The sequence below is a fragment of the Euleptes europaea genome, chromosome 17 (assembly GCF_029931775.1).
Source record: "Euleptes europaea isolate rEulEur1 chromosome 17, rEulEur1.hap1, whole genome shotgun sequence".
NCBI lineage: Eukaryota > Metazoa > Chordata > Lepidosauria > Squamata > Sphaerodactylidae > Euleptes > Euleptes europaea.
The window spans coordinates 14,972,566-15,044,351 of record NC_079328.1 but is presented as its reverse complement, the minus strand read 5'-3'; the positions used below and the strand labels follow the sequence as shown (position 1 = coordinate 15,044,351).

Below are 71,786 nucleotides of genomic sequence, written 5' to 3'. Positions count from 1 at the left end.
ACCCTCTGAGGTCTGGGCACTACCCAAACATATCAACTCTAGGGCTGCCAACCTCCAGGTGCAGCCTGGAGATCTCCTGATATCACATTTGATCGCCAGATGACCAAGATCAGTTCCCCTGGAGAAAATGGCTGCCTTGGAGGGTGGACTCTGTGTAGGGTTGCCAACTTCCAGGTCTCCTGGGATTACAACTGATCTCTGGATGACAGAGATTAGTTCCCCTGGATAAAATGGGTACTTTAGAAGGTTGACTCTATGGCTGAGATCACGCCCTCTCCAAAACCCACCGTTTCCAGGTTCCAGCCCCCCCCCCCCGTCTCCAGGTATTTCCCAAGTGGGAGATGGCATTATACCCCGAGGTCCCCCCCCCAAAACGCTGCCCTCTCCAGGCTATATCCCAAAAATCTCCAACCATTTCTCAACCCAGAGCTTACAACCCTGTAATGTCAGCCCTTGGCCCACAGAACCAGAAATCACCACAAAGTCATATAGAGTCCAAACAGATGGCTTTTACTGATCAAATAGGCATACAGTGCAAACGAATAAAATGACAGCTATGAGAGGCTCACTAGCTGGGAGATATTATAAGGCAGGAAAGGCGGGAGATTACACGCATGAATACAGTTTCCCAGGAGCTGAGTTCCCAGGCCTAGGTATGCGACCTTGGGGGGCAGACAATACAGCACAGAGACAGAGGCAATAACGAAACCGAGATAGCAGCCTGACATTCTGCTCCCCTCAAGGCCCCCTCCCAGTTCGCAAGGGGGCTGGCCTGTCCGGGTAAGCAATGTGAAAGGCGTCGACGAGGTCGGGGGCGGAGACATCCCGTGCGCGCACCCATTCGTCATAGGCAGGGGGGAAATGTTTCCAACGAACTAGATATTGCAGATTGCCATGGTGAATACGGGAGTCAAGGATCTTGGAGACTTCGAAGTGTTCTTCCCCCCCCACCATGATGGGTTGCGCAGGCGGTGGGTCCGGATGCCACCGTGGAGAAGCAACATGGGGTTTGAGGAGGCTTATGTGGAAAACAGGATGCACACGCCTCAAGGATTTGGGGAGAGCCAGTTCCACTGTGACAGGGTTTATGACCCGAGTAATGGGGAAAGGGCCAATGAATTTGGCGCTGAGCTTATGGCACGGTTGGGTGGAACGGAGATTTTTGGTGGAAAGGTAAACCAAAGCACCCACTTGCAGATCACCCCCGGGGGAGCGATGTTTGTCAGCTTGCGCTTTGTATTTACGTTTGGCCCGGTCGAGGTTGCTAACGAGCCAGGGCCAAGTGGTACGGAGGGCGTGTGCCCAGGAGGCAATGTCGGGGTTCCCCTCCCCCTCTACATCATCTGTAGGAGCGATGGGACTGAAATCTTGTCCATACACAGCAAAAAACGGGCTAAAACCTGTGGATTGATGCATGGCATTATTGTAGGCATATTCTGCTAAAGGTAACAGTTCCACCCAGTTATCCTGGTGGTAGTTAACATAACAACGCAAATAACATTCAAGTACAGCATTGACACGTTCAGTTTGACCATCAGTTTGAGGATGGTATGCACTAGACAATCCCTGTTCCACCCCCACCAACTTGAGGAAAGCTTTCCAAAACTTAGAAACGAAACCACTTCCGCGGTCACAAATTATTTTACGCGGAAACGAATGTAAACGAAAGATATGCGTCACGAAGAGGCGGGCCAGTTTCTGAGCAGAGGGGATCCCTGCGCATGGAATCAAATGTATTTGCTTAGAAAACAAATCAGTAACAACCCACAACACAGTTTTACCCCCACTGAGAGGGAGATCAGTCATGAAGTCCATAGCAATCACTTCCCAAGGTCTGCTGGGCGTTTCAAGAGGTTGTAGCAGTCCCGGGGGTTTGCCCTGCGATCGTTTCGCAGCGGCACAAACGGGACAGCTGCGGATGAAGGAGTCAATGTCGGAACGCATTCCCCCCCACCAGAACTGTCTGCGCAATAAGTGAAGGGTCTTCAGAAACCCAAAGTGCCCAGCTGTTTTGGCTCCATGAGCTAAATGTAAAACGTCCTTCCGGAGAGCTTTGGGTACATACAATTTTGAGTCTTTGTACCAGGACCCCCCTTGTTCCAAAACACCAGGAGGTAGGGTATGAGCGGAACGTTCTAAAAGGCACTGGTCCCGAAGGACAGTTAAAAAGGATTCGGAGATGGGGATTTTGGAGGGAGCCCCCCCGTCGGTCATGGAGATCTGAGAAACAGTTATAGGGCTAGTGCTTACGTGCGGCGGCGCGCAGACTGCAGGCGGCTGAGCGGTCGGAGGGGTAGGAGGGGCGGGAACTCCGGTCTGTTGCGGTGGCGGCTGGGCAGCCGGTTGGGCTGGCGGAGCTTGCGAGTTAGGGAAGGTGTGCTGATGCTGGGATCGGGTTTGCACAGCCAGCATAGGTAGGGCCCCACGTTGCATAGGGGTGAACAGAGAGTTGGTGGGTCTTTCGAGTTTTACCGGATATTGTGGTAAACGGGAGAGGGCATCCGCGAGAACGTTCTGCTTCCCAGGGACGTGCTTCAGGGTGAAACGGAACTGAGCAAAGAACTCCGCCCACCGTTGTTGTTTCGCCGATAGCTTATGGGACCCCGTGAGGGCAGCTAGATTTTTGTGATCGGTCCAAACTTCAAAGGGTACTTTAGACCCTTCCAAGAATTGCCGCCATAAAGTCAGTGCATGATGAACTGCAGAGGCCTCTTTCTCCCAGATGGGCCAGTTTAATTGAGCGTGCGCAAATTTTTTTGAAAAGTAAGCGCAAGGGTGAAGAAGACCGTCCGGTCCTTGCTGGAGGAGAGCCCCTCCCATGGCTACATCGGAAGCATCGACTTGCACAATGAACATTTGATTTGGGTCTGGGTGCCGTAGCACCGGCTCCGAAGTGAAGAGGCGTTTGAGGGCCAGAAAGGCGGCTTGGCATTGCTCAGTCCATAGGATTTTTGCGGAGGGCAAGGCAGCCGAGCTTACTTTTCCCTTAGTTTTCAGCAGGTCCGTAATGGGTAGAGCCACTTGGGCGAAGTTAGGGATGAATCCCCGATAGAAGTTTGCAAATCCCAGAAATTGCTGTACTTGCTTACGGTTGGTGGGGGGAGTCCAATCGAGGACGGCTTGGACTTTGGCGGGGTCCATGCGAAGACCTTGGTGGGAGATGATGTATCCCAAAAACGTGAGTTTGCTTTGGTGAAATTCACACTTAGCTAGTTTAGCGAACAGTTGATGGTTACGCAGGCGTTGTAGAACTTCCCTGACCAGAGTCACATGCTCGTCCACAGTTTTCGAATAAATGAGAATGTCATCTAAGTAGACCACCACCCCACGATATAGAAGGTCATGTAGGATTTCATTGATGAGTTGCATGAAGACCCCCGGGGCCCCTTTTAATCCGAATGGCATTACAAGGAATTCATACATTCCGAAACAGCTAGAGAAGGCAGTGAGGTGTTCATCTCCTTCGCGGATACGGACTCGGTAGTAGGCTTCCACCAAGTCTAATTTAGAGAACACACGGCCTTCCTGTAATTGTCCCAAAATATCCGATATTAATGGGATAGGATAGGCGTTGGTCTGGGTAACCGCATTGAGCTTTCTGAAGTCAATGCACAGGCGAAGGTCGCCCTCTTTTTTCCGGACGAAAAACGCGGGGGCCGAGTTTGGGGCATTCGAAGGGCGAATGAACCCTCTGGCGAGGTTTTTGTCCAAAAAGTCCCGGAGGACAGTGCGCTCGGAAGTGCTCATAGGGTAAATCTTACTTTTGGTTAATGTGCAGTCCTTTACTACTTCAATCGCACAGTCTGAGGCCCGGTGGGGGGGTAAGGCATCACATTCCCTAAGGTCGAAGACATCTTCAAAGTCCCGGTATACAGCGGGTAGAGCCGGTGGTACTGGGGCAGTAGAGGTTAATGCTGGAACGGGCGGAAATGGCAGAGCAAAGTTTTGCCGATGCTGGTCGCAGGTGGGACTAGCGAAAGAGATAGTGTTTGTTTCCCAATCAATACTGGGACTATGTCCTTTAATCCAGTTAATTCCCAAGACCACTTCAAATCGGATAGGGGCTATAGTGAAGTCTATTTGTTCCCAGTGGGAACCAATTCCCATTGCCACCCCTATGGTGCGGTGATCAACTGGACCCCCCTGGAATTGGCTCCCGTCCATTTGAGCAAATTGGACGGGGGCGGGTAAAGCCTCTGAGTCGGCTCTGAGTGCAGCAAACGTGGCTTCGCTTATGAGAGTGCGACAGCAACCGGAGTCAATTAGTGCTTTGACGGGGATTTGTGGACCTCCGTTAAGTTGTTGTAAAACTGCATCCACGTAGACGGTGGAGTCCACTTCTTTGATTTTGGTAGGAGCATTCGGTTTGATAGGAAGATCCTGAGAGGTCTGTGGAGATGCTCCATTCACCACAGACCGGAGCCGTTTTTTGACAAGTCGAGGGGAGATTCCAGGTTTAAGGCTGGAGAAATCCAAGGGTTTTCCTCATCCGAAGAGGGAAAGCTGTCCCCCAATGGGGCACTTGTAATCCGAGACCCGGCGGGGTCGTTGGAAGCAGGCAGGGAGGCTGGGTCCCCGGCATGGAGTGCAGAGGGTGTGGGCCTTCCCGGAGCTGCGCTGCGGGTGGCCGCGGTGCCTCTGCGTGGTGGACGACCTCGGGCGCGGGTTGTCGTGCTGGGACGAAATAATTCCTGGCGGCGTGGGCAAACGGCTGCAAAGTGGCCCATTTCTCCGCATGTAAGACAGGCACCCCTCTGAAATCGGGCTTCACGTTCCTGGAGCGGACGTGGGGGATTTCGTGGGACGAGCAGTGGTGCCTTGGGTTGAGGCTTTTGGGTGCCCTTCTCCTTGTGCTTTTGACGGACGAGAGAAATAAAGCGGCGGCGGCTTTCCACTTCCTCGGCTAATAGGATCCAGCCTTCGAGGGTATCGGGATCGCCCCGCATGTAAGACCAGTTCAGAATGTCAGGATGCAAGGCTTCCCTGAAATGATGGATTAGGGTGGTCTCGGGCCAACCTACAATTTTACTTGCCAGTCGCTGAAATTCATCGGCAAATTCCCGAACTGTAGCAGAGCCTTGTTTTAATTGTAAGAGTTCCGTTTTGGCTCTTTCCCCCAGGAAGGGGTCCTCAAACCTCCTTCTCAGGGCAGTCATGAAGTTGTTGAGGGAACGAATCGCACGAGAGCGGGTGTCAAACTGGAGGACCATCCAGTCAGCCGCTTTGCCTGTCAGGAGGGAAGCTACGTACCGCACCCGGCTATCTTCCGTGGGGAAAAGTTGACCTTGTTCTCGCATATAACTGTCCACTTGATGCAAGAAACAAGGCAAAGTCTCAAGAGATCCGTCATACGTAGTCCTCAATTTGAGTTGCTTCCAAGGGCCGGGCGCGGGTTGACCCGGTTGCACGGGTGGTCCGGGCGGAGGAGCAACAGGAGCTCCAGGAGGCAAGGGTGGAGCAGGCACATTAGCAGGTGGTTGCACGGGTGGTCCGGGCGGAGGAGCAACAGGAGCTCCAGGAGGTAAGGGTGGAGCAGGCACATTAGCGGGTGGTTGTACGGGTACCCCCTGACCCGGTATCGGAACGGGCTGTCTCTGAGCTATCAGGGTTTGTTGTAATTGCCTGTTCTCTTGAAGCATAAGTTCCATTACTTCCTGGAGTTGATCAACACGGTCGGAGAGCTCCCGATTCTGGGCTCGTAAAAGATGAACCTCCTCACTTGGGCCACCAGTAAGATGAGGCTTACTGGTTCGGAAGCTCGTGGCCCATTGAGAGCTATCCCCATATAAATCCTCGTCTTCAGACTCATCTGAGTCTCGACGTCGGTCAGCCAAACGGCGTGCGCGTTGGGTCGCACGCGACGGGACAAACGCCGGGGAAAAAGTTAGACCTGATAGTCCCAGTACATAGTCCTTGGGGCGCGTGTCCACGTTCGCCTGATTCCTAATCCTTGCTGCAGCCGCCCTGGCTGCTTCCGCCGCCTCTCTCTCTCTTGCGACCCTAGCCGCTTCGGCGGCTTGCTGATCCGCAAGAACTTTGGCGTTCTCAAGTCTTAGGGCAGTCTCTGCCGTAATGCGCGGCAAAAGTTCTGTCTCGAGGAGCAAGAGTATGGGGTCAGGTTCCCCGCCCAGCAGAGGTTGTACTCGAACCGCCAGTGCGGATGCCTCGGCTCCAAACGTCGGGGTCAAAACTTGAGCCAAGGTGGCTACCGGGGTGTCCTTTGTACATTCCACAAGGAGAAGAGCGGTGCTAATAGCGACTCGCTTGGCCTCAGCCTGGCAGCTGGCCGCATCCGGGATCAGGGAAAAACCCTCCGGCGGGGCTCCCGCCATGGTAGAAAGAGTTTGTCGAGAAATAAGATTATCCAAAAGTCCAGTTAATATTTGTAAATCCTCAGTCGCCAATCGGGCATCGTCCAGTAATTGATCCAAGTCCTGAAGATCTAAACGAGCATCAGTATCCTCCGATGTTAACATCCAGAGACGTCCTGTAAGAGATTGCCACTGCGCCTGTACCAGTCCCCTCAAGCGGCAAACCTCTCGGGTCGTCCGGAAAAGTTCAGCGATTAAGTCTTGTAACAGAGTAGGGTCCTCTGAGAAGGGTTCCAGGGTAGTAGATCACCTGGAGAGCTGCACAGCTCCCATCCAAGTGGCAGGCGAACCCCCCTGGGCTCCAGCCTGGCTAGGAGAACGGTGAAGATGAGAGATAGCTGTCATAATGTCAGCCCTTGGCCCACAGAACCAGAAATCACCACAAAGTCATATAGAGTCCAAACAGATGGCTTTTACTGATCAAATAGGCATACAGTGCAAACGAATAAAATGACAGCTATGAGAGGCTCACTAGCTGGGAGATATTATAAGGCAGGAAAGGCGGGAGATTACACGCATGAATACAGTTTCCCAGGAGCTGAGTTCCCAGGCCTAGGTATGCGACCTTGGGGGGCAGACAATACAGCACAGAGACAGAGGCAATAACGAAACCGAGATAGCAGCCTGACATGTATACACCTAATGCTGCTCCTTGGGTCTGTCTATTTGGTTCACCCTTCCATTGCCAAAAGTGGCCGGTCAAAAGCTCAAGCAGAATACAACTGGGAATTTCTATTCCCCCCCCCCCCCCAAATACTACTGAACATCTGCATGAGAAGGCTAGAACAGGGTCTCCGGGGATTTTCACTGAAATGTCACCAGCCTGGAGAGAGCAGCCTGCTCTCGTTCTTCTCAGAGACTTCTGTCTGGAGTGTGGTGCTGGCCATATTTAGAGAAATAGAGAATAAAACTGCTGCTATGATACTGCCCCTGTACAAATCTATGGTGAGACCACGCTTGGAATACTGTGTACAGTTCTCGTCACCACACCTAAAAAGGGATTTTGCAGAGCTTGAAAAGGTGCAGAAAAGAGCAACCAAAATGATCAGGGGACTAGAGCAATTGCCCTATGAGGAGTGGTTAAAACGCTTAGGGTTGTTTAGCTTGGAAAGAAGGCAGTTAAGGGGAGACGTGATAGAATTATGCATGGTATGGAGAGAGTGGACAGGGAGAAGCTTTTCTCCCTCTCTCATAATACTAGAACGCAGGGTCATCTGTTGAAGCTGGAGGGCAAGAGATTCAAAACAGATAAAAGGAAGTATTTCTTAACACAATGCACAGTTAAATTGTGGAACTCCCTGCCCCAGGATGTGGTGATGGCTGCCAACTTGGAAGGCTTTAAGAGGGGAGTGGACATGTTCATGGAGGAGAGGGCTATACATGGCTACTAGTCAAAATAGATACTAGTCACGATGCATACCTATTCTCTCCATGATCAGAGGAGCATGCCTATTATATTAGGTGCTTTGGAACACAGGCAGGATGGTGCTGCTGCAGTCGTCTTGTTTGTGGGCTTCCTAGAGGCACCTGGTTGGCCACTGTGTGAACAGACTGCTGGACTTGATGGGCCTTGGTCTGATCCAGCAGGGCCTTTCTTATGTTCTTATGAGTTGGTTAGTTGCCGGATGAGAACCCATTGATGCCAGGAGATGATAATAGGCCAACAGGGGTTTTGGGGAGATGGCCTTTTCTGGACTGCTGTGCTCCCCTTTAAGGAAGAGTTTTGCAGCTCGGGGTTCAAGAGGATCCAGGCTGCAGACAGAGGCCCAGATCTCCTGGCAGCACTCAGCACCTTTCACCAGAGTCCGCTTATCTGGCCGTAGTTATCCATATACTGATTACCTCCAGGATGGACTGCTGCAATGCATTCAACATGGGGCTTCCTTTGAAAACTGCCAAGCAGCTTCAGCTGGTTCCAATGGAACAGTGAGGCTGCTCATAGGTAGGGTTGCCAACCTCCAGGTGGGGTCTGGAGATCTCCCAGGATTACAACTCAACTCTAGATGGAAATGGCTGCTTTGGAGGTGGGACTCTATGGCACTATACCCTTGCTGAGGTCCCTCCCATTCCTATGATTCATCCCTCCAGGAATTTCTCAACCTTGAGTTGATAGCCCTACTCACAGGTGATGGTTATGACAATCCTATTTTACCCATTTTAAAAGATCACCAGCTGGCACAGCTCATAATGATGACTGTTACAAAGTTTTGGACCAGACTACCTGAGGAGAAAAAGAAGAAGAGTTGCTTTTCTCTACAGTAAGGAGTCCCAAAGCAGCTTATAATCGTAAGCCTTCCCTCCCACAACAGGCATCTTATGAGATAGGTGGGGCTGAGAGAGGTCTGAGAGAACTGTGACTAGCCCAAGGTCACCCAGCAGGCTTCATGTGGAGGAGGGGGAATCAAACTAGATTCTCCAGATTAGTCCTCCATCCTTAACCGTTAAACCATGCAGGTTCTCTGAGGGATGCAGGAACCTTCCTGCTTCTTGATGCCATTGTTAGCTCTGCTGTGTTTGCCCCCCACTGTCTGAAGCCAACTGGGCAACAACCAAAGGAACTAGGGTTGCCAGGTCCCTCTTCGCCACCGGTGGGAGGTTTTTGGGGCGAAGCCTGAGGAGGGCGGGGTTTGGAGAGGGGGGACTTCAATGCAATAGACTCCAATTGCCAAAGCGGCCATTTTCTCCAGGTGAATTGATCTCTATCGCCTGGAGATCAGTTGTTATAGCAGATCACCTGCCGCCACCTGGAGATTGGCAACCCTAAGAGGAATTCCCTCCCCAGTGAGAATGTCCTAGCTCCCAATCTACAATAGTTTCAGCAGCAAACACTTCTGTTAGAATTTCCCAGTCCTGTTTTTAATTGCCCCGCGTTCTTTTCTTTGAGCCTCTCTGCTTCTTTCTGTGCCCACCACATAATTTTATCTGAGGTTCATTTTATTTTCTTCTGATGCTTAAAAAAAAAATCATTTTACGGCCATTTTAAGATGACACAATTGTTTTACGGTCTTTTTTTTAATAGATGGGCTTTAGCATTCATGCTCTAATTTTTACGGTGCTTTTATCTGATACTTGTTCATTTATTTTGGTTTGCACATTAATTGTTTTAAATTGATGCGAGCCACCTCGAGCACTGTATTGTGGAGAGTCCTGATGTAAATGTTGTAAGCAAATACATACACACATTCCCTTCCCTTCCCTTCCTTTCTCTTGTAGAATGTGGACAGCAAGTATTGTGTTTCATTCTGAAAAGTAGGAATGTTCATGTACATTCTGTGTCATCATACAGACTCAGCCAATCAAGCAGAGCTGTGTCAAAGGTAGGGTTGCCAGGTCCCTCTTCCCCACTGGCGGGAGGTTGTGAGGGCAGAGCCTTAGGAGGGCAGGGTTTGGGGAGGGACTTCAATGCCATAGTCCAATTGCCAAAGCAGCCATTTCCTCCAGATGAACTGATCTCTATCACCTGGAGATCAGTTGTAATAGCAGGAGATCTCCAGCTAGTACCAGGAGGTTGGCAACCCTAGTCAGAGGCTTCATTGTCACAACACAGATGCATAATATTGGCAAAATCCCCATATTTTACCAAAAGGCACAGCTATAATGGCTAAGTATGCTCCTGGCTTTGGAGGGAAAATTGAAATTAACATGGCAAATATGCATTCTGTGCCTAGAGGGGATTTGGCAGCATTGCATGAATGTTTGTCTGTATTGCTCGAGGGATAACAAGTGGAACTTTGCTGTGTGCTGTATTTTGTTCCTTTCCCATCGCACTTGAAATCAAAGTGCTATTTTTCTCTTCCCAGAAGGATCAGAAACATTACCAGGGCCTTTCAGTACTTGGCTTCTGCTTCTGAAGTAAGTGCGGGACTCTCGTGGTGCATTGTATCGAGAGAGTTCATTTATCACTACAGCAGGAGGAAGGGCGGCCAGAAAACAGCAATTAGCACAAGCTGTAGGATCCCCACAGGAGAATCACAGGCAAATTCTCCAGGATCTGACAGATGACCTCTCATGCCTTCGAGGCAACTTCACGGGCTTTCCGTTCCCCTTTACTCTCAGTACATTGCACATGGCTGGATGCTAGATTCTGTGATGTCAGAGGATCCTGGCATAAAACTCCCGGATACTGCCACGGAGGCAGCCCCCTATAGCTGGAGGCTGTCGCGAATTTCCCTGAAGGAGGGTGGCATTCTGAACTCTTCGCATAGGGCTGCCAGCCTCCAGGTGGTGGCGGGAGATCTCCTGCTATTACAACCGATCTCCAGGCAATGGAGATCAGTTCACCTGGAGAAAATGGCCACTTTTGCAATTGGATTCTATGGCATTAAAGTCCCTCCCCTCTCCAAACCTTGCCCTCCTCAGGCTCCACCCCCAAAATCTCCAGGGATTTCCCACCCTGGAGCTGGCAACCCTATCTTCCCACCACGTCTCCATGTCTGAATGGATGTGCTTTGGAGCGGTGGTTTGGAGCAATGGACTCTAATCTGGAGAACTGGGTTTTATTCCCCACTCCTCCACATGGGCGGCAGAGGCTAATCTGGTGAACCAGGTTGGTTTCCCCACTGCTATACCTAAAGCCAGCTGGGTGACCTTGGGCTAGTCACAGCACTCTTAGAGCTCTCTCAGCCCCACCTACCTCACAGGGTGTCTGTTGCGGGGAGGGGAAGGGAAGGTGATTGTAAGCCGGGTTGATTCTTCCTTAAGTGTCAGAGAAAGTCAGCATATAAAAACCAACTCTTCTTCTTCAAACCCCCAAGCACAGAGCACTCCAACGCTCCTATGCAAATGGCTCTGGCCAGAGCAAGACCAAGGGTCTACCATCTAACACCTTGCTAAATGTCACCCCTAAAGAGACAGAGACTGGGACAGCCAAAAAGCTGAGAGCCTGCGTGGTGTAGTGGTTAAGAGCAGTGGGCTCTAAGCTGGAGAACAGGGGGTTGATTCCCCCCTCCTCCACATGCTGGGTGACCTCGGGGCAGTCACCGTTCTCTCAGAACTCTCTCAGCCCCACCTACCTTGAGGAAGGGAAGGCGATTGAAAGCTGCTTCGAAACTCCTTACAGCAGGGTTTAAAAACCAACTCTTCTTCTTCTTAGATTGTACTTTCTTCCTTTTGGAAGCAAAAAGATCAGGACTGACCGCAGAGGGGAACCGACTCACAGGGGATTACAAGTTCTTAGGACACAAAGAAAAAGCTCTCTTATCCTTCAGCTTTTGGTCAGGGAAGCACAAGCCACGCAGGATTAAATATTTACCTAGGGACTCCATCTTGCCCGTGTGTGGAGGGACAATGGGGGAAAGTCCCAACTCTGAGGATTAAGCTAATGATGAATTTTTAAATGCTGCAACTTCAAGAATTACGAGTCCATCCTAATTAAACACAATTTAGGATAAGTATAGAGCTTAGGGTTTAGAGGTTTGCGTTTCATTATCCTTGCTCAGTCTGATGCTGGGGCAGGCCACGCGCACTCGTTTTACTTTTATTTATTAAACTTTTCATATTTTGAATGTGTAAAGCCTGATTTCTGTAAACACAGCATGCCTATTTGGGTTTGCTATCTGAAGTGCGGTAATGAAGAAGATGAAGAAGAACTGGTTTTTATAGGCTGACTTTCTCTACCACTTAAGGAAGAATCAAACAGGCTTACAATCACTTTCCCTTCCCATCCCCACAACAGACATTAAAATGAAGAAGCAGAAGCAGAAGAAGGTTGGTTTTTATATGCTGACTTTATCACTTAAGAAAGAATCAAACCGGCTTACAATCACCTTCCCTTCCCCCTCCCCACAACAGACACCCTGTGAGGTAGGTGGGGCCGAGAGAGCTGTGACTAACCCAAGGTCACGCAGCTGGCTTCATGTGTAGGAGTGGGAAAACAAATCCAGTTCACCAGATTAACCTCCGCCGCTCATGTGGAGGAGTGGGGAATCAAACCCGGTTCTCCAGATGAGTCCACAGCTCCAAACCACCGCTCTTAACCACTACACCATGCTGGGTGTTGGGGGGCGGGGGCAGCAGGTGAGCTTGCCATCCCTTGAGCATGATAGCTCAAAAGTGCAAAGGATCTCCCCCCACTAGCTAGTATGAGTGAAGTGGGAGATGCAGTAAACAAGGTGGATCCTTTAGATGCCAACGCAGATACAGAGTGCTTGAAATGCAAATCAGCTTAGTGGGAGATATGCTTGCAGCTTTGTTAGTGGCACTACCTAGAAAGAAGTTGAGTACCCCATGGGGTAAGGGAAAGGGATGGCATCGCTGGGCAGAGACCTGGATTAGCCATGGGGCTTTTCCAAGACTCCAAGGCCTTTTATGCAGGGACGTTTCTCCCACAGTCACCCTGCCGCCTGCTTCGGGGCTTCCCTTTGATTATGCAAGCTTTTCCCACCCGTCAGAGGTCGCCTCGCTCTCCCCGTGCATTTTGCCTGCATTTTCCAGATTTGGTTAAAACTGCATCTGGAGTTTGGCAACCTTAATGCCGAATGAGACCCATGATTGGGGGGGGAGCATTGTGTAGGATGCCAGCCTCCAGGTGAGACCTGGGGATCCCCCAGAATTACAGCTCATCTCCATACTACTGAGATCAGTTCCCAGGTGAAGATGGCTGCTTTGGAGGGTGGATTCTACGGCATTGTACCCCACTCAGGTCCCTGTCCTCCCCAGGTTTCATCCCCAAATCTCTAGGAGTTTCCCAACCTGGATCTAGCAACCCTACCCCCATCTCCCACCTATGGCCAGGGGGAACCTGGCAAGTTGGCAACCCTAGCATTGGGGCAAGTGTATTGTGAGAGGAGTAAGTCAGGGAGAGAAAAATGGAGGTCTGGCTGGTGTTGGTGAGTAGAAGCTCATCGGGACTGGCTTTGGCAACAGGGATAGGGTGGCCAGGTCCCTCTTCGCCACCGGCGGGAGGTTTTTGGGGTGGAGCCTGAGGAGGGTAAGGTTTGGAGAGGGGAGGGACCTCAATGCCATAGAGTCCAATTGCCAAAGCGGCCGTTTTCTCGAGGTGAACTGATCTCTATCGGCTGGAGGTAAGTTGTAATAGCAGGAGATCTCCAGCTAGTACCTGGAGGATGGCAGCCCTACAATAGGACCAGCACCTTTGTGTGTGTACACTGCTGTCACGTCACAGCCGACACGGCGACCCCAGCAAGGGGCTTTCAAGGCAAGTGAGAAGCAGAGGTGGTTGGCCATTGCCTTCCTCAGAGCCTTCCTTGGTGGTCCCCCATCCAAGTACCGACCCTGCTTAGCTTCCGAGATCTGACGAGATCGGGCTACACCATGCCCCCTTTTCTCCCCAACGCTCTTTAGATGAACAGATTCATTGTTTGGAACGTGCCAGCCAAGGAGAGGAAGGCTGCCAAGATCATTTTGTGGGTCTTACTTTTGATTAGCCCTGACCTGGATGGGCCAGGCTACCCTGATCTCGTCAGATCTCAGAAGCTAAGCAGGGTCAGCCCTGGTTAGCATTTGGATGGGAGACCACCAAGGAAGTCCAGGGTTTCTGTGCAGAGGAAGGCACTGGCAAACCACCTCTGTTAGTCTCTTGCCTTGAAAACCCCATAAGGGGTCGCCATAAGTTGGCTGCGACTTGACGGCACTTTACACACACACACACACTTTTGATTAAGCGTGTGCAAGAGCATGCCGTGCAGCTTCTGCTCATAATGAGTCATGCAAAAAGTTGGTCACCCAAACGGAAAGTTTAGAATCTAAAAGCTTCCCCTTACTAAAGCTTCAGTGCTAAGCCCAGTCTGCAGAGAAAGAAGACGAAGGCTGGTGGGCCAAACTGGGGGCACCAGGAAAGGTGTCAAAGGGTTAGGGTTGCCAGCCTCCAGGTATTAGCTGGAGATCTCCTGCTAGCACAACTGATCTCCATCCGATAGAGATCAGTTCACCTGGAGAAAATAGCCGCTTTGGCAATTGGACTCTATGACATTGAAGTCCCTCCCCTCCCCAAACCCCGCCCTCCTCAGGCTCCGCCTCAAAAACCTCTCGCCGGTGGCGAAGAGTGACCTGGCAACCCTACAGAGGGTGTCATGGTGCTATGGACACAACATTGGAGACCCCTGCCGTAGATTATGCCCTCCTATTGAGGCATTTGGAAACAGAAGCAGGTATCGGGGTGTGCTTGGAGTTGGACTGGTTTAAATAATTCTTCGCAGATCAGGCTCAAAAGGCTGTCGTTGGAGAACAACTGTCTTCAGTGTTGGAGCTGTCACACACATATTTGGTGCAGGAATGAATGTGTGACTGAGGTCTTCTCTAAAAGTGAATGATTATTAATCTTACAATGTCCTTGTTTTTATTTAAAAAAAGGGAATGCATTAAATCATATAAATCCTCTCAAAGATAAAAAGCTACCTCATTGCAATTATAAAATAGGGAGCATTTATTTTGTGCTTTCAAATATTTATTTGAGCAAAGCCTTGTGAAGGTGCCACTCTGAAAACAGATAAGATCATAACAGGGCTGCCAGCTCTGGGTTGGGAAATACCTGTAGATTTTGCAGGTGGAGCCTGAGGAGGGTGAGGTTTGGGGAGGGACCATTGGGGTATAATGCCACCGATCCTACCTTCCAAAGTGGCCATTTTCTCCAGGGGAAGGGATCCTAGACGCCTGGAGATCAGTTGTAATCGCGAGAGATCTCCAGCTACCACCCGGCAACCCTAGATCAGCAATGGCCTGTTCATGCTCTGCGGGGACTCCTGCTTTGTAAAACGGCCTGCCCGAGGAGGTCAGGAAGGTTCCCACACTTCTATCATTTTGAAGACTGCGCAAAACAGAACCGTTTAGGAGGGCATTTTTGCAAAGGAATTAGACGGGCAGTATAATGGAATGGTGTAATGGTTAAGAGCGGCGGACTCTAATCTGGAGAAACAGGTTCGATTCCCCACCCCTCCGCATGAAGCCTGCTGGGTGACCTTGGGCCAGTCGCGGTTCTTGCAGAACTCTCTCTGCCCACGCAGAGGCAGCCAATGGCAAACCACCTCTGGATGTCTCTTTGCCTTGAAACCTCCATGGGGTCAACATAAGTCAGCGGTGACTGGACGGCACTTTTCACCACATACTGGAATAGCTGAGGAGCTTGCTTTTAGAAGGGGATGTGATCGTATTCTATTGCAGTGTTTACTGTAGTTATTGTCTTCCTTTTACTGCGTAGTCTTTTACCTCTGCACCCACTTTCTGCATTATGGGATGTCACGCCTGGTCAGCTCTTTGGTGCATTGTTTTCCATTTCTATAACCTAGTCCTAATGTATTGTTTACTGGATATCTTTGCTGTCTGCTGGAGTTTTAAAATATATATATATCTATTTTGCTATTCAACGGCAACCTACCTCTGCTTCTCACTTGCCTTGAAATCCCCTTGCTGGGGTTGCCTTAAGTCGGCTGTGACTTGATGGTACTTTACGCACACATTTTGCTAATCCACCTTGATTCTCAGCAAGAAAGGTGGGCTACAGTTGATGTAAATAAATACATGAAGCCAATAAGCGAATAAATCTCTGTATCAGCTCTATGCTTATTATTGTCCTCAAAATCTCTGCTGTTATTCGAAGCCAATGGTTCCCACCTTTTTTGAGTATGAGGGCCCCTATTAGTATCTGTTGATTGACAAAATACGTAATGACAAATTTGACTCACGAATTGTGAAGTAGTCCCCTCAAACCCTGGAAAAATTGTTCCCTTTTTTGGGGAACACGTGAAATTATTCTGCATTGTTTGTGGGCATGTGTGTTCTCTAACTGCATTCCCGTCTAGGGTTGCCAACCTCCAGGTACTAGCTGGCAATCTCCCGCTATTACAACTGATCTCCAGCCGATAGAGCTCAGTTCCCCTGGAGAAAGTGGCTGCTTTGGACATTGGATTCTACGGCACTGAAGTCCCTCCCCTCTCCAAACGCCGCCCTCCTCAGGCTCCTTCCCAAAAATCTCCAGATATCTCCCAGCCCGGAGCTGGCAACCCTATTCCCATCACTGTCTCTGTTCCTCTCTCAAGGAAAAAAAACCCTATCAGCTTACAAAAGGGAAGCTCTTGTTGGTTAACTTGAGCCTGCTGGGGTGTATGTATGGGTGGAGGGACTGCTATGCGGTTTGCCTCCCTGGTATTGCCATTGTGTCTCCCTGATGGCCAACGCTGTGCTTGTTTGTGTTAGTCAAGGTGCTCTAAACAGGAATGCACATAATTTACACATTTTCACACTGCTGTCTGGGAACTGCAGTTTTGATCTTTTCCACACATGCCCGAATGATACTGTCTCTCCCTCTTTCTCTCTCCCTCTCTCTCACACACGGATACACACATACAGATCCCTCCCAGGGCAACGTGAGGACGTGTTCTCATGATGACTACAGGTAGCTGATGACTGCTGCCAGCTGTGCAGGTGCAAAAACAGCAGAGGTGGGCCAAACGCACACAAAGGTCTCTAGGCCATGAGATCGGGAGGATGCATCAACAGCGGCTGCCCGGCCAGTTGCCCCAGTGCAGAGGCCAGCCTAGGCTGAATCCTTCCAGTCCACGGCGGTGCTTTTCTCCAGTGATCAAAGTTGCCTTCTGCAAGAAGAGGCTCTTCCGCTGACAGAAGGCTCCTAGCGCTGGAAGAAAGAGCGGCAGTTAGCACAACTGGTCCACAGGATCTGTTCCACGACTCATTTCAAATTGCAGTCATGCGAGGTTCCCTGCTCAAGAAGAAATGGCCAGAGCGGCAGACTCTAATTTGGAGAACTGGGTTTGATTCCCCACTCCTCCACATGAGGGGCAGATTCTAATTTGGAGAACTGGGTTTTTTTATGCATGGGAGTTGTACCTAGGGTTCAATGCTTGCTCAACCCACACTTTTCTGTTGTGAGTTCTCAAATTGCTATGCCCCAGCAAACTCACCAGTTCAAATCCAGAAGTGTCAGTGAGTCCCCACCCCTGGAAAACACTGCTTTGTAATTGGCTGTAGTGCTTACTGTGAGAAAAACATCCAGTTTCCCTCTCCCCCCCACCCCACCCGGTGGAAACCCAAGTGTCGTTTTACAAACAATTACTCAAAACAGAGCTCTTTAAAAGGAATGAGGTGGTGGTGGTGGTGGGGAAACACAAGCTTTGTTTTAAAACCCATTATTATGTGAGGCAAATGTCTTCTCAGAAAGAACTCCAGGTGGGAGACAAATCAGGAAAGCATTTGAGTCCCCGCCTCTTGAAACCCTGCTTTGTAATTGGGTGTAGTGCTTACTGTGAGAAAAACGTCACCGCCCCCCCAGCTCCCCATCCTGTGCTTTGGATTATGCATGGAGATTGACCTGGGCTGATCTTGGGATATCGAAGAATTGGGTTTTAACAGCATTGGGAAGACCCGGAATTTGCGAGGGCTGGGCGCGAGGTTATCTCTGAGGGATGGAAAACTTATGTGTAACTCCAAAGAATAACCGAGTCAGTCCAGGGGCGAATGTGAGGCCCAGTACCCATGCATAAAGGACTTGGGTTTGATTCCCCACTCCTCCACATGAAGCCTACTGGGTGACCTTGGGCTAGTCACAGTTCTCTCAGAACTCTCTCAGCCCCACCTACCTCTCAAGGTGTCTGTTGTGGGGACAGGAAAGGAAACCCAAGTTCTAAATGCCCCATGTAAGCCGCTTTGAGACTCCTTAAAAGGTAGAGAAAAGCTGGGTATAAAAACCAACTCTTCTTCTTATTATTATTCTTTTTCAACACCTTATTTGCAAAAATAAATAAAAAGCGTCCCTCACCAAAAGGAAAAATTGCAATATATATGAAGCCCCCTGAACACTCGTGAAGAGTGACAGATTAAATATTATTATTGTTAACAATCACTGGTACTTTGCATGACTCCCTGGCAAAGAATTTTAATTAGTACTGGGTTTGATACACAACTAATATTCCAACTTGAAGTTTCTTGTGGCCCAGAGGTCTGGATTTTAGAAGAATAAAATAAATCACTCAGCAATATTAGTATAGAGTCAGCAATGAGTGGCTCTGTGCTGGCACCTTGGCAGAGGTGGGGGGAAACAAGATACAGGATTGAATTGCGGGCAGAAAGGTACCGGCTGGATATTAAGATTTTTTTTTTTTTAACAATAAGAGTTGTTTGACAGTGGAATCAGCTACCTAGGGAGGTGGTATGCTCCCCCTCACTGGCAGTCTTTAAGCAGAGGCTGGACAAACACTTGTCAGGGATGCTCTAGGCTGATCCTGCATTGAGCAGGGGGTTGGACTAGATGGCCTGGATGGTCCCTTCCAACTCTATGATTCTATGATTCTGCTGCAAATGGTGATGTAGAAAGATGCTTGGGTTTATGAAATCTGGATGCAAGTTTTTTTGATTAGGTTACTCTCAGCCTAAATTTACCATCAGTAAAATGGAAATAAAAATTATCAACCTCACAGGATTGTTGTGAGGTTATACACAATAACAAAATTACTCATCCACATTAAATACACCTTAAGGAGCGAATTGTCACCCTCCCCATTCTGAACTTGACTGACTGAGATTTCCAAGGTTTCTCAGCCTTTAGCAGAGAATGAGTTCTCTTCACACCCCAGCCAGCAGTTATTCCGGTCCGTTAATGTTCTCCCTGTGCATGAGTCACGTTTGTTCTTTCCCACACTTCCTTCTGAGAATCAACCCGTTTTCAGCACACTGGAGTCAACTTCCATCCTGTTCTAAATGCCCCATGCAAAAAGGGGGGGGGATCAGCAATGAATCAGTGGAGTGACCAAGTAGTCCAGATGGGGTCAGCTGGGACAAGCACTCTGCACATTTATACCTGGGAGACAGATGGTAACAGCACTGTCCGTGTCTCTCCCTCCTGGCTACAGTGGGTGCTCCTTTGCTTCCTGGGCGAGAATCCCTCAAGGTCTTCCCTGCTGCTCCATTCGCAGAGCTTTGCTGTTCCTTGTCTGGATTCCCATGTCCAGCCTGATAATTCTCATCCACTAGCATCTCGCTGTGGTAGTAACAACACTTCCCACATGAAGAAGAGTTGGTTTTAATACCCTGCTTTTCTCTACCGAATGGAATCTCAAAGCGGCTTACCATCCCCTTCCCTTCCCCTCCCTTGTGAGATAGCAGTAGAAAAGAGCAAGAGTCCAGTGACACCTTTAAGACTAACAACATTTCTGGCAGGGTATGAGCTTCCATGAGCCACAGCTCACTTCTTCAGATACAGCTAGAATGTGAGGTAGGTGGGGCTGAGAGGGTTCTGAGAGAACTGTGACCGGCCCAAGGTCACCTAACTGGCTTCATGTGAAGGAGTGGGGAAACCAACCCGGTTCTCCAGATTACAGTTCACTGCTCTTAACCACCACACCACGCTGGAACACTTGAACATGTCAGGTGTTCCAAGGGGATCATGTATACCTTTGAAGCAATCCTTCTGACATCCCTGGAAGCCATGTGACTCAGCCCTCCCCCTTTAACATTAGCCAATTTGGCTTTTAAATAGGCAAGGATCCTAAGTATGCGCACTTGGAATTCAGTTCCATTAGAATCACCGACATTGATGGCCAGGAAAATGTGTTTAAACTTGAGTGTGGTATGCAATATTACTGGAACTTTGAAGTGTTGAAACCCAGAAGGTCAAGACCCCGAGAGGTGAAGAAGGGCAAGACCCCCTTTGCCATGGGGGCTTCAGACAAGCCATTGCCTTTCGGCTCCCCCACCATATGAAACACGGAGATAGGGATCCTTACCATTTGACTTGCCTTGGTGGCCGACCAAAATGAGTGCTTGTCACAACCACTGAGTTCTTGTCTGAGGGAGAAGGGTGGGGTTACATTGTGGATATTTGAGGCTTTCTGAGGCCCAGCATGACCACATCCCCTAGGATATACCTGGAGATTTTGGGGCAGGGTTTGGAGAGGGGAGGGATTCAATGCCATAGAGCCCAGTTGCCAAAGTGGCCATTTTCTCCAGGGGAACTGACCTTTATCGGCTGGAGATCAGTTGTAATAGCGGGAGATCTCCAGCCACCACCTGGAGGTTGGCAACCCTAATGCCCCCCGCCTTCTTCTGCAAGCTCAGGGAGGCCCCACTCTTCTATGGGCTGAAGGGGTTCACGGGGACAATGGCAAGAACAGTTGCAGACCTCTGATATGAACACCAACTAACAGTGTTACTACAAGGGTTCTCTAAAGCATGTGGAAAACTCAAAAAGTGCAGTATAATTGCTCTTTTGTGTGTGAAAACAATAGTATTATTATATTTGATGAATTCCATTATGTTGCTGACCCCAGTGTAGCCTCTTGAAATAATGTTTAGGGTAAAGGTAGTCCCCTGTGCAAGCATGGGGTCATTACAGACCCATGGGGTAACCGGTACTATTTAATATTTTTATAAATGACTTGGATGATGGGATAGAGAGCATGCTAATCAAATTTGCAGATGACACCAAGTTAGGAGGGGTAGTTAATACCCCAGAGGATAGGGTCAGAGTTCAGAATGACCTTGATAGACTCGAGAGCTGGGCCATAAGTAATAAAATGGATTTCAATAGGGAAAAGTGTAAGGTACTTCACCTAGGCAGAAACATCATAAGGCACAGGTACAGGATGAGAGAGAGTTGGCTTGACAACAGTACATCTGAAAGAGATCTGGGAGTCTTAGTGGACCACAAACTGAACATGAATCAACAGTGTGATATGGCGGCTAAGAAGGCCAATGCAAATCTGGGCTGCATCAATAGGAATATTGTGCCTAGATCAAGGGAAGTAAAACTACCACTGTATTCTGCATTGGTCAGACCTCACTTGGAACACTGTGTCCAGTTTTGGGCTCCACAATTTAAGAAGGATGTTGACAAGTTGGAGCGTGTCCAGAGGAGAGCGACCAGAATGGTCAAAGGTCTGGAATCCATGCCCTATGAGGAGAGACTTAGGGAGTTGGGTTTGTTTAGTTTGGAGAAGAGAAGGTTGAGGGGAGACATGATAGCCATGTTTAAATATTTGAAGGGATGTCATGTTGATGAGGGAACTAGCTTGTTCTCTGTTGCTCCAGAGACTAGGACACAGAGTAATGGATTTAAACTAAGAGAAAAGTGATTCCACCTAAACATTAGGAAGAACTTTCTGATGGTGAGGGCTGTTTGATGGTGGAATGCACTGCCTCGGAGGGTGGTGGAGTCCCCGTCTTTGGAGGTCTTTAAGCAGAGGCTGGATGGCCATATGTTGGGAGTGCTTTGATTGTGGGATCCTGCATGGTGGGGGGAGGGTTGGGGTCACTGGGGATGTGGTGGGGGGAGGTAGTTGTTAATTTCCTGCATTGTGCAGGAGGTTGGACTAGATGACCCTTGTGGTCCCTTCCAACTCTATGATTCTATCACATTCCGACATTTACTAGGCAGACTATGTCTACGGGGTGGTTTGCCATTGCCTTCCCCAGTCATCTACACTTTACCCCTAGCAAGCTGGGTACTCATTTTACTGACCTCGGAAGGAAGGAAGGCTGAGACAACCTTGAGCTGGCTACGTGAAACCGACTTGTGTCACGATCGAACGCAGGTCGTGAGCAGAGCTTTGACTGCAGTATTGCAGCTTACTACTCTGCACCACGGTTCATTGTACCTTTAACCTACTCTGCACCATAGTTTATTGTACCTTTAATCTACTCTCTTTGGTCCTCTTTGCTGCTGAGAGTAGGGAACAATGGTCAGAGCCCACGGGAAAGAGAAGGGCGTGGTTGGGACTGAAGGCAGGCTACCTCCCCCCCACCCACTCTCTCCAGTGCACCCAGCCGGGGCACCCAAGCTCGCCAGTCTGAAGGGGCAATAAGTCAGTTTGGGCTGGAAGATTTTCACACTTTTATTGTAAAGCTTTGGGAGGGTTAATTACAGTGGAATTCATCATCCGACAGCTCAGCAAACAAACAGAAGGGAAGAGAACAGAACAGGGCTCACGAGGCGTGTCATGCTCACGGGTCCAAACGGAAAGGGTTACAAGGGAATCAATTGTGCTCACGGGCTCCTGGGAAGGACCAGCCCCACCCCTCCCCACCCCACCCCAGGGCCCAAAGCCTCCCCAGTGTCAGGGAAATGCATCATCACATGGAGAGCAATACAACCTTAGCGAGAAAGAGAGAGAGAGAGAGAGAGGCGGCAGCGCTGAGACACAGGTCACCATCTGAAAAATAGTTGGGTACTTTGTACTCTGCCAGAGGATTTACTCCTTTTTTTTTTTTTTTAGAAAAAGCTACACCTGCATGTACATAAAACTGTACAAAAAACAAGGCATCACAAGCAAGGAACTGAAATCTTGTATAAATAGAACCGACACGAAGAGCTACAAAGGGGTCGCTTGGCTCTGTCTCCCCACGCGCAGCTGGCCTGTGTCCGGCCCGCCCACCTTTGGTTTTACCCCTGGCTTGTCCTAGTGCAGCGCTCGGGTGCCCTTCCATGTGCTTCTCTAGGCCAGGACCCTTCGAGCACCCCCTCCCCCACCCCACCCCCACCCCTGTGCATGTAGGATCTCTCCTTCTGGCTTTGAATTGTGCAAAACGAGCTCCTCCGGGTGGTATCTTGGCCTTTGAAGAACGCCCCCCTCCCCTCGACCCATTCCATGGCAAAATCAGGATGGCACCCTCGCCAGCTGCTTCAGAAACTTCTCCGCAGTGGCACTCTGCCCTCTTTTCTCATACACGGAGGCTGCAATATCTTGGTGCACTCCTCTTCTGTAGAAGCACACGCTACGTATGGTCCCTTTCTCCCCTCCAGCCCCCTTGCTTGTACTCCCAAAGAGAGATGCTAAATCCAGGGGAAAGATACTGAAGATTTCCTCTCCTTCCTAGGATAGCAGTAGTAACCAGTACCCTGTGTAGGGTTGCCAGCTCCAGGTTGGGAAATAACTGGAAATTTCAGGGGCGGCGCCTAGGGAGGGTAGGGTTTAGAGAGGGGAGGGACTTCAATGCCATAGAGTCCAATTGCCAAAGCGGCCATTTCTCCAGGTGAACTGATCCCTATCGGCTGGAGATCATAGCAGATCTCCAGACGCCGCCTGGAGGCTGGCAACCCTAACCCCGTGGATAAACCCAACCTGTCCCACACACACATCCACCATTACCACCTGCTCCATTGGCCTTGGCCTAGCTAGTAGGGGAAGCAGCATGCCCAGGAAACTATATGTAGGGTTGACAACAACCTCCAGGTTGGGTCTGGAGTTCTCCCAGAATGAAAACTGATCTCCAGACTACAAAAATCTAGCAAATGGCGGGCAGGGGAACGGACTCTATGGCATTGTATCACCCTTTATTCCCAAAACTCCACCCCCAAATCTCCAGGAATTTCCCAAGCCAGAGTTGGTAACTGTAACGGGTAGGATTGCCAACATCCAGGTACTAGCTGGCGATCTCTTGCTATTACAACTGATCTCCAGCCGACAGAGATCAGTTCCCCTGGAGAAAACGGCTGCTTTGGCCATTGGACTCTACGGCATCGAAGCCCCTCCTCGAACCCCGCCCTCCTCAGGCTCCGCCCCAAAAACCCTCCAGCCAGTGGCAAAGAGAGTCCTGGCAACCCTACTAATGGGACATGCCCTGCTCCAAGGGGTGTTGTGGCCAAGGCCCCCCTAACAGTGCCCACTGCGAAGGGGCAGGGCTGGCTTGTGCCTGGATCCTGCCTGGTTGTCACCAGCCCCGTGGTCGGCTGACTGAGCCCTTCTTGTCAACAGGCCTGTTTGAATGCTGTATTTCATAGGGTTGTTCTATGAAACACCAAAGGCTGTGGTCCTACGGGGGGGGGGGGTTGGATCGCCCCCCCTTGCCTGCAAGTCCGTCTTCCTGGCCTTTGAGAAGCAGCAGGTAGGAGGGTCCCGCCCCTTTCCCTGCCTCACAGTGGCACTTCAAGTGTCGAGATGGGTGCACTGGTGGAGGGAGGTGGGAATAAAATGGGTAAGATGATTGTAATAAGAATGTAATGATTGTATTTTGAATTTTTATTTTTTAAATTTTTTATAGATATATCATTCTTATTATGTAGTTCTCTATATTGTTATACTTTTTTCTGTTTCATTTTTTGTTGTTTGTATTACGTTTTTTCTTTTTGTTTAAAAATTTAAATTTTTTTTTTTTTTTAAGTGTCGAGATCGGACAGTGAATGATGGGGCTGCAACTTTTCTCTTGCCAGGTCCCTCTTCACCCCCCCCAGGTGGTTTTTGGGGTGGAGCCTGAGGAAGGAGAGGTTTGGAGAAGGGAGGGACTTCAATGCCAACAGAGTCCAATTGCCAAAGTGGCCATTTTCTCCAGGTAGGGTTGCAAAGTGCCCGGTGGTGGCGGGTAAAATCCCGCCAATCCACCGGGCTGCCTGTCGACCAGCTGAGAGCCGGCGGGCACTACGTGGACACGCACATGCGCTTAAGTCGCTTCTGGGTTTACCCGGATTTGACAAGGGCGCTCTAGCAACTTTCGGCCGAGATTGACAGAGCGTCCGCATCGCTTCCGAGTAAACCCGGAAGTGACATAGTCGGTCCCGCTCTCCAGAAAGCCCATGGACCGACAGGACCTGATAAGCCTATCTCCAGGGGTACTGATCACTATCACCTGGCGATCAGGTGTAATAGCAGGAGATCTCCAGCTAGTACATGGAGGTTGGCAAACCTACTTTAGAGGCAGGGCCGGTGGAAGCCCATGACCGTCAGACTAAATGGCTGTGGAAAGAGCCACCCATTGCCAGATGACTCTTCCCGGGTTCCGACTGGCTACCCCCACGTCTCAGAGAGTGTCGAGGGCAGGCGAGGAAGGACCTCTGCTCTCAAGCACTCTGCAAGGCAGCAAGGGGGAGCCAACTGGGACTCTGGCTCAGGGACCCAGGGCCTCGATCCTCGGTGCCGCGGTGGTGCCTGTTGGCCTGCTCTCTGCTGCGCTCCAGCACCCCCCCCATCACCTGCAGGTGGTCAGGGGATGGCACTCCAGCTCCCTGTGCAGCAGGCTCAAGGGACGCCAAGCAGCGGGAGGGTCATGGAGCTTCTGACTGCTGTCTGGTTCTTCTGCCTTTGTTTGGGGATGAGCCGAGCTGTTCTCAGACAGCTCTCTCTTGCTCTCACCCCTCTCCCCCTCCCCTCCAATCCCTTCCTGTTCCGACTCCCACCTTGACTCCAGACTCCAAACACAGACTGACACAACTGTATTGCAAGAGGCCAGCAGGAGCGCGTGCCTGTCCGTACAACTGACGCCACTCCTCCCCCTCTTCTCCAGACCCATGCAACAGAGACAGCTGAACAGAGACACTGAAAGTCGATGGCCAGAGAGTTTCCTGCAGAACGGCTGGGAAGAACACATCCGCGACCCATGGCGACACGTAGGAAGGGGAGCAGGCCCTGTGGGCATTGGAAGAACCAGCGCCATGGTATGCAGGTGCCCGGAGAAACAGGGCATCGGTTGGCCAGGTGGGTAGAGAGCAGAGCCCCCAGGCTGGAGAGGGTACCAGTGGACAGTGTGTATGGGGAGAAATCTGCATTCCCCAATGCCACAGGGATTGGAATGAAGCCCCAGAAGCACCAGCTGGCAGGGAGGGCAGGCTTTGGGGGAAGGGACCACCACGATCATGGGCTGCAGGGCATCAAGACAGTTAAGAGCGACGCAAGGATCAGCTCACTAGGCCGGCCCACTGGAGTCCTCCCTCGCCCGACCCGGGCCTCCCAGGCTGGGGTGCCCTCCCTCGGGGCTGATCGTTCGGACCGTCGCCCGGTTCTCGGGGGCCCTGCTGGAACCCCCAGACCCGAAGGCAGCTCCCGCGGTTTGGTTCTCTGTGGCTAAACCTCCGGCACTGGAAGAGAGTTACTGGAGCCCTTGAGGCTGGCCCTGGGGGGTGGGGGTCGAAAGGCAGAGGGAGGGGGCAGGGGGTGACTCCAGCATAGAGAGGCCCTGGGCCCCCAGCACAACCCTGAGTCAAAGCTCCATTTCACAAAGGCAATGGCGGCTTACAGGCAGACAAATCAAAGGCCAGAATCATGGCACTGGGGCCCAGAGACCCCCCACCCCGGCGATCCCCTGCCCTGGGTGAGATGCAAGGGTTATCGGAGAGCAGGGGGGCTGTACCTCCTGAAGAAAGGCAGTCTCTTGCCTCTCTCCCACTGACCCAGTGCCCCTGTCCACGGGGCAGAGGCTCACCCAGCTCCACTGTCCACGGGGCAGAGGCTCAGGAGGACCAAACCGGCGCCGCAGCTACCCGCTCTAGAGCTCCTCCGCGCCCGACGAAGAAGAGCCGCCGAAGTCCAGAAAGAGGTTTGGGTTTCAAAGCTCTCTAATGCCCCTCGTGCCCACCCCCCAGTCCTGCTGACAGACCCAGGCTCTCTCCCCACCAGCCGGTGCCCCGTCTCTATTTACACTGCGGAAGGCGGAGGGGGGGGGGGGGCTGGTCGGAAGCACGGGCTCCCATGTGCTCTTCTGTGTGGCAAACGGTTCAAACTGGAATTGCTCCCTGTGGTTGTTTGTTTGTTTGTTTTCTGTTTGTTTCAACGTCTTTTTTGTTTGTTTGTTTCTGTTTTCAAGGACGATAAAAGTTTTCATCAGGCAGGACGCAAACGTCATTCCTAAGAGTCATATTTACAGGAGTCTACAGTAACGGCAGAGGCAGCTCATCCCCACCCTCCCGCTGCGCCCGCGCCAGGTGCCCCCAGCCCTGCGCCCGACGGACTCCGCCCAGTCTGCACGGACCTTTGGTAACTAAGCCCTTACCCCCACCCCCTGCCCTGAAGCCACAGACCGAGCCCTCTGCACTGGGGTCCCCTCGCCCCCTCCCCATCCAGAGCCTGGTCATTCAGGATGGTCTCGGTCCTCTTGTCCCAGGAGCATCATGTTGCCAAGGGTGTCCTGTGCCCGGAGAGCGGGCAAGGCGTTCCCACCCAGCAGGCTCAGAACTGCCGACACAAACGATAAAGCATCACAGTTTGAAAAGTCCCTTCGTCTTCCTCTCCTTCCAGACACTGGCCTCAGCGGTGTGTTTTGCAGGCACCTTTCTTGCCCCCACCCCACCCCAGTCTCACAGGTAGATCTCCCGCTTGGCGGTCTGGGAGGATGGCGTGGTGGCTGCTTGGAAGTCTGAGGTCTGGGTGAGAGGGATTTCCTCCAGGGGGGAGTCCTTGCAGGGCTCATGGCTACTGTTGGAGAAGGCACTGTACGTAGGGAGCAGGCGGAGGTTAGCCATTTTGGCGCTGCGCTCTTCCGAGAGTCTGGGGCTGCCGTTCCCAACTTGCTCATGACTCCCTCGGTCTTGATAAGGCACAAACGTGGAGAGTTTGAGGGCGTTCTTGGGCCTCCGGCTCGGAGAGGACTGGCCCGGCATCCAACAGGTGTCAGAGTGGCCAAACTCTGTGCATTCCCGGGTGCAGGTCCCTGTCATGGCTACGTCGGGCAAAGGCCGGAGATCTACACATGACAAAAAAAAGAGGGAGGGGGAAAAGGAGAATGGTTAAGACACGGCGGCATAGTCCACAGAATCGACAGCGGCTAGGCTAAGCTGGGAGTGGGGGGGAGCTCAAAGCAAAGCATGCCGGGAAAACATACCCTTACAGGCTCTCCCCTCTGTGCAACGGCCAGGCTGCCTTCCCCAAAGGAGAGATACCAAGACATGGAACTAAGAAGGCATGCGAAATGCTAGGGCCAAGGTGATCTGTGGTGCAAAGGGAAGAAAACCACAGCAGAAATTCTGCATCCAGCAGAATAAGGTGGGAATGAGGTGACAGAGCCCCAGGGTGATAGAATGGGCTATATCCACTATAGACAGGGAATACATTTTTAATGTTCTTCTCTGAAAAAACACACTCTGCACTGCAGGTACAAAGGCAGCACACATGGAGTGAACAGGATGTGAATAGGGTTGCCAGGTCCCTCTTTGCCACCAGCGGGAGGTTTTTGGGGAGAAGCCTGAGGAGGGCAGGGTTCAAGGAGGGACTTCAATGCCATGGAGTCCAATTGCCAAAGTGGCCATTTTCTCCAGGTGAACCGATCTCTATCGGCTGGAGATCAGTTGTAAAAGCAGATCTCCAGCTAGTACCTGGAGGTTCAAAAAACAATCAGCACGCAGGCTCAAATATTGACCAAAATTCTGACAAACATGAAACAAGAAAATACACTAAAGGCATGCTGATTGTTTTTTGAATTAATCATTGCCAGCCTAGGGTATTTTTTCTGATCTAGTACCTGGAGGTTGGCAACCCTACATGCGAACCTTTTCCCCTCTTGTGACCATTTTAAAATGCTTGTTGGGAGCATTTACAGATGTGATCACCTCAAGACGCTGAGACCCAGGCAGGAGAACCTAAGCGCTCGGGGCAGGAGGGACAGAGCCGGGAGACACTTGGTTCAGTTCATGTCAAGTCTTTTAAAAACAGAAGAAATCTCAGCCATCTCTCCAGAGCAAAATCAGTCCCCTCTTTCCCATGTGTTTGCAAACAGGTATATCACGCCTCAGTTGCTATCTGACTCTTAGGGTGCTTTCACACATCCTGAATAATGCACTTTCAATCCACTTTCGATTCACTTCAACAATAGTTTGCAAGTGGATTTTGCCATTTCAAAAATCCAGCTGCAAAGTGCATTGAAAGCACCCTTAGTCACTTTTCCTCATAGAAAGACTGGATGGGCCCTCTGGGGAAGGGGCGTGGGGGGGGGGGGGCTTTGAAAGAAGGCTAGAAAGGGGCTCCTGCTTTATTGCCACCCCACTTCTGGATGCTCCCCCTGAGATGTTACACCTTTTCCTGAGGACCCAGAGAAGATGTTAAGCCCTAAAACTGAGCCAGACCTTACAACCTGGCAACACTGCCCTCCAAACACAGTGCTCTAGTTCAGTGGAGAAGTTCTGTGTATGTACGTGTGTGTGTGTGTGTGTGGGGAGTTTATTGCAATAAGTGCCTGCAATGTCCTCCTAGAGAAGAATTCAGTCAAAGTCTTTGTACATATCTACTTTATAGAATTCATTGTCTTAAAAAAAACAACAACCCAGAACGGTATCACACACAAAAGGCTTACAATCACCTTCCCTTCCCCTCCTCACAACAGACACCCTGTGGGGTAGTTGGGGCTGAGAGAGTTCTGAGAGAACTGTGACTAGCCCAAGGTTTCCCAGCTGGCTTCATGTGGAGGATTGGGGAATCAAACCCGGTTCTCCAGATTAGAGTCTGCCACTCATGTGGAAGAGCGGGGAATCAAACCCGGTTCTCTTAGGGCAAAAACGCATGGCCGCTTTATCCTCCTTTAATCCCTGTTTTAGCCAGGATCGAATGCACATTAGGCGAAACGCATGCGTTTGATCCTGGCTAAATCCTGGCTGAAATAGGGATTAAAAAAGGATAAAGTGACCATGCATATTCGCCCTTAGTGTCTGCTGCTTATGTGGAAGAGCGGGGAATCAAACCCGCTTCTCCAGATTAGACTCTGTCGCTCTTAACCCCTACACCACGCTGGCTCTCAGTATGACAGTGATAAAGCCAGCAGATCCATCAAGTGGTTCTTCTATGTCCCTCCTGGACAAGCGCTCTGGTCAAAATGCTATTCGTTCTCTTCTAAATCCTCCCTTTCTCCACTAAATTTCAGACATACAGGGGGACTTGGGCTGGCCACATTACGATGTGTGAAACCACCAGGAGAGAAGGGCATGCTCCAGCTGCCACCTTCAATGCTTTTGGGCTTCCAGATCCTTCTTGGGTGCCCTCTGACAGATCAGGTCTTCTCCCTAACCTAGAGCACCAAGTACTCAACCCTCCTGCATGCATAAATGAGGCTACTAAGCAAGAGGAATGCTGGGGCAGATTCAGAGCTTGAACTTGGGAGTACATGGGAAGGATGCATCGTGGGGGCTGCTGAACAAACCCTTCCCATGATCCCTGCGCTTTTCAGTCACTTCTGCCAAAGTCGCTATCTGTGTGCATTGGAGAGTCGGTTCCTGTGGCGAGGCCCTCCATACCAGGCACCCCGCAGACTCTCAGATTTGGCCTTCCCTAACTATCATCCTCATCTCACCAAACTTGCATTTGAGGTGCTCTAGGTTAATCTCTGGGTTTTGTCGTGTCCTGGTGTCCACCCAAGTTGGGGGAGGCAAATTTGGATTTTCAGAGCCCTTCACATTTTCCAGTGTCTTCTAGGGCCATGATAGAGCAGATCCTTTGCAGTTTTTTTAGGCTTAAAAGGGACCAAGGGGTGTGTTTGAGAGAGAGAGTGGGGAGGCTGGGCTCCCTTGGAAAATGACACCAAAGAAAGGGTTAATCCCATTTAACCCTTTCCCTTGTGTTGTTTGCTGTACTCTGAACTGCTCCCCCAAAGGGCAACTGGCAGCAGGGGAGGAGGGAAATTACACCGGGAAAGGCTTAAGTATATCCCCTAACAACTTGTTCCTGATTTGTCTCCCCCAGTTGATTTTAAATCTCTCCCAAAATCCTACAAGAGATCCATTAATGGGCCTGTTTCCATTATGCCTAGTCTGGACCTTCCACCAGAGGACAGCATCTTCTCTAGAATGCAGACGGCTGCAAGGAGGACTTGAGCATGTGGCTGCAGAGGTAGGGTTGCCAGGTCCCTCTTTGCCACCAGTGGTATGGTTTTGGAGCAGAACCTGAGGATGGCAGGGTTGGGGAGGGGCTTCAATGCCATAGAGTCCAATGGCCAAAGTGGCCATTTTCTCCAGGTGAACTGTCCTCTATCGGCTGGAGATCAGTTGTAATAGCAGGAGATCTCCAGCTACTACAGGGGTGGGGAACGTCAGACCCGGGGGGCGCATAAGGCCCGCGAAATCATTTGGTGTGGCCCTTCATGGGTCCTGGCAGATCTCTAGCTCAGAAGGATCTAAGACTGGCGATCCACCCCCTCCCGCAGACAGGAATAGCCTCTATTCAAGGCAGATGTGAGTTTGTGTTTGCTGCCCTGCCTGAATCTCTTGGGCTCAGCTGCGGACAGCAGAGCTCAAAAGCGAGTCGCTCTACATGGCAGACACTCAGAGCCGTCTCCAGTTGTGCCTCTTGGCTAAATGTTTGACCAAATATAGCAGGCTAATTTTTAAGTTGATAATTTTGTATGGTCCGCGAATGATGTTCTAAATATCCCAATGGCCCTTGGTGGAAAAAAGGTTCCCCACCCCTGAACTACTACCTGGAGGTTGGCAACCCTACGCAGAGGTCTTGTGACCCTCTTAATTGAAACAGGCCCCAGCCACAGATAGACTTGTGCTTGATAAAAGAAGAAGAGTTGGTTTTTATATGCCGGCCTTCTCTACCACTTAAGGAACAATCAAACCGGCTTACAATCACCTTCCCCTCTCCTCCCCACCACAGACACCCTGTCAGGTAGGTGGGGCTGAGAGAGCTGTGACTAGCCCAAAGTCACCCAGCTGGCTGCATGTGGAGTGGGGAAACCAACCCGGTTCACCAGATTAGAGTCTGCCGCTCATATGGAGGAGTGGGGAATCGAACTTGGTTCTCCAGATTAGAGCCCAGCGCTCCAAACCACTGCTCTTAACCACGACACCATGCTGGCTCTCGTGATACTCCCCTAAGGGCCCTTTTCAACAAAGATGCTCTATGCGGTCCACGCTGTCTTTTCGTTGTTGTTGTTGCTTGTTTTGGAGGGCTGGGGAAGACAGTCCTGCTGCAGGGGGAGGAGGCCTTACTTGCAACAGGACAGTCCTTTGGAGAAGAATCAGGTTAGAAGTGCACTCCGATGAAGGAGAAGGAAAATGCAGAAAAACTGAAGAACACAGTTCAATTAAATGTTCACAAAATGCTAGGGCGGCCCAGTCAAGGGCTTTGTGTGTGTGTGTGTGTGTGGGGGAAACACATAGAAAGCAGACACATTTATTGGGTTATAACAATAAATCTGAAAGCAGGTAGCAAAATTTATGGCAACAACCAGAAGTGTGGCTGATTTAGGGCCAGGAAGAAGAGCTGGTTTTTATATGCCGACTTTCTCTACCACTTAAGGAAAAATCAAACCGGTTTAACAACAGACACCCTGTGAGGTGGGTGGGGCTGAGAGTGTGTGACTGGCCCAAGGTCACCCAGATGGCTTCATGTGTAGGAGTGGGGAATCAAACCCGGTTCACCAGATTAGCCTCCGCCGCTCATGTGGAGGAGTGAGGAATCGAACCCGGATCTCCAAATTAGAGTCCACCCAGACTAGATGCCAGAAGATCAGCAACAAGATCTCTACTGTGGTTTTAGTTCTGTAAACAGCATTCCCAGAAGGACCCCATTTGGGCTGAGGCTGTAGTGAAGGGCATGGCAGTTTTACGTCTTTCCAGATTGCAAAAGGCCTCGCCCTAAAGCCAATATTTGCCTCAATGGGAGAAGCATACAGACTGCCTTTATGGTACAGTTCCCCCACAGGCACAAACATGAGCTCCATGGAGCCATGTGAGCTCAATAAAATGGGAAGTGTGTAGAAGGGGAAGAGTTAAACTCCCCATTCCCTCCTGCTCGGGTCGTGATCAGAATCGGAGCCTCCTGTAGTTCCACTTTATTACAGAAACTGCAGCGGAGAAACAGTCGTGGCTCTTCCAAGATCTTGTGTGGTTTGGCTCAAAGATTTCCAATGAACAAAACTGGGGCTTCGGTACCCCAAAGACATCCCTGTTCCCTCCCATCACTCAATGATGCAGAAGTAAGCAAAATATATGCTTAATTTTATATGATACACAATTCACAGATTGGGGCGGGGTTTCCTCGTTTTTGTAAAGTCTGGTCTACACATACCCCCAGGGTAGCCTTCCCGGGGTTTGTCTGTCTGTCTGACACGCATTGTGCTGGACTTTAAAAAAGGGAGCATGCAAGCAAAGGTTAAAAATGATAGTCGTTGGACTCCACGAATCTCAAGCAATTCTGAAGAGAGATCTCTGCCTTTCATGGCAAAGAGTGGGGGGTTATTTGTGGAAGAGAAGCCCTTTCCCAGATACAAAAGATTGCGAGATGCATGCTGGGGAAATGTAGCATCCTCCCAAAGAAGGTCCCAATCCGGAGGGAAGCTGAAGAGGCAGTGCACAGCAGGAGCAAAATAAATGTACATCTAGGCTGCATCAAACGATCTTTTGCAAAAAGGCCCTCGAGTCACCAAGCAAGGGCCAAGGCAAGCCGCGTGCCTGTTGCAAGGAACGTCCCAGCACCAAAAGCTCTCCTCCCTCACTGAAACAGGCACCCGTTGCCTCCCGTTTCCTCATTCCCTCCCTGCCCTCAAGCCTCTGCAACAGGCACGCAAGGCTCTCAGCCACAGACACTGCCTCTGTTTGCTACTGACTCCCCCAAGCACCATCAAGCTCGAGCGATGCAAGAGGCAGGGACCCGGAGGAAATCCAGTGGTTTGATTACAAAGCTAATGAACAGTCCCGAAGGCTTGCTCACAGGGGGACGTGGTTATACTTGCTCTTTTTGCAACGCTCAGCTCGGCATGTTAACAGATTCCTGACCGGAGCGAGCATTGTGCCCTCCTGCACTACTTAGGCACGACATTGCCAGTCCAGCGCTCAGCTACCGACTGGGCCTCTTGCTGTCCTTCGGCACGGGATTCTCAGGATGGAGGCTGGGCAACTGAAGGCCAAAGGGTTGATGCCAGGCAATGGAGATTGTGGGGAACGTAGGGTTGCCAGCTCCAGATTGGGAAATACCTGGAGATTTTGGGGGTGGAGCCTGAGGAGGGCGGGGTTTGGGGAGGGGAGGAACGTCAACGGGGTGCCATAGAGTCCACCTTCCAAACCAGCCATTTTCTCCAGGTGAACTGATCTCCATCGGCTGGACATCAGTTGTAATAGCAGGAGGTTGGCAACCCTAGAGGAACGTCAGGGAGGGGCTTGGAAGACCCCCACCTTCAGCCACTCCCTAATTTTCATCATAGTGCTAGCCTTCCCTGTGTGCATAAACTCCCCATGAATTCCCATGCTCTCAATTCATTAGGGTTGCCAGGTCCCTCTTTGCCACCAGCGGGAGTTTTTGGGGTAGAGCCTGTGGAGCATGGGGTTTGGGGGAGGGGAGGGACTTCAATGCCTTAGAGTCCAATTGCCAAAGAGTCCATTTTCTCCTGGTGAACAGATCTCTATCAGCTGGAGATCAGTTGTAATAGCAGGAGATCTCCAGCTAGTACCTGGTCCCCTAGGCAACCCTAAGGGAACATCAGGGAGGGGCTTGGAAGACCCCCACCTTCAGCCCCTCCCTAATTGTCATCATAGTGCCAGCTCTCCCAGTGTGCATGAACTCCCCATGAATTCCCATGCTCTCAATTCATGCAGCAACAAAAGCGTTCGGATGAGGCTCGGCAGCAGGAGCAGCCGCCCGCTGCAGCACGCACGCACGCCCGTCACGTTAGCCCATCTTCTCGCCTGCTCCCAGATCCTCCGGCAACGCTTGGCCCGCACACCTGGCTCCTCCCAGGTAGCACCTCCAAGCTGCCCATCTGGGGCTCTGCCTCCTGCAGTTCCTCCCTCGCCGCCCCCCAGCCTCCCACTGAGGGAGAGCTCCTCAGCCCCTGCAGTCCCCTGGGAAGCCACGCGCACATACCTGAGTGCAGGGCCCCACTCACAGTCTGCTCCGCTCAGGGGACACTAATGAGGAGCAGAAAAAGGAGGAGAGGGTCACTCAGCATGCAGCCCCCCCCAACTCCCTCGGGGGTCCGTCCACCCATGTCACCCCACCGGGCATCCCTACCCACCCAGCTGTCCCAAAGATCTGGGGTACCACAAGGCCACAAAGCAAGGACAAAGACTAGGCCCCCCACCCCGGGCAATCTCTTGGCTTTCCCCAGCAATGCTGCTCCCCCCCTCCCCAGGGCAGGTGGGCTATGCTAGTCTGGCTTCTGTCAGCATCTGATAACATCTTCCTTTCCCCTTCACACTCACAGACAAGGTTTCCCTTCCTCACACAACCATTCCTAGACTGGGGAAAGTGGGATTGCATTACAGAAAAGCTAATCTAAGACTCTGGCTCAACCTGAGCTATGAAACAGGAAGACCTGGGTTCAAATCCTGCCTCTGCTATGATCTCCTGGGGGGAGTGTGTGTGTGTGGGAGAAGCAAGTCACTCTATCACTTCTGCACCACCTTGCAAGATGGGAATAGTAATATCAGCCTCCACTACATCACTACTAAGCAGTATAATAGCAGACAAATCCCCACGACTGCTACCTGGCTTACAAATAGGGTTGCCAGCTCTGGGTTGGGAATTACCTGGAGATTTTGGGGGTGGAGCCTGAGATGGATGAAGTTTGGAGAGGGGAGGGACTTCAATGCCATAGAGTTCAATTGCCAAAAAAGCCATTTTCTCCAGGGTAACTGATCTCTATCGGCTAGAGATCAGTTGGAATAGCAAGAGATCTCCAGCTACCATCTGGAGGTTGGCAACCATGCTTACAAATCATGCTTTATATGGTTGCTACATAGTTTAAGTCTCTCTTGCAAATTGGCAGGGAGTTGGTTGGGCTGTCAATGTGCTAGGATAGGGAGGCAAGTAAAAACAAATGGGGGCTTGTACACATGTTTGTGTATATGTGTGGACATTTACAGCTGAGTGTATTCAAGATCTGTCATGCATGTTCCAAGCACAACTCACAGGCATGGAGGAGCAAGTGCCACGGCATGTGGTATGAATTAGTTTTGTCAGGATCTACAAAAAGATTTCCCCAAGGCAACACAGCACTATGGGCAGGGGATTTACCTTACGGTGCACATCCCAGTGCTGACATGTGTGAATATGTGTATTCATCCGCCTCACCACATAACTCTGAACGTAACCCTGTACATACAAGCTGTGGGTGCCCAGGAAAAGGTCTGCAGATGGGGAGTGAGATCCAGGGCACTAGTCTTGCCCTAGCCTGGGATCAACTGTGCTGGCCCTGAATTTGGACTGTGTTCATCACAATCGAGGCATGAAGCTTGTGTATGTACTTCATAGGCCCTCTGGACACATTAGCATGGCTGCCAGCTCTGGGGTCATTTATGCATGTGTACTTTCACTCATGTTCGCCCCCAGTCTGTCTTGGTTGTTCCTTGGAGTTATGCATGAGTTTTCCATCCATTAGAGATGACCTCGTTGCCATCCCTCACAATTCCCGGGACTTCCAGTTCCTCTATTAACATGATCTCTCCTGAGATCAGCCCAGGTGAAATCCCCATGCATAAGGCAAACCGCAGGACACGGAAGCTTGGGGGAGTGACGTTTCTCTCAACAGACAGCACTACAGCCAATTACAAAGCAGTGTGTCAAGGGGCGAGAATTCAAATGCTTCCTTCTTCCTCTGAGTTCTTTCTGAGCAGAAGAAAGGATTTTAGAAACAAAGCTTGGATTTTCCTCTCCCCCTCCCGTTCCTTTTTAGAGATCTCTGTTTCAGAAAATGCTTTTTTATGTGGCAATTGGGTTTTGGGGAGGGGGGAACTTTTCTCTCACAGCAAACACTACAGCCAATTACAAAGGAGCATTTCAAGGAGTGAGGACTCAAATGCTTCTTGATTTAAGCTTGAAGACTGCTGGTGCATAGATTCCCAACAGGAAAGTGTGGGCCCAGCGAGCAATGAATCTCAGGTCAACTCCCATGCATAAACTACCTAGGTTGGAAAATCTGTGGAGATTTCAGAGGTGGGGCCCGGGGAGGACAGGGTTTGAGGAGGGAAGGAGCCTCATCAGAGCATAATGCCATAGAGTCATCTCTCCAAAGCACCCATTTCCTCCAGGGGACCTGATCGCTATCGTCTGGAGATCCGTTGTAATTCCAGGAGATCCCCAGGCTCCACCCTACACATTAGGTTGAACATGCTCTGGTGGTGGGGAGAATGGATTCCAGGGGAGTACACCCAGTCCTGCTCCAGTCTATATACCTTAACATGCCATGTGCACAGGGCTTGTGTGTCTGCTCCCTATCTGCAAGTGTGGGAGCTGTTGTTACTGAGCATTATTATTAACAAATGAATTTCTATTCTGCCTTTCCTTTGCTCAAAGCAGGGATGAATGTGTTTTGTGCGAGGGTGCAAGGATCTGGCTTGTTTGTGCCATAATCTGTATGCACATCCAAAGGTACACCTTGAACAGCGTTGTGTGTGGCACTCACGGATGCTCCCTCTCTCCACCCACCTGAGTTCTTCCTCCTCCAATGCCCACTCTCCTCAGGTAGCGCTCTGCTAGTTCTGCCTCTCTCTCCGTAAGAGTTGCCAGGTGGGTGGTTTCGGTGGGTAATTGCCTGCCAATCCACCCAGCTGCTCTGGGGCGGTGATCGTGTGTATGCGCAGCTGTGTGTATGTGATGATGTCACTTCTGCGTTTACCCCCGGAAGTGCCACATTGCCATAGCTGCTTTAGCACTTCCCGGGTGAAGTCGGGAAAGGGTGGAATTTGGGGAGAGGAGGGAGCTCAGCAGGGATGTATTTCCATAGAGTCCACCCTCTAAAGCTGCCTTTATCTCCAGGAAAAAATAATTTCTGTAGTCTGGAGATAAACTGTAATTCCAAGAGAACTCCAGGCCCCACCTGGAGGTTGGCAAGCCTTCAAACTTCAGTCCACTCAGTACATGAATTCCACTTATAACTTTTGACTTTTATTCTGTTGGGGGAGAGGTGTTAAGCAGCTCTGTCCCTACAAACTATTTCATCCTGACATCCCCATAGTCTGAGATACATATTTAGGCAAGTTTCTGACAACTTTAAAAAGACAAACTTTGCAGGTCCCTTTGCCCAGTTAATGGGATCTCACTTTTAGTCCAATGCAATTCAACTCGATTCAGTACCTCATTTTGAACCTAACTCTTTCCAATCACTACTAATTACACAACAATTCCAGTAATTTCCATTATCAATATATCTAATTCTCAATCTGGCCAAATCTGTGGATACTTAAATCCAGGAACTGGAGCCATGAACAAACAAGACACATCTTTTTACAAACCTGAAAAAAAGCCCAAGGTTTGCAGAAAAATCTGAAATCTATTTTTTTAATTACCTGTAGCATTAAGAAATTAATGCCCTTAGTGGTTGATGCTAGGCAACTACAACAGTATTGCCAGCCTTCAAACCTTGGTTTTGGTCAGTAAAAGGCAGGGAGAGGGGCAGGGCCCTACGGCTGTTTTGGCCTTTGAGGGAAGGCTCATTAGGCCAGGCCCACCAGCAGCCAATGGCTGACTTACTACCACCTGACTTGCGTGACTCACCCAGGCCATGCTGCTTGCCGCTGTCCAACACAGCCGCCATGGTGTAGTGGTTGGAGTATCAGTCTAAGGTCTGGGAGATCCAGGTTTGAATCTCCACTCTGCCATGGTGCTCACTGGGTGACCTCGAGCCAGTCTCTTTCTCTCAGCCTAACCCTACATCGCAGGGTTGTTGTGAGGATAAAGTGGAGGAGAGGAGAATAATGTAAGCTGCTCTGGGTCCCCTTTGTGCAGAAAGGTGGGGTATAACTGAAGTAAATAAAGTGTAAATACAGCTGAAGATGGTGGAGGGTGATCAAACTTAGGTTGGTTGAAGGAGAGAAGGAAGCAGGGAAAGGTGAGGATATGAGGGTTGCCAGGAGGAGGGAAAGAGGAAACTGTGTAAGAAGGTGGAATCCAGAGGAAAGTGATGAGACCCTTCACATATTCTTGTGGGTTTCCCACTGCACAACTGAGCCTGACCTGGCAGCTGGCACTATGCAACTGGGCCATAATTTTTCCAGGTAGAAGCTGCTGGGGGAGGGAAGGAGGGAAAGCTGAAGACAGGAAGGCAGTTAAAGGTAAGTTGGCTGGTGGGAGAAGTATAGAAGGAAACAGAAAAAGGAGAAATCAGTTGTAATAGTGGGAGATCTCCAGCCACCACCTGGAGGATGGCAAGCCTAGCTTTAGGGGCTTTCAGGGAAGGGAAAGAGGAAACAGTGGGGGAGGGAGAAATGAGATGCCCTCCACAAGTCCTTGTGGGTCCCTTGCTTGTCTTATCTAATATTTGACTCCAGTTCTTCGTTATCTGAGGGTCTAACTTCCAAATAAGTTAACTGCCTTTACATGGATACAACACCCATAACTTGATCGTATAGTATGGTAGATCCTCTTGAATTGCCATGAAATTAGATTTACAGTTTAGTTAAAGGAATATATGGAAATAATTTTATTTTCTCTCTCTCCCTCTGTGAGTGTGTGTGTGTGTATATATGTATATATAACATATATATAATATGTTATATCTCTATTTAAAGCCTGATTCAATTTAAACAATACTCATTATTGTTTTATTCACAATATTAATTAGCACCTTATATAGTTCAGAAAGCATCTTTTTCTTTGACCTCAGCGCTGTTTTTTTTTCAAATCGCTCTTCTTCCCTGAGGCAGGTTCCTTTTAGCTTCTTTAGCACCCAGTTTCTCGATTGGAAATATTGGGAAAAAAGGGAAATTGATTATTCCTTCTTCTAAACTCCTAAATCTTTATATAACAAAGTTCAGTCAATGACTATTAGATGTTTTAATCTCATTAACTGAGAGAGGCTCCAACTATCCCCAAGGTCACTTTGGAGCTTTTCTTCCTCCCAGTCCCTACCTGCCAAACAGATCTCAGTAAAACATTAGGTAACTGCTGACTTCTGTCCTTTAAACGGTGGGTGGGCCAGAGATACGTTAATTTGCGGCTGTTCACAAGCTATCCAGGAGGAAAGGTTGAAGGAGCTGGGTATGTTTAGCCAGGAGAGGAGAAGACATAGGTGATATGATAACCATCTTCAAGTACTTGAAGGGCTGTCATATAGAGTAGGGTGCCGAGTTGTTTTCTTTTGCTCAGAAGGTCAGACCAGAACCAACGGGCTGAAATTAAATCAAAAGAGTTTCCATCTAGACATTAGGAAGAATGTTGTAACAGTTAGAGCGGTTCTTCCTCGGGAGGTGGTGAGCTCTCCTTCCCTGGAGGTTTATAAGCAGAGGCTAGATGGCCATCTGTCCGCAATGCTGATTCTATGACCTTAGGCAGATCATGAGAGGGAGGGCATCTTGGTCATCTTCTGGGCATGGAGTAGGGGCCACTGGGTGTGTGTGTGGGAGGGAGGCAGTTGTGAATTTCCTGCATTGTGCAGGGGGTTGAACTAGATGACCCTGGTGGTCCCTTCCAACTCTATGATTCTATGATTTGATCACTTTGCTTAGTTTAAGCCTGTATTTGTGCTGCTGCACAGTAAAAGCGGTAAATACTTGCAAGGCTAACCCACAGTTAGTCTACTGGAACCCTCAACTGAACTCTTGTTCGCCTCCCCATTAGAATTGTATTTTCATTGTCGCCTGCCACCTTTCCAGCTGATCATCACTGATAAATTATTGGAAAGTTTTGAAATAAAAGCAGAAACTTAAAAAATATTACGTATCATGTTAAAAGCAAAAAATAAATAAATTACATATCTTCATGAGAACCAACGGGTTAAAATTAAATCAAAAGAGTTTCCATCTAGTCATTAGGAAGAATTTTCTAACAGTTAGAGCGGTTCCTCAGGCTTCCTTGGGAGGTGGTGAGCTCTCCTTCCCTGGAGGTTTTTAAGCAGAGGCAAAATTGGCCATCTGTCCGCAATGCTGATTCTATGACCTTAGGCAGATCATGAGAGGAAGGGCACCTTGGCCATCTTCTGAGCATGGAGTAGGAGTCACTAGGGGTGTGGAGGGGGCAGGTAGTTGTGAATTTCCTGCATTGTGCAGGGGGTTGGACTAGATGACCCTGGTGGTCCCTTCCAACTCTATGATTCTATGAGAGAAATTTTCCCAACCTATACTATGTTAAGATTCTTTCATCTTTCAATATTACCTTGTGGCATTTTTATAACAGGACGGTCACTGATTGCAATTTGCTGATTTTTCTTAGGAGAAAGAAGGCTGCCCAAGAAGGCCATCAGTCTCCTTATCCACTGAATTCCAAATGGTTTCAAAATTTCTGTGTTGTGTGTTTAAATCAAATTGAGTAAGTTTCATTTCATTTTGTTATGACCATTATATCCAGGGAACATGAGCTGTAGGGGTCTGAGGGAAGGCCAGTCTCTCCACAGGTGTGCAAGCAGTGTTGCCACCTACCTAGGGTTGCCAACCTCCTGCTATTACAACTGCTCTCCAGCCCCAGAGAAAATGTCCGCTTTGGCAATCAGACTCTATGGCATTGAAGTCCCTCCCCAAAGCCCGCCCTCCTCAGGCTCCGCCCCAAAAACCTCCTGCCAGTGGCGAAGAGGGACCTGGCAATCCCATGCCTATCTGGCAACAGCCAGGGACCTCCTGGTGATATTTCCAGACCCCCACCCTCCCTTAATGCAGCAGCAGGCAAAAAAGGTAGGGGAAACAGCACATGGAAGTATGTCCCAATGCTTTAGACATTTCAAGATCTTTACAGTAAAACAACAGAGATTTTGTAAATTCCTAGAGCAGTGGTGGCAAACCTATGGCGCACGTGCCAGAGGGGGCACTCAGAGCCCTCTCTGTGGGCATGCGCGCCGTCGCCCCAGCACAGAGTGTGCCTGAGTTTGTTACTAGAAAGCCAGAGGGATGCGGGGAGAAGGGCATTTCTCACATCACCTGCCCCTCTGCCCAGCAGCCCAATGGGAGCGCTTCCTCCCTCCCCGTCCCATGCAGCAGGGCGGCTCACATGCGGAGTGAGAGTGCAGCGCGGACAGCAGTCTGTTGAGCCTGTGGCGAAGGTGATTCCCGTGGTGGGGTTGGAGAGGAGCTAGGTTGGAGGGGAGCATAGCTCACAGCGTGGCGTAGCTGGAGGGAAGCAGAGCGCCCGGGCCACAGCGCGGGCTTTGCAGCGCCTCCCACCTTTCAGTGAAATCCCCTACTGAAAGAGGAACACCCACTTACCCAGCATGTAATTAACCTGTGGAACTCCTTGCCACAGCTCTGTTATTCTGTTTTTCTTTTAAGACAAAAGATGTTAATGCATGAGTTGTTTTTTTTCCAAACGAAAACCTCAGTATTCAGGTTAAATTGCCGTGTTGGCACTTTGCGATAAATAAGTGGGTTTTGGGTTGCAGTTTGGGCACTTGGTCTCTAAAAGGTCCACCATCACTGTCCTAGAGTTTCGTGGTAGTACTTCTGTTTAAAAACAGGACGTGACTTCCATGAAGTCTCTGCCTCCCCCCATGATCCCAGGAAATGCTACCCAAGGTCTGGCATCCCTAGGTGCAAATTCTGAAAAGGCCAACTGGGGCACAGTTGCTACTGGGAGGAAGCAGAAGACCAGCCCAGAGGAAACCCCAAGAGTGTGGAAAGCAAACCCTGGAACTGGAAGCCTGCTGGGAAGGTGCATGGCAGCTCCAGGCATCCCTCCAGTCCTTACCCTTCACAGATAAGGTTGCCATCCTCCAGTTGGTAGCTGGAGGTCTCCTCCTGCTATTACAACTGATCTCCAGGCAACAGAGATTAGTTCACCTGGAGAAACTGGCCACTTTGGAAGGTGGACTTTATGGCATTATACACCACATAAGTCCCTCCCCTTCCCAAACCCTGCCCTCCTCAGGCTCCACCCCGAAAATCTCCAGGTATTTCCCAACCCAGAGCTGGCAACCCAATTCACAGAACTTTGAAGTCTGTCCAGGGCATAATTCCTAAAAGGACCAGTGCCAGGGCATAAAATGCCTGGAAACGTCTTTTTCCTCATGCCAATGTCACAGGGACTGTCTTCTGGCAGAAACTTTCCCCAGTTCTAGGAACTGGCCTTGGGCTAAGCTTTAGTGAACCTGGCTTCACCTAAGTCTGCCCTCTCCTCACTCGTGCCGTGGGGGCACCAAAGCAAACCCTGTTGCTGTCTTCTATTAAGGAAACATAAAAACTCTGCACAAAAGTTATCAAAACTCTATGTCAAGAAATGCTGCAGCAGGGAGTACATTTAGGGAGATTTACACAGTAATTTATTCTGCTTTTCCTAGACCCAGGGGAAAAGAAAAACTACACAGGGCATTGCAGCTCTACCACAGACCAATAAAATACCTTACTTAGCAACTCCTCTGTCTTTTAATGCTTCACCAAGTGTGTTGCCCTCCTAGGGTTGCCAACCTCCAGGAGATGGCTGGAGATCTCCTGCTATCACAACTGATCTCCAGCCGATAAAGATCAGTTCACCTGGAGAAAATGGCAGCTTTGGCAATAGGACTCTATGGCATTGAAGTCCCTCCCCTCTCCAAACCCCACCCTCCTCAGGCTCCGCCCCAAAAACCTCCCACCGGTGGCAAAGAGGGATCTGGCAACCCTATGCCCTACATTCTTCCCTGTCGTTACAAACATAAGGCTAGACACGTGCTGGTTTTTTTTGTTTAAGTCAATGGTGAACTTCTTAAGATGCTAAATACTGGGCCAATAGCCATGTGCTGTGGAGTTTCTGCGCTTACACAGAATCACAGAATCCCGAAGGAGTATAAACTGTATGAATGTAAGTGTGGTTGTATGTTTGTTTGTTTATATATATATTGAAAATTTAATAAAATATTTTTTTTAAAAAAAGAATCACAGAATGCACATAGCTGCTTAGTTTCCATTTCTGTAACTGTAATACCAATATCTTTATGAACTTAGAAATTTGTGCACAGTGATAGCAAGAAAGCCTGCCGGCTGAGCAAATACGATGGACGTTCCAACAGATGAGAACGTAAAAGAGGTGGTGCGGAATGATCAGAGGACGTCTCCTCTCAGAGAAGTGAAAGGTCTGATTGCTGGAATGAGAACCTCACGCTGGCTCTAGGACAGTGAGAATTACACTGGCAAAATAGACCGCTATTGCAGATCCGGGGAACTGACAAAAGAGAAAGCAGAGGAGGCAGGCCTGGGGAATACGCAGGTAAGGTCAGCAGCTCTGGGCTGAGAAATACCTGGAGATTTTGGGGGTGGAGCCTGAGGAGTGCGGGGTTTGGCAAGGGGAGGAAATTCAATGGGCGAGGGGAGGGAATCCACCTTCCAAAGTTCACCTTCTCCAGGTGAACAGATCTCTGTCGCCTGGAGATAAGTTGTAGTCTCAGCCACCCCCTGGAGGTTAGCAATAAAGAACAGCAATAGGCTCAGCGTTCATGTAACCAAATAGAACACAAATCAAGTTGTAATATGAATAAGCCCAATGCATTCAAACATCGATGTTTGAATACATTGTGCTTGTTTATATATATTGAAAATTTAATAAAATATTTTTTTAAAAAAAATCACAGAATGCACATAGCTGCTTAGTTTCCATTTCAAACATCGATGTTTGAATACATTGTGCTTATGCATATTACAACTTGATTTGTGTTCTATTTGGTTACACGAACGCTGAGCCTATTGCTGTTCTTTATTGCTAGCCAACCTTACAGTTTTTGTGAGTCTTTCTGACCCCCTGGAGGTTGGCAACCCTAGACACAGGCATAGAAGATGGGCAATGATGAGGCATACAGAAAAGGCTCACAGTGGTCCCAAGCAGCAGAAGCTGGACATAGGAGGCGGGGAGAAGGAAGCTTAGTGGGCAGAGAAGGCTGAGATGGAGGAAATCTGAATCGAGGAGCAGGAAGGCTATCCCAGAACTGAGGCTACAGCGGCTGATGGGGCTTGGCATTCAAGGAGGCATGGGGGAACCGGCACTGCCACCAGCTTTATTTCAGTAAGTCAAGCTGCTGTTAAATGCGCAGGAGCAGAGATCAAATGGGTGGTAAGCCTCGGCTTGCGCTCCAGCCGCACTGTTTCCAGGGAGATGTTCCTGGCCTCGCCTCAGCCACAGTGATGCAGCCGGCTCATTTCTCCCCTAGCAACCAAATCGCTGAAACGCTGCACAGCCCACAATAATTTTTTTTTTCCCCCAGGGAGAGGCGAGATGAGGTGTAGACGCATACGGAAGTTCAGAATTATTGCGAGGTGTGCGACGGTGACCTCACCCTTGGCCTATGCGCCCCCCCCCCCCATGAGGTTCCTGCTTTGGACTGCCTTCACCCGCTGTGCATCCTCCAGCCCATCCCTGAGCGGCCTTTTGGCTCATAGGCACTTGTCGCCCCAGCTCCCGCTGTTTTCCTGATGATGACTGAGCTGCCCACCAGTTTGATTTCTAACCCCCATCCCCTGACTGCAAAATCCCATTTCGCTTGCTACTAGGGTTGCCAACCGCCAGGTACTAGCTGGAGATCTCCTGCTATTACAACTGACCTCCAGCCGATAGTGATCAGTTCACCTGGAGAAAATGGCCGCTTTAGCAATTGGACTCTATGGCATAGAAGTCCCTCCCCTCCCCAAACCCCTCCCTCCTCTGGCTCCACTTCCAAAATCCCCAGGTATTTCCCAACCCGGAGTTGGCAACCCTGTCCTGCAATGGATGAAATCAGGATCCTAAAATCTGGTAGGGACCTGAAGTTCTTAACACTCTACACCAGCGACTGCCCACCGTGGCACCCACTGCTGTGGTTCCTGGCCCCTTTCACACGCCCACCTTATTTAGGGTTCCCAACTTCCAGGTACTAGCTGGAGATCTCTTGCTATTACAACTGTTCTCCAGCCGATAGTGATCAGTTCACCTGGAGAAAATGGCCACTTTAGCAATTGGACTCTATGGCATCAAAGTCTCTCCCCTCCCCAAACCCCTCCTGCCTCAGGCTCTGCCCCCCAAACCTCCTGCCGGTGCCGAAGAGGGACCTGGCAACCCTACTTGCTACACACCAGAGATCCCTCTCTGGAAGAGTGGCTCCTAACTGGGGGTGGGGGGTTGTTCCTGGAGTTTGGCAGGTGTGGTATACAAGGAACCTAGTTTAAATTCCAAAATATTCAGCATTGAAAAGCATCCTCTTGAGTGATAAGAGGGAAAGGAGAACAAGTGGTTCCCATTTCGTGGCATGAAGACTGCCTTCCATTATAATACAGATCCAGGAGTAACGAAAGAACAAGTTGGTGGTGGAAGGGCGACCCCATTCTCATAGGTTTCTGTCTGCCGTCTACTCACTGAAGCTTCTTAGTACTATAGGCGAAAGCTGTGAAGGAGGACCCTCAATTTTTACTTTTTTGAAATAATGGCAAATAATGTACTAGCAGAAATATGCAGTGATGGCAAAACTGACAAGCATTGTGAATAGAAGACCAATGGAGGAATTTCAGAAGAAGTGGAAGTTGTATTTTGATTATGTAACAAAATAATATATGTGTAGAGAGTATGTAGATGGAAAAGCTATTACTAATGCAAAATATACTAAATAATACTATTATTAATTTTTAAAAATATATACCCATACTTCAGGCACCACAAGATATTATGCTGTTGTGTATAGACATACATATAAGATATTAGAGTTGATAATAAGAAATAAATAGTTTTATTTACAGTTCAGAAATACTGATTGTCAGGCTTAGTAAAGGGTATTAGTATATTAACATAATATAATATTAAATAAGTTAATGTAAGTTTGAGTAGAATGGTTATATTTTTTGCTTAGTTAAAGATTTATTGGTTTGCGTAGAGGTAAAATTCAGTCATGCTAGGAAAAGTTGAGGGCAGCAGGAAAAGAGGAAGACCCAACAAGAGATGGATTGACTCAATAAAGGAAGCCACAGCGTTCAATCTGCAAGATCTGAGCAAGGCTGTCAAAGATAGGACATTTTGGAGGACTTTCATTCATAGGGTCGCCATGAGTCGGAAGCGACTTGACGGCACTTAACACACACACACAAAGTTTAGTATTAAAGGTTACAGAATGAATTAGTTCCGCTGTTTGGTATTTGATGAGGATCTTGTTGTAGACATGGAGGAGTGTGAGGAGTGTATGTTGTATGTATGGTATATGTGTCTTAAATTTTAAAAAAGAAATAATTAAAAAAGAACAGCAAATAATGGGATGGGGAATTTTTTTTTTTTTTTTTTTTTTTTGTGGTGCCTGAAACAAAATTCTGGTTTTGTATAGCACCTTCTCCTCTTGAGCATAGGGAGAGAAGCTGGCCAGCTCAGGCATTTGAGTGAGTAGCAAGAAGGCTTTGGGTGTTCTGAAGAAGATCTCATGCAGAAAGAGGAGACTGGTTTAGGAATTCTGACCTCCAGGACCCCTTCCTTAGGACCTGAAGACTATATATGCCTTCCATCCCTCTTGCAGGGCTCTGGATTCTTGTGCGTGACACTCTCAGTCCTCACTGTTCTCATGAAAGCAGCCCTGAGGCCTCAGGGCAGATGGGGAAAGGATAAATAGCCCTCTGCGTCCTCCTGCTCCTGGCCACCTGCGAGCTGGGAAATATGTGGAGAGTGTGAGGGTGGAGCCTGAGGAGCATGAGTTTTGGGGACTTCAAAGGGGTGTAATGCCACAGAGGCCGCCTTCCAAAGCAGCCATTTTCTTCAAGGGAACTGAGCTCTGTCGCCCGGAGATCAACTGTAATCCCAGGAGATCTCCAGCCACCACCAGGAGGTTGGTAACCAAATCCTGGCAGGAGCCAGTAGCCACACATAGGGATATTATTCCTTAGTGACCCAGCTGCTGTCGGTCACACAGGCTCCTTACAGGACATCCGGGCTTCCTCCTTTAGGAGCATGCACCACGGTTGCCTTAGGCAAGAAATGCTTCCTTGTACGGTGCCTGACCAGGTTATTCAACTTGGAAGGCTTTAAGAGGGGAGTGGACATGTTCATGGAGGAGAGGGCTATCCATGGTTACTAGTCAAAATGAATACTAGCCATGATGCATACCTATTCTCTCCAGCATCAGAGGAGCATGCCTATTATATTAGGTGCTGTGGAACACAGGCAGGACAATGCTGCTGCAGTCGTCTTGCTTGTGGGCTTCCTAGAGGCACCTGGTTGGCCGCTGTGTGGACAGGCTGCTGGACTTAATGGGCCTTGGTCTGATCCAGCAGGGCTTTCTCTTATGTTCTTATGGAGGCTGGGGCTATCCATGGCTACTAGTCCAAATGGTTACTAGTCATGATGCATACCTATTCTCTCCAGGATCAGAGGAGCATGCCTGTTATATTATGTGCTGTGGAACACAGGCAGGATAATGTTGCTGCAGTCGTCTTGTTTGTGGGCTTCCTAGAGGTACCTGGTTGGCCACTGTGTGAACAGACTGCTGGCCTTGGCCTGATCCAGCATGGCTTTTATTATGTTTTCATATTCTATGAGTGATCTAAAAATGGCAGCCAAGACATAGCTGACACATGCCCTGTATGGTTATCTACCATGCTCCTCTGTAGCTAACAATAAGTTGCTTTGCTCTTCACTGCGGGGAAGAGGGAGCGATTGTCCCACCACATAAACTCTGAGTGCAGAATCTTCAGTAGCCCCTGGGTAGGGGAGACTGCAGGGCCAGGATTAAGGTTGCCAACTGCCTGGAGGGAAAAAACAACAACAACCCATCCCGTTCACAGAGGCTGAATGTATGGAATGGGTAGCTGAAGCTTTTTACAATTTCCTATGTGAAACAAAGCAGTCAAAATTATGCAATGATGCATTTTAAGATGTTAAATAACAGACTGCCAGTCAAAAAAGGAAAAGTTATATATAGCTGTAGTCTAAACTGAAACCACATTATTGACAGTATCACTGAAACTAGAGCAATTTCACCCAACTAGTAGAGCTACATTTTCCTTGGGGCAAAAAAAGCAGTTTATATTTGATATTTAAGGCTGTATTTCACAACTGCTTATCTAAAAAAACCAAAATTTTGCTCTGCAACAGCCTAATGTTTTAAAAAGAATAAAACAGCCTTGTGACAATGGGTGGGTCTCCTAGCAAACCCTAAGATGACAAAAAACACAGCTTGGACCACAACAAAACCTAGAGGACAACAGGTCCATGCCGCCAACAAAGAACAGGATAAGGGGGGGAAGGTGGAAGGGTCTTCAGAGTTAGAAGTTTTAAAACCTTGAGGGCCTGAGAATTAATTTTGCATACATTTAATTCTAAATTGTAATCCACTTCACACGGTTCTACAAACGGAGTATTAAGGCTTGGAAACCACCCTATTCTCTCTCTTGTCCAGTGGAAGGAGAGAAGGATAAAGCTTTGCTGCTGTCAAAACCGAAAGGCTCCATTGCTAGGTGACCTCTGTGGCCTGGTTAGGGTTGCCAACCACCAGGTGGTGGCTGGAGAGCTCCCCCGCTATTACAACTGATCTCCAGGCAACAGAGATCAGTTCACCTGAAGAAAATGGCAGCCTTGGAAGTTGGACTCTATGGCATTATACCCCACTGAAGTCCCTCCCCTCCCCAAACCCCACCCTACTAATAGGGAGGACATACAGTCCCACCCACTCCATCCTCAAAGTCTTCAGGTCCACGTGTCCCCTTCTTGCATGGCATGTAGACTGAAGACATTTGTAACAACCCACAATTTGCTGTGCTACCCAAATCAGGTGATTTGACAAATTGGGTTTGTGCTTTGCTTTCAAACCAAGAAGTCTTTCACTGAAGCATTTCATGTGAGTGTTGGAGGCAGGGTACAAGCCTGAGGATTTCCAAGGCTGATTCTCAGACTAAGCATATCACAGCTTTCTAGTTATGGTTGGTCATCATAGCACCCACCCTTCCCATAGAATTTCAGGAGATGCTGAAGCCCCAGGGAGTTTAACAGGAGCCGAAGCACCACATTTCTGGCTATATTTGTTGCTTTAAATATACCCTATTTATTCCAACTTCTTATACATTTTTTAGTTCATCGCCTGACATAAAAGCTTCCATCCCAGAATTCTAGAGACATTAATGAATGAAATAGCAGAGCTACTTGCAGGAATATGCCGGTAAATTGGTTGTAATATAGTTAAGAACAGGAACTGAGAAATACTTGGAAGATAAGGGCCACACAGCCATCATTTTGCGTGCCTGGGAGTTTCATGAGAATTATGAGACCATATCATAATGACACAGATAAGAGAGGGCTGGCTTACGTAATAGGGACTTGAAAGGCTCTTGTACAGGAAGCTACCAAGGAAACTAAATTGCTATAATAGCAGAAGGATAAACTGTTGGCCGAAGCACAAAGCAAAATGGAAAGCAATTTGGGAACTGAAGCACTGTGTTACACCTGGAGATACACAGTCCTAGGGTGGAGCTACAGGTGACTAGGCAAACCCAGCAGTCTGGCCCGGGGTTGTTTTATAATGCTAATGCGGGGTGGGGTATTTGCTTGAGAGAATTGTAGGGTTGCCAGGTCCCTCTTCGCAACCAGCGGAAGGTTTTGGGGGCAGAGCCTGAGGAGGGCGGCATTTGGTGAGGGGAGGGACTTCAATGCCATATAGTCCAATTGCCAAAGCAGCCATTTTCTCCAGGTGAACTGATCTCTATCAGCTGGAGATCAGTTTTAACAGCAGGAGATCTCAGTGGTTGGCAACCCTAGAGAATTGGCAGGTGGAAGGAAGGTGTTAACCCCTCCTCTGCCCTTTCCCCATTACTATTTTGGACCTCCCCACCCCCAGCTGAGCTCCAAGAGCAGAAATAAGCCATGCAAGGGGCAAAAGCTTAGGGAGAAGTATTTGCTGGGGAGAGCCAAACAGTTTCAGTAAGAATGAAAGCACCCCATCAAATACAACATGTCCCAGTTCTCCCCTATAAATCCTCTCCCCCTTTCCTTAGCAAATGTGAGTTTGGAATGTCGCCCTTTGGGTCTTCCCCATAAAATAAAGGTACGGGCACCTGATCCTTCTTGGGTAGGATGTCCTTGAGGGGCATCAGAAGGTACAACTAAAGTTGAGGAACAGCAGTATTGGGGGGAAATCTGAAATGTTTCCTAGAATTCTAATTTAAATGCATAAAATGGGGGCTGGGGTATTAGCAGATATCTATGATCAAAATAATTATGCTGAAATAGAAAGTAACACGACTGATAGAGAACCCTTTTTAAACACCACAGTAGCATTCAATACCAGTTAGTTGCTTGGTCTATTGCTTATTGCATTTCAACAGTAATACTGCAGGTGTTCATGGATGGCTAAAATGGGGTTGCCAACTGCCTGGAGAGAGAAAAAAAGCCCTGTCTGTTTAATATAAGCTTAATAGGATGTTATTTTATCATGTATGCAAGGTCCCCCCCTGGCAACAAGTGGAAGGTAAGGGGTTGGGGGGGGGACTTACCAGCTGTGGAAGGAAGCCAGCCCTGATGCGATGACATCACTCCAGAAGTGACGTCATCACGTCAGCGATACTGAGGGAGACACTCTGGTATTTGGGCTAAAACTATATGGTAGAGGCTGTTTTTACCATACAGTTTTGCCCTAATACCAGAGCATTTCCCTTGAATGTCACTGATGTGATGATGTCATTTCTGGAAGTAATGTCATAGTGATGCCAGGGTCTCATTTTAAGCCCGGTAAGACCCTCACCGCCCTGACCTGGATGGCCCAGGCTAGCCTGATCTCGTCAGATCTCAGAAGCTAAGCAGGGTCAGCCCTGGTTAGTATTTGGATGGGAGACCACCAAGGAAGACAAGGGTTGCTGTGCAGAGGAAGGCACTGGCAAACCACCTCTGTTAGTCTCTTGCCATGAAAACCCCAAAAGGGGTCGCCATAAGTTGGCTGTGACTTGACGGCACTTTACACACACACAAGACCCTCACCAGCCAGCTGGATGGTGCCAGGGCCCCCCAAATCGGGGGATCCCCACCCTTGGCAGGGGTCTAGCGACCCTATTACCATGTGATGTTATTGACCTCCATGACACGAACAGCTTCAGCTGCCTATTTCTACACATTAAGCCTCTCAGGGTGGTGTAGTGGTTAAGGTGTTGGACTAGGATCTGGGAAACCCAGGTTTGAATCCCCGCTCTACCATGGAAGCTTGCTGGGTGACCTTGAGCCAGTCACAAACTCTCAGACTCAACCCTGGCAAGTATTTTTTTTTTTTTTGGGGGGGACAAACTAATAAAATGAATGAATGAATGAATGAATAAATAAATCGCCTTCCTCTGCATATCAACCTCAGTCTGCCTTGGTAGTCTCCTATTGAGGTACTCACCATGGCCAACCCTGTTCAGCTCCCTGTTCTGTTCAGGCTGTTGAAAATTAATTGACATTACCAGAAAATAACCAGACAATTTACAGTACCTAGAATTATTTGAATGTCAGCTAGGGAGAACTTAAGGAGCTGTTGGTATGATAACCACCACTCCTACCCTGAAGAACCATTCCTTGGCCCTTAATGGTTTTAAACAACTGTCAGTTGGTGAGAAATTCCCTTTTGGAAGCAAAGTGCCCAACCAGATAGTGACTCTAAAATTCCAGGCCTGCTTTAAATTTCATGGCTTTGGACCGAATTTTAGAGCTGAAAGAGCCTTGATTGGAAGAGGTTATCTGGGGATTTGGAAGGACTGGTTCTCACTCAGCTGATGAAACTCAACTCTCATTCTTCATTTCAGCAGAGTCAGGACAAACAGAGGTTCTTTTGCTTATTTTTCTACCCCGCACCTCTCCACCAAAGGTGCTCAAGGCATCTCACAGCCAATTATAACAATATAAACAATTCCAAAATGTCAGCACAAAATAATCATATATTAAAATAGCAGCAGCAAAATAAACATCACATACACGGAAACAGCAACAGCACGTTTCTGAACAGCTTCAGAACCACACAAGCAATAAAAATAAAACTTGAAAGGAAAATATAAAAAAACCAGCAATAAAATTAAAAAGTGAAATTAATTGGCACTGAAATAATCGGCAGCAGGGTGTTAAAACTGAGGCCAAATGTGAGACACCGGAGCAGAGAGATTTAAAGGTGTTAAAATTTGCAAGGGTATAATGAGAAGTATAAATAGACACAAATATAAAACTGCCTTGTACTGATTCAGACCAGTCACCTACTGAGGCCAGAACCATCTACTCTGACTGACAGAGGATCTCCAGAGTCCTTTTAACTGTAGAGGCTAGGAATAGCACCTGGGAACTTCAGCATAGGGCTGTGCACAGGGCCGTATTAACAGCATTATAGGCCCCCGGGCAAAGCAGCGCACCGGGCCCCTACCTACACAACTACGCACAGGAATAACCAAATAATAAATACTTCCAACAGAATCAGTGTTTAAACATTAAAAAAAAGAACATGATGTACAGCAAAGATTAATCAACACAAAAGTTTGAACAAAATAACATGAGCCTGGAAAAACACAAAAAATTCAACATACAAATGATACTTAGTTGGTAAACCATACAGATGGAGATGGCACAGTATGAAATTACTATGAATTACTTATTATTAGATTAGCATGGGGCCTCTATGCTCATGGGGCCCCAGGGCAACTGCCCAGCGTGCCCATGCGTTAAGATGGCTCTGGGTGTGCATATTGATATATCGAATTTTTAAAAACCAAAAAATACCTTTTCAATGTTTTCTAGGGTTTTTTTTTTACCGGCAAAAAATGGTGGCAAAAAAACGGGGAACGAAAAAGCGGACCCAAATAATGCCGAATTTATTCCCTTCCCCATTACTTACCTGTTTGGTGAGGCACATCCACGCCGCTCGCCTTCACCGGACTCCGAAGAAGGCAGGCAGCGTGGATAGGACAAGCTGCTTGCTGGCTCGGGCCTCGGCAGCGGTGACAGGGACGCCTCTGCCTTCCTATCCAACCCAATTTTTGGGGTTTTTTTCGGGTTCAGGCTTAAGAAGAGTTGGTTTTTATATGCCGACTTTCTCTACCACTTAAGTAACAATCAAACTGGCTTACAATCTCCTTCCCTTCCTCTCCCCACAATAGACATCCTGTGAGGTAGGTGGGGCTGAGAGAGCTCTAAGAAAGCTGTGACTAGCCCAGGGTCACCCAGTTGGCTTCACGTGTAGGAGTGGGGAAACCTAGCCAGTTCATCAGATTAGCGTCCATCACTCATATGAAGAAGGGGGGAATCAAACCCGGTTCTCCAGATTAGAGTCCACCGCTCCAAACCACTGCTCTTAACCACTACACCACACTGGCTCCTAATTAACCCTGAAATGTTGAAAATGTTCAGGTTTAATAAACCCAAACCTGAAAAATACCCCCCAAAAAATAGGTGCACACCCCTACTTCAGCGTGTAAAGCTGATGCTTTATCACTGAGCCACAGTCCATCAATTTACATGAAGCTGCACTGGCCCATCAAGGTTGGTGCTGTGTTCTCTGACTGGCAGCAGCTTCCCAGTGTCTCACACAGAAGCCTTTCACCTAAACTGCTACCTAACCTTCGTCACTGGAGATGCTGGGGATTAAAATTGGGACCTCCTGCATGCACAGCAGATGTTCTACCGCTGAGCCACAACTCTTCTCTTGAACATTATCAAGAGAAAACTGGGGCTAACTGTGGCATATCGCTGATGTGTTTTGCACTAGCTGATGTTTCCAAACGGTCTTGAAAAGGCAGCCCCACACAGAATACCTTGCAGCAGTCTTGCCTGGATGTGATTAGAGCATGAATGTTTGTGTGTGTGAAGTGCCGTCAAGTCGCAGCCGACTTATGGAGACCCCTTTGGGGGTTTTCATGGCAAGAGAATAACAGAGGTGTATTGTTGAAGGCTTTCACGGTCAGAGTTCATTGGTTCTTGTGGGTTATCCGGGCTGTGTAACCGTGGTCTTGGTATTTTCTTTCCTGACGTTTCGCCAGCAGCTGTGGCAGGCATCTTCAGAGGAGTAACACTGAAGGACAGTGTCCTTCAGTGTCCTTCAGTGTTACTCCTCTGAAGATGCCTGCCACAGCTGCAGACGAAACGTCAGGAAAGAAAATACCAAGACCACGGTTACACAGCCCGGATAATCCACAAGAACCAATAACAGAGGTGGTTTGCCAGTGCCTTCCTCTGCACAGCAACCCTGGCATTCCTTGGTGGTCTCCCATCCAAACACTAACCAGGGCTGACCCTACTTAGCTTCTGAGATCTGATGAGATCAGGCTAGCCTGGGCCATCCAGGTCAGGGCAGAGCATGAATAACTGTAGTCTAATCATCTTTCTCAAATAAGGACAAGATGAAGCTGGCCAAAGGCGCAACATTGCCACAGAAAAGGCTTCCAGTGTAAACAGAGACCTAATTGCACCCTGGGTGTACACCTGTATTTTTTTTCAAAGGACATGCATTGCTAATCACACCATGGTATAAAAACTGTGGCTTCTCGTGATGTCTAAATGCAACCATCATATGGAACAGGCTGCTGGGTTGTACCATGTAAGGCAGAAGGTAGTGGATTGCATTTTGAATGCTTCTTCGCCTGCATGGAAAAAGCTAACACATTGGGATAAGACCACGCTAAAACCTTTTTCTATGATGTGTTTGGTTACTACATGTTGAGCTTTAAAAAAACAACAACTATGGGAGGATATTCGAATGTAAAAACTCTATCCTTACCTGAAACAATTAAACCCAGAATCCTACCAGCTCTATCGCCAAATTGTGTGCTGTGTGTGCTCTAAAACCTCACTCTTTAGGAGTTCCTAATTTTTGAGACATGCTAATCAGAATAAGTTTTGACTTCAAGGTCAATAGGAAAGGTGTGGGCTTGTCTAGAGCAGTGATGGCGAACCTTTTAGAGACCGAGTGCCCAAACTGCAACCAAAAACCCACTTATTTATCGCCGAGTGCCAATGCGGCAATGTAACCTGAATACCACCCCCAGAGGGGGCCCAGAGGGAGAGGCTAGGGTTGCCAAGTTCCTCTTCGCCATGAGTGGGAGGTTTTTGGGGTGGCGCCTGAGGAGGGCGGGGTTTGGGGAAGGACTTCAGTGCCATAGAGTCCAATTGCCAAAGTGGCAATTTTTTCCAGGGGAACTGATCTCTATTGGTTGGAGATCACCTGTAATAGCAGATCTCCAGCTAGTACCTGGAGATTGGCAACTAGTTCCTTAGTGTTTTCTCTCTACATATCAAGACAAATGGAAAGGTGTTTGGAGGATAGCTTGTGGGCACTTCAAAGGTGGAATAGGACTGCACGCCCCTCCGCCCGCACAGACCCAGAAGGCGCCGGAGAAGCCGCTGGAGGGAAAGAAGGAAGGAAGGAAGGAAAGAAGGGAAGGGAGGGGGAAAGGGAAGGGAGGGGGAAAGGGAAGGGAGGGGGAAAGGGAAGGAAGGGAGGGAGAGAAAGAAAGAAAAAGAGAGAGAAAGGGAGAAAGAAATGGAGCAAGGGAGAGAAAGAAAAGGACAGAGGGAGACAGAAAAAGAAAGAGGCCATTTATGCATGGGAGGTTTTGCCTTGGATTTGCCACTCGGTGGGGCGCGGCGGCAGGCTTGTGAGAGGCGAGCAGGGTGGGGCAGAGGGCGCCTCCTTCGCACCCACTGACCAGCCATGCCCTCCGCCCGACAGGCCCAGAGGGCGCCGGAGAAGCCGCTGGCCATGCCGAGTGTGAGCGCTCGGCTTCTGTTCCCCGCTCTCCCACCCGCCTGGCTGGCCGCGCACGCTCCAGCGGCGGCAATGGCGGCAACTTCTGTGGGAGAGTCCTGGGGCCACCGCCAATGATGTCGGAGGTTCCCCATCCCTGGGCTACAGCCTCCCCCATCCGGGGTGGGGCAGAGCCGAAAAGGCCAGCGGCTTGGAGGAACCGTGCGTGCCGGCAGAAAGGGCTATGCGTGCCGGAAGTGGCACCCGTGCCATAGGTTCGCCAACACGGGTCTAGAGAATGATAATATCAAGGCAGGGGCTTGTCTTTTCTGCACTGATTAATACATTAGACCAGAGTTTCCCAAACTTTTTGAATCATGGAGCACTTTTCAGGAACGAAATTCATCACAGAGCACTAATTTCCACCTAGCACTTACATACTAAACAGAAGGACAGTAGTATTTTTCTTTCCAATCTCTTCATGGAGCACTAGAAGATGTTTCACGGAGCACCAAGTGCTCCTTGGAGCACAGTTTGGGAACCTCTGCATTAGACTATAATACCACAACTAAGAAGAAGTGGTCTTGACTATTTCAAAGTAAGGGGTTTGGACACCCATCCCATATAATTGCCTGACTTCAGACAGCCAGCGTGGTGTAGTTGTTAAGAGTGGTGGGTAGGAGCAGTGGACTCTGATCTGGAGAACCGGGTTTGATTCCCTCCTCCTCCACATGAGCGACGGAGGCTAATCTGGTGAACTGGATTTGTTTCCCCACTCCTTCCCATGAAGCCAGCTGGGTGACCTTGGGCCAGTCACAGCTCTCTTAGAGCTCTCTCAGCCCCACCTACCTCACAGGTTGTCTGTTGTGGGGAGGGGGAGGGAAGGTGATTGTAAGCCGGTTTGATTCTTCCTTAAATGGTAGAGAAAGCTGGCATATAAAAACCAACTCTTCTTCTTCAATCCCCTCTTGATAGCTGGGTGGCTGTGATGTCTTAGAATGCCCATAAACTATTTGAGGGCCCAAAGGAACATTAATACAATGTCTGAATTCGTTCTGCAGAGGAAGTAAAATGTCACTTTGGTTGGGGAAAGACTTGCACAGGATGCAAGAACAGAGGGGACAGCGTGCTCGGAAGCTGCATGGGAGGAGTGTGAAGAAACTAAGAGTGTGGGAGGGGGCACGTAAAAAGGAAAAGTGGTCAGCGGGCAGAGGAAAATGTGTCCGAATCCTGGGGAAAACACTGGCTGAAGAGAAGGGGGCAAGAGGAAAGTAAAGCCTGGGGAAAAATATCACACAGGCTTGTGGGTGTGGCAGCCACTTGGTTCTTAGGCATACCCCATCCCATTTCCTTGCTCTGGAGTAGCAGTACTGCAGAAAAAGGGAAACAAATAAACTCAAACTAAAAGTCAGGGGACACCAGAGGGATTGAGCTAAACACTGCCTAATAAAACGAGCAATAAATTTATTATATAATGTGCACATTTGTATTTAAAAAAACCCCCACAGGGTCTAAAATACAGGCTTTCTAAAAAGCACAAACATAGTTACAAATATTACCAACACATAACAGTTGATGTTAGTATATAAAATGACCAAGATCTGACCAGATGCGTTTCGGCCCTTTACAGGCCTTCCTCAGTGGTCATACACACACAATTTCACAAAACACATCCTGACACATACACAAACGTTGTACGAGGTAAAAATATATATATAAAAAAGCCTTTTATTCTGAGGAAGGCCTGTAAAAGGCTGAAATGTGTCTGGTCAGTCCTTGGTCATTTTACATACTGTTATGTGTTGGTAATATTTGCAACGATGTTTGTGCTTTTTAGGAAGCCTGTATTTTAGGCTCTGTGTCTTTAAATAGAAATGTGCACAATATAGATTTATTGGTTGTTTCCTCTGGAGTAGCAATCTCGGGGACTTCTGGCTGCCCACTCTTTCCCCACAGCATGATACTCCTGTCCCCTCTCTCCCTTTATTGCCAAGGCTCCATTTCCACCTCTGGCTCGAGCTGGGAGACCTTTAGCATCAGCCAGAGCCCTTCACTTTCTCAGAGATTTACTATTAAGGTCTGCGGACTTCCTTCTCTACTCGGTAGATTTTCAGAGAGAGCTGGCCTACTTCCAGGCAGCCGGCAACTGACAACCTCCAGCTTTTATACGGCTACTGAGAGGTCAATTAGCCTGCTTTGGGAATCCCGCAACCAGGAGCTCAAATTACTACCTTGAATATTTATTCTCTCTACCTAACTTCCTGCCCAGATTGTTGTTATGGGGTTACGCCAATGCATTAGCAATCCCCCATACTTCCATTTCTTTTTAAAAATTTCGGCTTTGCTCATACCAAGGTGCACATGCAGACTGTTACGTTTTTCAAACTGTCTTCTTCTTTTCTTGTCTTTTTTTTTAAAAAACAGGCTGCCACATACATACAATGATTAATTCAGCACAAAAAGGAATCTTGATGTGATTGTAACAAAATTCCTTTTTGCATTATAAGGTAATCAATGTGCATGCAGGTGATGGTGCGTGTTGGTCAAAACCTGAAAAGTCTGGCAGGCAGCGCACACTCCAATTACCATATTCACTTTAGACAACTTCCAAGTTAAGCCAAAAGGCAGATGGAGCTTAGTGCAGGGCCAAGCAGATCTATGGAAAAGGACAGAGTCAACTGCTCTCCGCTAGTGAATACTCCACTCCAGACTCAAATGTGAACGCTAACCCCAAGGGACCGTCCTCTTCTGCCTCCCCTCTCTGCATCTCATGCTTTTCCTATCTTCCCCTTAGATGCTGCTTCCCCATTGTTTGGCTCCAACGACTCCCTAACCCCGTTGCCTGGTCTGGAAGGTACCCTACGTGCCCTCAATGTACTGGTGCTGAGGAGCTTGGCAAGGTAAGGGGGTCCCTTACCATTCTCGGGATGTTCCATCTCCCCAATGCTGCCATCGGGCGTGGTGCGCTCGTAGTGGTCCTCAGGCAGGGCCAGGGGTCCGATGCGGGGCCCCGATGACGATTTGCTGCTTGGGGTTTCCGACTCCTCGAGGCCACTGTCGTAGTAACTGTGTTGGGATGGATCCTGCAGGTCCTGAGCCTGATTGGCAGCAGAGAACGTCACTCGACGATGAGGTAACTGTGCAACAAACGATACGGAGGAACAACATCACAAAAAGTACTCCAATTTGCGGCATAGTGAATACCAAAGCGGAACACCCAAATAATGAAACACTTCTCCATTCCAAGAGCATCCAAGGGTTGGATAGTCAAGATCCATGGGTTGGATAGTCAAGATCCATGGGTTGGATAGTCAAGATCCATGGGTTGGATAGTCAAGATCTACTCCATCAGGGCTCCCACCTGTGGGCACAATTGGAATTCTGACACGGCATGGTGGGCGCAGCAACAAAATGGCGGCCACAAAATGGCGGCCACAGGAGGCGGAGCCAGCCACAAAATGATTGCCACAGCTTAACTTCAGTAACAGAGTGCAGATCCTTGTGCTGTGGTGGCAACTGCTTCCAAAACAATGTTTTTAAAAAACCTGCACAGCAGAATAAGTGCTATAAAAAATGGTAGCATTACCAAAATTCAATTATCTTTTTCAAACACTCCCCATAGGAATTGAACCAAAAGAAGTGGCAAAAAATATTGACAATATTTACATTCCGTAGATCATGGAAGAGGAATTAACGTTTAAAATATAATGATCTTTCCCCCCCTCTGCTTTTCATTTTAACTTTTTTTCTTTTCTCTCTCTCTTTCAAATCACCTATGCCATTAAAGTATTCCTCTCATATCTGTAACTGCAAAATATACAAGAATATGTACCAAATGTTAAGCCCCTGATCAATAATGATTCAACTGCAGTTATGTTTTGTTTAGTTTGTTGGAGGCTGGTGTTGTCATTCTAATGTTGTTATTTTGGTCTTTTTTGGGGGGGCTGTATTTTGTTAATAAAAATTTAAAAAAAATTAAAAGAGGGAAAAAATCTTCACAGCCAATGACATCTCCAATAGTCAATCAGAAGCCTTGCTAAGCAAAAACCCTACCTGGCCCCACCCACTTCCTAAAAACACTTGGCGGGCACCAGAAAAGGTGTTGGCGAGTGCCATGGCCCCCATCGGCACCTCTGTCCCTGATCTGAGGCTGGGAAATGCATACCGAGACTTGCTTCCTTTCAAATCCCTTGTCACCACTACAGGCGGCAGAGTCACAAAGGTTTTATTTTGGACGAGATGGAGATGCGGGGAGAGAACCCCCCAGGAACTGTGAATCCTTGGCCATTTCACACATTTCAAGGTAGCAACCCCAAATCTGCCCCCAAGGAAGTCGCAGCCAATCCCAGCTCTCAATGTAGAGATATGACAGTTTTCAAAGACCCATTTGTCATATCCTTTTACAGAACCTGCCCCATCAGTGGCCATTCCACCTGACTGCATCAGAGGAAGAGGTAAAAAAGCAGGCTACAAACGTAACGAATAAAGGAATAATTAACGTCCACATTGTACATACATCATGTGTCAGGCGGGGCCGTACTCAGGTACAATTCATACGCATAAGAAAGTTAGCAACTCTTCAACAGAAAGGTGGGGCCATGAAGTCACCTGAAGATCAATGAGGTTCTCATCAGTAAATTTGCACAGTTGCATCTCAACAGTAAAAGACCATTCAGACTTGGGGTATTTGAACCTATTGATCTCAATGATCTTTGCGGCATGGGCCAGACAGATCCCAGCGTGGACGGCATTAATCTCATAGGCACTGCAGCGCTAAGGACCTCCCCTTCACAAGTGAGCACATCTCTCAGCCAATTATCCTCACAAAGCCCTAGGATGAATGCACTATACTCTTCGATGGATGGAGTTGATGTTGTCTCCAAAGTCCAGCAGTGTCTTTGAAGTATTAATGAATGACTTTAACAAGATGTGAGTGACCGTGGTGTGGTGGTTAAGAGTGTTGGACTAGGATCTGGGAGACCCAGATTCAAATCCCCACTCTGCCACAGCAGCCTCACCTACCTCACAGGGTTGTTGTGAGGATAAAATGGAGGAGGGGAGAATAACTTTTGTTGTGAGCCCCACATAGTCGTGTGTGTGATGTTTGATATTTTGCTACTAAGGCAGTTGCAAAAACTTAGTACAAAGTTTCTCCTCTTCAGATGCCAGAGTATGTATATGGAGGCCAATATTGATGGACACAATAGGTTTTCTTAGATATATCTCCCTCCTCACAGAAGAAAAAGAAGCGAGCCAGCGTGGTGCAGTGGTTAGGAGTGGTGGAATCTAATCTGGAGAACGGGGTTTGATTCCCCACTCCTCCCCATGAGTGGCAGAGGCTAATCTGGTGAACTGGGTTGGTTTCCCCACTCCTACACATATGGGTCACCTTCGGCTAGTCACAGCTCTCTCAGTCCCACCTTCCTCACAGGGTGTCTATTGCAGGCAGGGAAAGGGAAGGTGATTGTAAGCTGGTTTGATTCTCCCTTCAGTAGTAGAGAAAGTTGGAATACAAAAACAACCCTTCTTTTTATACCCCGCTTTCCTTTATCTTTGAGGAGTCTCAAAGCGGCTTAAAGTCGCCTCCCCTTCCCCTCCCCACAACAGACACCTTGTGAGGTGGGTGAGGCTGAGAGAGTTCAGAGAGAACTGTGACTGGCGCAAGGTCACCCAGCAGGCTCCACGTGGGGAATCAAACCTGGTTCTCCAGAATAGAGTGTGCCGCTCTTAACCACAAACCCATGCTGGCTTCTCATAAGAAGATAAGACATCACAGTAATCAGCTTGAAATAACTTTCTGTGTTCAGCTCAGGTCTTTCTGAGGATAACATTGGGCCCAGAAATGATGAAAAGCATGCTTTCAATGATGGGAAATCCTATACTGCTGAAATTTGTTGGGAAGATGTGTATGAATTACCTAGGCTTGAGGGATCATTTATCTTAAAGATGCAAATTTTCTTGTGAGTAGCCCCATTATCACCAGTGCGACCTATCTGCTCCATCCAGGAAGTCTGAAAGTGTGCCTATCAGGCACTTTGCAAGTTTCCATATACCCACAACGTCCACCTGCGAACCAGAAGTGAAATACTTTTGCACTAAGCTCCGACCTACACAGTGGGAGGTCCCCAGAGACTGTTATAGCCCAGTGTTGGGTGAGGGGCTGATCCCTCCCTCCCCTGCACCTGCCAGAGGCAAATAATGGCCGGCTATTAAGGGCAGCCAAAATCTGTGGCTTGGTGAGGGAGGCCGGGCCAGCAATAACCATCAACAATGATCACAACAATTAGCCCATCCCATTAAATATGGAAAGCATTTCCATTATTCCTCCCAATAGCCCTCTGTGGAACTTCAGTCAGTAATATAATTAGCATTTTGCACGGCACGTTTAGGATTGGAATGGAAAAGGCCATGGCTCAGCCTAAACTGGGCTTGGACATTTTAAAGAATCGTAGAGTTGGAAGACACCACCAGGGTCATCTAGTCCAATCCCTGCACAATGCATGAAATTCACAACTACCTCCCCCCCACACACACATCCCCAGTGACCAGAAGATGGCCAAGATGCTCTCCCTCTCATCATCTTCCTAAGGTCACAGAATCAGCATTGCTGACAGATGGCCATCTAACCTCTTCTTAAAAACCTCCAGGGAAGGAGCACTTACCACCTCCCAGGGAAGCCTGTTCCACTGAGGAACCGCTCTAACTGTTAGAAAATTCTTCCTAATGTCTATACGGAAACTCTTTTGATTTACTTTCAACCCGTTGGTTCTGGTCTGACCTTCTGGGGCAACAGAAAACAACTCGGCACCCTCCTTTATATGACAGCCCTTCAAGTACCGTATTTTTCGCTCCATAAGACGCACTTTTTTCCTCCTCAAAAGTGGGGGGAAATGTCTGTGCGTCTTATGGAGTGAATGTGCATCTTATGGACCCTAGCCCGGTCCATCTGGGACTCCCAGAGCCAGGTGGAGGGAACCCCTCCCTCCCACCAGCCGGCTAGGCGCGCCGGAACGACGCGAGCCGGAGCTCCCTGCCCCGACAGCCAGCTGGGAGATGGGCGGGGTGCCCAGAGCGGGGCGTGTCGGGAGGGCGCAAGCCGGCATTCCCCGCCCCGACGGCCAGCTGGGAGGTGGGCGGGGCGCACAGAGCTGGGTGCATCGGGAGGGCGCGAGCCGGCATTCCCCGCCCCGACGGCCAGCTGGGGGGGAGCGTCTTATGGTCAGGTGCGTCTTATGGAGCGAAAAATACGGTACTTGAAGATGGTTATCATGTCCCCTCTCAGTCTTCTCCTCTTCAGGCTAAACATACCCAGCTCCTTCAACCTTTCCTCATAGGACTTGGTCTCCAGACCCCTCACCATCTTTGTTGCCCTCCTCTGGACACGTTCCAGCTTGTCTACATCTTTCTTAAATTGTGGTGCCCATGACAGGAAATATTAATGAAAAGATTGAGGATTGGTTCAGTATACCGCTGGAACTGGATAGGGGATGGGGTCTATTAAATGGGGGGGGGGCAACTGTTCATGCCAACTTCCCCTCTATTAAATGGGGGGGGGGCAATTGTTCATGCCAACTTCTACCTCAGAATCCTCCTCATAAAAGCAGAGGCTCATGCCCAACCTACCATTTCCTACCAGGCATCAACCTCATTAACTAGCACTTGCCCTTTTTACCTCAGGGAACTCCCTCAGACCATGAAAGTTCAGAGGGATCCTCTGGTCCCTCACAGCCTGTCCTCTGCCCACAAAGCTCACCGTTCTCATTACCTGTCCACGGTACTCGATCTCACCTCCCATCTCCACCTGAACATTCATCACCGGCGCCATCACTCGCTCCACTACAGCATCTTCTCATAAACAGAGGCAATTTCTCAGCTCAGAGCATCCCCAACCTCCAGCTCACCTCAGTCACAACACTTCAGAGAGCTCCAGAACTAAACCTTCCGCCTTCGGTTCTCCTAAGACGCCCCCAACAAAATATGCCCACATGTTCTTAACATGCTGCCGGCCACTCAGTACCTGATATACTAGGATCAATAACCTTGTGGTTTTTGAAGAATGGACAGAAAAGCTTTTAGACTATGCCAGTATGGCAAAAATGACTTTTATTCTAAATCCAAAGATTAATGAATCCATGGAACAATTTAATGAAAAATGGGAGTTATTTTATACTTATATGTCTTCCAGATAAGCAATTGATCAGTTAATATCTTTTTCAAAACGATATATTGACAAATGAAAGATAATTATTTTCAAAACACCATTTTATTAGATAAACTGTACAATGTTTGTTTGATACTTTGTTGTACTCTATGAGCTTATTTTTTAACAGAAACGGTAACGATGTTTTTATATATTCATGATTTATCTTTTCCCCTTCCTTTTTTCCTTTTTGTACCCCTTAAAATATAAAAATAAAAATATTAAATTAATAAAAAAAAAAGATAACCGTGTGGTTTAGGGGGCTTACAAATCAACTCAGGCGCCAAAAAGCACGGATGTTGGAAAGTAACGTCAGCACTGAGTAAGCCACACAAATGGTTTATATAGTTCTACATATTGCATCTTTCCCTGCACCACGCTGCCCTTTGGTCTTCCGGCCCCAATCTCTTCCTTCGCAGTTTGGGAAAGTATTGAAGTGGTAATGAGATATATAGGATTTTACAGGCGAAACTCTTAATCCTGACAACCGGCCTCTCATTGAGTTCATTCATCCTGAGCTACGGGACGCAGTCTTCTTCAATGTTCGATCAAAAGTAAAGTCAGCAAAGCAACCGTTTGAGCGGAAAGGCACAGTCCAAACGTTCAAACAAACGTAACACTTGGCTTGCGGACTTGCTCTGCTTGTAAATGCTAAACATTTAATTAATTCACTTTAAACATTCTGCTGCAAAGGTCAGGTCTGTGCATATTTGCTTATAAATGCGAAGATTTCCTCTTTGCTCTTGCTGACTTATATTTTGCCTCACAGCGATAAAAAGAAGGCCCAGGGTGCCCTTCCCAGTCCTGTGCCCCTCTCTACATCCTCTGTGAATCTACCTCATCCCACACCTGCCATATAGGTGGTAGAAAGTGCCTTCAAGTCACAGCTGACTTATGGCGACCCTGTAGGGTTTTCAAGGCAAGAGACGTTTGGAGGGGGTTTGCCGTTGCCTGCCTCCATGTGGGCTGAGAGAACTGTGACTGGCCCAAGGTCACCCAGCAGGCTTCATGTGGAGGAGCGGGGAATCAAACGTGGTTCTCCAGATTAGAGTCTGTTGCTCTTAACCACTACACCACAGAGACTCTTCCTGCCATATATAGCTTATCATTAAAACAGGAGGTCTCCACCTCTATACGGTCCTGAGCCTCAATATTGCCCCCACCCCCAGCTAAAGAGGAAAAGAACAGGAGCTGAAAAATCCAGGGGAAATCTAGAGATTGGGGTGGCTATGGCTATTTCTACACAGTGATATTTCCTCATGTAGCTTTATTGCAAAGTGGTTGGCCACTGTGGGAGCAGACTGCTGGACTTGATGGGCCTTGGTCTGATCCAGCAGGGCTTTTCTTATGTTCTTACGTTCAAAGGCATTCACAGTAGCCACGAAGCATCTGCATTACAGTTTCCCCTGCCCTGCCAAAACCCTCCATGTCCATCATTCCCAACTGTATCACCGGAGGGCTTGTTTTTAAAAAAAAAAAAAAAAAATCAGTAATTGGCATAGCTCGATAACGTTATAACGTTATGAAGATCTCTCTAAGAAGTCCTCTGAATCCCCAGCTTTCCTTTTAAAAAGAGACCTCTAGCTGCTTTAGGAGATATAAGGGGAAAGGTGTTTCTCTGCAAGGGAAAGGGCTAGAGACTTACTTTTTTGAAAACGAGAGCTGGGGCTAATAGATTGCTCATTATAATGCTATAGATATATCTTAAAAACCAAATGTTTTAAGCCTTTAAAAACCCTCTGTCAGCAGGGGGAAACGGTGGCCACGGATGGGAGGGTGGGGGTCAGGAAAATGTTGCTGATGTGGGCGGGACCTACAAAAATGCACACCTTCCCACCCAAATGACATACAAACATGCTTTGATTGCCATTTCCCCCAAAATATACTACCAAACCAGGTTTAGGAAAGATTGTAGCATGGCAGGGGCGGGGGACCTGATATGGACAACCCAAGAATGTAACTCACTGTTGTTAGCACAGGTGGCAAATCTAATGGTTTTATTACATGAGAAAGGAAACTAAGCCAGAGACTGTAGCTCACAGCGGGTTATTTTATATATTTGATTATCCTGTCTTATCTCCTTAGCCTTCAAGCAGCTAAGAATACAACTCAACAGCAGCTTCATATTTTGGAATACACCCACACGTTAAAAAACCCTTGCAAGAAGAAACCCAGCATGGCAAGGACACAAAACATCACAGTCCTAGTAACATGATCTTAAAAAGATTTAAAAGATTTGTTTTAAAAATGCACTGATAAAAAGACAAACTTTAAAAGTGCACAGTTTACAGATTAAAAAGTGCACAGAATTAGTCATGTATTTATTTTGCAACAATAATATCCTGCCTTTCTGCCCTCACAAAGACCACCAAGGAGGCTAACAACTTAAAACATACATAATTAAAATCGCAGAAATAAAAACACACAGAATTAAAAACAGAAACACACAATTTTTTGTTTAAAAATGCACAATTAAAAAGAACACAACTAAATCTGCTGAAACAATTCACCCTCCATCAAATGCTCTCTGGAACAGAACGATCTTGCACCTTTCCCTGTACTCAGTGCATGAAGATGCCCTCCACACCTGCTGCGGAAGGCCTTTCCACAGGACAGACCCACCACAGAACAAACTGTGACCCAGGCACAACTATACAGATAGTCCTAAGGAAGGATATGATAAGTACGCAGTCTGAAGAATATAGTCAGTATAGTGTAGGAATGTCACTGGGAAATGTAGTTCAGTAAGTAGGATTCCACCTAAATGTTAGGAAGAACTTCCTGACAGTGAGGGCTGTTCGATGGTGGAATGCACTGCCTCGGAGGGTGGTGGAGTCCCCGTCTTTGGAGTCCATCCATCTCTTGTTGGGTCTTCCTCTTGTCCTGCTGCCTTCAATTTTTCCTAGCATGATGGTCTTTTCCAGTGACTCTTGTCGTCTCATGACGTGACCAAAACACGACAGCCGCCGTTTAGTCATTTTAGCTTCTAGGGTCAGTTCAGGCTTGATCTGATCTATAACCCACTGATTTGTTTTTTTGGCAGGCCACGGTATCCGTAACACTCTCCTCCAACACCATAAAGCTCTACTGTGCGCTAGGGAAATTTTCCATGCCACAAATAACAGTGATAAGCTTAGATTTCATAGAATCATAGAGTTGGAAGGGACCACCAGGGTCATCTAGTCCAACCCCCTGCACAATGCAGGAAATTCCACACTACCTCCCCCCAGGCCCCCCACATCCCCAGTGATCCCAACTCTCCCCCCACGATGCAGGATCCCACAATCAAAGCATTTTTTGAAGAGCAGACTATTCGGGCTTTATAATGGCAGAGCACTGTCAAAGTGAGCTGCGTTAACTTCTGCAGCTATACAATCAGCCCTGTGAAGGTAATTAAACGAGGCAGAAATGGACTTCAGGGAAGGGTGGGATGATAGAAGAAGAGTTGGTTTTTATATGCTGACTTTCTCCACCACTTGAGGAAGAATCAAACTAGCTTACAATCACCTTCTCTTCCCCTCCCCACAACGGACACCCTGTCAGGTAGGTGGGGCTAAGAGAGTGTGACTAGCCCAAAATCACCCAACTAGCTTCATGTGCAGTAGTGGGGAAACCAACCCAGTTCACCAGATTAGCCTCCGTTGCTCATGTGGAGGCGTGGGGAATCAAACCCGGTTCTCCAGATCAAAGTCCACCACACTGGCTGATGCCACCCCTGACCTCTAAATGTTGGGCAGTATCCACAAAGGGGCCTAACTTTCACTATTGCTGGGGAGGATGGGATATAAATGTAATAAAAAAAATAAAAAAAAATAAAAAACCAGACATACCTTGATGTGCGTAGGCTCTGAACTCATAAGAAAGTGGAGACCACACTCAGAAGATATGGTCAACTCACAGAGGCTACTTGTGGGACCAGCAAACATGACTCTGATTCCTCCATCACAAGTACATTTCTACCCAGTTTGACCATCTGCACAGGGCTACAGAGACAGCCACCTCAATCACCATTTCACATCTTAGTCCTAGCCCGTGAACGCACTAGCAACTTACTTCGCAATTTAAACGTGTCCAGTACTCAAGCATCCAACACAACTTAAAATTTCTGTTCCCACCGCGACGCCTTCCTCCGCTGTATGAGATAAAATCCGTATGTTTCCCCCTCGCGGCAGCATTCACGCGCCAGCTCGAAGGAGCATTGTGATTGGCTGAGGTGGTAGCCTGCTGCGCATGCCCACTTGGTGAAGCGTGGGCAGTGAGGCGGGGGGGAGTGGGGGGAACAAGGACGGCGATAGGTCCAGCGTGGGCAGTTAGGCGGGGGAAGTGGATGGTGGGCTGGCAGCAGGAAGTGGATTGAAGACTGATTTTATGTTCGCACTTCAGGCTCCGGGTGAGGAAAACATTTAATTTCTATTAATTCGCCGTATAAGCGAATGATCTTGACACGGAGAAATTGTGCTCTGGAGACGTCTCCGGAATCCTTCGGAAGAGATGAAGTGCAAACATGCAAGGAAACCCCGTAGAAATCGAAACTGCAAGCGCGAAGTGCGGACATGGTCCTAAATTGTCTTTTGATAGAGATTTTTCTCTGCTCAGCCCTCTAAGAGGTCCACTAAAGCCAATCCAGATGGAGAATCAGCCCCTCTTTACAGAAGCATACCATAGCGCCTATGTTTTAAAAGCCTAAGAGCCACATGAGCACATGAAAGAAGAGCCAGCATGGTGTAGTGGTTAAGAGTGGTGGTTTGGAGCGGTGGAGTCTGATCTGGAGAAACGGGGTTGATTCCCCACTCCTCCACATGAGCGGCGGAGGCTAATATGGTGAACTGGATTTGTTTCCCCACTCCTACACACGAAGACAGCTGGGTGACCTTGTGCTAGTCACGCTCTCTCAGTCCCACCAACCTCACAGGGTGTCGGTGGTGGGGAGAGGAAGGGAAGGTGATTGTAAGCCAGTTTGATTCTTCCTTAAGTGGTAGAGAAAGTCAGCATATAAAATCTAACTCTTCTTCTTCTTCTTCTGAAACTGCTTTCTAATGAGTCAGACCCTTGATCTGTCAAGATTGTCCACTTTAACTGGTAGCGGGTGTCCAGTGTCTCAGAAGAGGACTTTCACATCACTTACTACCTAGCCCCTTTTAACCTGGGGATGCCAGGGACTGAATTTGGGATCTTCTGCTTGCAACTTTGGTGCTCTACCACTGAGCCATGGCCTCTTCAGGCCCATTGTGCCCAGAAGGAGGAGATTTGGATCACTTGTGAGTGTGTGCTGTGGTCCTCTTGAGAACTTTAGGAGGGAAAGAACAAACATCTGGAGGCAAACATGATTGAGCATCTGTTGCTCGCATTTTTGTGCCCAAGAATCTGGGGAAAGAAGTGTTTTGACCCTGAGGCTGGAAAGCAAAGAGATCCAAACTGGGATTCCACCAGTGGTTTGCAGTGAAAGGAAGCTCCTCCTTATGGCCACTAATCCTTCTTTAGATATTATTGTCTCAGCCAATCCAACTGAATGTTCAGAGGTTCCAAAGCACCTTGGCTGGGATGGAAGTCAGACTGCTCTCCATTCAGTCTAGGAGAAAATGAAGAGATACCTTGTCCTGGTGGTGATACTGTCTCTGATGGCCACCACTTGAGCTCATAGCTCCACACTCCCTGTGGGGCAGTCCTGCAGAAGAATGTTTGGAGGAACAGGCAAACTGCCCTCTGCTCCATTTCTGACTCCTATGGAGTTCACTGGTCCTATGCTATAAGACCCTGATACTTCACCCCGATAATGCACCCTGGTAATGACTGAAGGTAATTACTCAACTTTAAAGTTGACAATGAGGAAATTGAAATTGTTCAAGGCTTTCTATTCCTTGGCTCCATCCGCAACCAAAAGGGAAACTGCAGCCAAGAAATCAGAAGGAGATTGAGACTGGGAACGGCAGCCATGAAGGAGCTAGAAAAGAGTCTTAACTGTAAAGATTCCCTATTATTGTGTATGGGTGTGAAAGCTGGACAATGAAGAAAGCTGATAGGAAGAAAGTAGATTCCTTTGAAATGTGGTGTTGGAGGAGAGAGTTACGGATACTGTGGATTGCCAAAAAACAAATCTGTGGGTTATAGATCAAATCAAGCCTGAACTGACTCTAGAAGCTAAAATGACTACACTGAGACTGTTGTACTTTGGTCACATTATGAGAAGACAAGAGTCACTGGAAAAGACAATCATGATAGGAAAAGTTGAAGGCAGCAGGAAAAGAGACCCAACAAAAGATGGATTGACTCTATAAAGGAAGCCACAGTCCTCACTTTGCAAGACCTGAGCAAGGCTGTTAAAGATAGGAGGTTTTGGGGGACTTCATAGGGCGAAAACGCATGGTCACTTTATCCTCCTTCATTCCGTTTCAGCCAGGATTCAGCCAGGATCGAACGCACGTTTGGCGAAACGCATGCGTTCGATCACGGCTGAATCCTGGCTGAAACAGGGAATAAAGGAGGCTAAAGTGACCATGCGTTTTCGCCCATAGGGTCGCCATGAGTCGGAAGTGACTTGACGGCACTTAACACGCACAATGCACCCTCAGTCAGTCAGGCCCACCACTTCTGTTGTGATCAGGAGTCTGATGGGGTCTTTACAAGGACTTCCCCATGACGTTTTCCCAGGGGGGCCACCAAAAGAGGGAATGACTCCCCTTTGGAGGGACCTGAGATAGCTCTGAGGAATTTGGTACTGGTAAAGCAGAAAGTACAAGTCACTGGTGTGTTCAGCTACAGATACGCCTTGCTTAAACCACCTGAGCAGAATTACATCAAGATTCTTTTTTTGGTACAGTTTGAATCAAGGTGTGCCTGTATCTGTGTGCATCCATTGAGGGGGAGGGGGAGTGAATACTGGCAGCATACAGACTGGAATGAACAAAATCTAGAAGTCAGACACGGAACCCTGTCAAATTCCTATCACACGGGTGCCACTATTCAATAGAATGCAGTACCAAAAAATCTGGGGAGAAATTAAGATGGCGAATTAAAACTTCTTATCTTAAAAAAGAACCGAAATTGAGATAAGGGATCTTGATACGATCTAACATTTTTTTAAAAACCTTGGTAAAATATTCATGTTAACAGCTGCAATT

General features: G+C 48.5%; 1 protein-coding gene across 1 annotated transcript; it reads right to left on the bottom strand.

Annotated features, from left to right (window-relative positions):
- Positions 1–27,172: 27,172 nt before the first annotated feature.
- Positions 27,173–34,861, bottom strand: LOC130488813 (protocadherin-9-like). The gene is made up of 2 exons (XM_056862478.1): positions 34,826–34,861; positions 27,173–27,722 (listed from the first exon to the last, which is right to left on the bottom strand). The coding sequence occupies exon 2, from the start codon at positions 27,694–27,696 to the stop codon at positions 27,337–27,339; it is 360 nt and encodes a 119-aa protein (XP_056718456.1). The 5' UTR covers positions 27,697–27,722; positions 34,826–34,861; the 3' UTR covers positions 27,173–27,336.
- Between the last annotated feature and the right edge of the window lie 36,925 nt (positions 34,862–71,786).

Bases quoted from the DNA above. Each gene is read 5' to 3' on its own strand.
- LOC130488813 (XM_056862478.1), bottom strand. From the start codon at position 27,696: ATGACAGGGACCTGCACCCGGGAATGCACAGAGTTTGGCCACTCTGAC.